This window comes from Lepidochelys kempii, chromosome 19, assembly GCF_965140265.1.
Source record: "Lepidochelys kempii isolate rLepKem1 chromosome 19, rLepKem1.hap2, whole genome shotgun sequence".
In the NCBI taxonomy this organism is placed as follows: domain Eukaryota; kingdom Metazoa; phylum Chordata; order Testudines; family Cheloniidae; genus Lepidochelys; species Lepidochelys kempii.
The window spans coordinates 11,501,752-11,573,310 of record NC_133274.1 but is presented as its reverse complement, the minus strand read 5'-3'; the positions used below and the strand labels follow the sequence as shown (position 1 = coordinate 11,573,310).

Here is a 71,559-nt window from a genome sequence, read left to right as displayed (position 1 = left end):
ATGAGAGCAGCCACACTGCACAGCCCTGCCTGAGTTACTGGGCCCGCACTGGTGCTGCGCCCCCGTTTGTGGGGCACCTCCCATAGTGCTCAGGGCTGCACTGAGCTGAGCCAATTTATGATTCTTCTCCAGTGAGTTGTAAGAGAACTTGTCTGTCCTTCTGGGCGCACGGGGGGAATTGTGGGAAGGCACTGGAGGACACTCAGCTCTCGAGTGATTTAGCCTGTGTCCTCACAGTGAAAGCAACACCCAGGCTCCAATAACCCACCCCAGCTGGGCCAGCTAGCCTGGGTTCAAAGCTCCCCCACACTCGGGTGAGAGGGCTTTGGGTGTGGACAGCAGGCAGGTTACACGCTTCTTGGGGCAACACCCATGTAAGACCTCAGGTTAACTCTGCAGTGAAGACATACCCTGACTTACACCAGGAGTCACACTGACCCCCCAGAGCAGCCCAGAATCAGGAGGCAGAAAGGTGGCAGTCTCTCTCCTTTGCTCCTGAAAGGCACCGTATGTACTCTGGCCGCTGGTTTTGGGGAGCAAGGGTGGATCTGGGTACATTCACAGGTAAGGAACCCACATTGCTCTGAACAGAGTGCATACTCTCTACAGTCCAAACTTACCCTCTTGGTCACTCTGATAACGGCGCAACAGAAACTTCAGCCTAAACTTCCTCCCAATTTAGCTCTTCCTAAAGTTTTCCCATTCATGGTCCAGATCATAATTCCCTCTGGTCTCGAGAAACACCCTGACCGCTTAATAGCCTGGCTGGAGTGAACAGAATCCACCAGCTGCTATGACTCAGTGCTGATACTTCAAGCATCTGATAACAGGATGACTCAGCAGCAAATCCATTTTTGTACAGAAGCACCTGGTGCGGATACTGCTGGAAATGGGGCCTCATATTTCAATATCCTTAAAAATGCGTGGGTGATCCTTGTCCTCAGTGAAGTGAGTGACTAAGAGAATTAACCATACTGTGAGTCCTTCCGCTTAGAGTGGTTTCTGTGACAAAGAAAAACCTATGATCTTATGTGTGAATATATGTCTTATGAATATATGTGTGAATGTATGTCTTATGAATATATGTCTTAGCTTTGCTATGGCTCCCATCACTACAGTCGCTGACAAGTGTTACATTAATGTATGACAACACCCCAGTGAGGCAGGGATGTCTTCTTAGCCCCAATTTGCAGGCAGGAGTCTAGGGCAGAGAGGAATACAATTTCCAAGTCACGCAGGCCTAGACCGTCAAGTGGCCAGCACCTTCCCCTGAAATCTGATTTTTCAGAAGATCTCAACTCCGGAGCTGGTTGGGAAATCAGATCTGTTCCCATGAAAATTTTCAGCAAGCCCAGGAAAGTTTTCCTCCAAAGTTTTGGGGTTTTAATAAAATTGTTTTTCAGTTGCCAAAAGCGTTGCTTTGGGGGTGGGTGGGTGGGTGGAGCCGATTACACACTCACTGCCACAGCGCCTCCTGCTGGTCATCTGGGAATTAGCTCCATTCCAGCACTTAGAGCACCCCCTGTTGGGCAGTGTCTCTTCTGCCTCAGGTCCCCCATGTCCCTCCCAAACCCCAGTGCCCTTCACCTTGGTGTTCTGCCCACAGCAGTACCCCCACTCTCTGAGTCTCCCCTACCAGGGGAACCTCCAACCCACTATGTCCCCCTTGCCCCAATGGCTACTGCCAGTCATCATCTAGCCCCCTTTCAGACTGTGGTCTGAAATTGCCACTCATCATTGGCAAGGGGGCTGGCCTGGCCCAACCCAACTCCCTGCAACCCCAGTACCTCCTTTGGCCTTCAGCAAAGCCTTAGCCTGGGGACACACCTGGTCAGAGCTCCCCAGCTCTGCCTCCCTTCCCCAGCACTGCTCTGCTTCAGGTACCCTGTACTCCCAGACAGCTTGGTCCTTCCCATGCCAAGTCAGGGGTGAGACTGCCTGTCTCCTAGCTCACAGCCCCTCTTAACAGGGCCAGCTGTGCCCTGACTGAGCCGGCCACACCTGTGACCAGCTACGCAGCCAGCCTCCCTCAGCTGCTCTTAATTGGGTCCCAGCCACAGCCCTCTCCAAGGGCTGCTTTTAACCCCTGCTCTCCGGGAGTGGGGCAGTCACCCCATTACAGTGGGGTTTTTTTTGTTTGTTTGTTTTGTTTTTTTCAACCAAAACTTGGTGGGGGGGGAAAGAAGAGGAAATGTCTGTTTTTGGGAAAAACATTTTGAATGAAAACAATTCCACCAGCTTTGTTCACCTTTTCTGTGCAGGCACCTAACTAAGGGCAGGCTTCTCTGAAGAGCTCAAGATCCCAGCGTTGCTCAGCTCTCATAAAAGTCTGGCTAAAGATTTGCCCAAGGTCACACAAGAAGTTTATGGCAGCTCTGCGAATTGAACCTAGAGCTCCTGTGTCCCACCCTTCACCACAGGGCTTGCACAAGGAAGCATACGATGGCTGAATTTCACCCACGAATCCCATAGCATCTTAAGGAGTCAGGAATTGACTTACAACCTGTTTTTAATGGTGTAAAGAGGGGGAACAAAGCTTTTCAACATTCCCCATCCCTTCCTCCTGCATCTTCCAATTCAACGGTGGAGGAAGAGCTCTTAGCCCTGGTCTACACTAGGAGTTGAGGTTGACTTTAATAGCGTTAAATTGATTTAACCCTGCACCCGTCCATATGACGAAGCCCTTTTTTTCAACTTAAAGGGCTCTTAAAATCGATTTCTTTACTCCACCCCCAACAAGGGGATTAACGCTGAAATCGGCCTTGCCGGGTCAAATTTGGGGACTGTGGACACAATTAGACAGTATTGGCCTCTGGGGGGAGCTATCCCGGAGCGCTCCATTGTGACTGCTCTGGACAGCACTCTCAACTCAGATGCACTGGCCAGGTAGACAGGAAAAGGCCCGCGAACTTTTGAATTTCATTTCCTGTTTGGCCAGCGTGGCAAGCTGCAGGTGAGTGCAGAGCTCATCAGCAGAGGTGACCATGATGGAGTCCCAGAATCGCAAAAGAGCTCCAGCACGGACCTAATGGGAGGTATGGGATCTGATCGCTGTATGGGGAGAGGAATCCGTGCTATCAGAACTCCGTTCCAATTTTCGAAATGCCAAAATATTTGTCAAAATCTCCCAGGGCATGAAGGACAGAGGCCATAAGAGGGACCCGAAGCAGTGCCGCATGAAACTTAAGGAGCTGAGGCAAGCCTACCAGAAAACCAGAGAGGCAAGTGGCCGCTTCGGGTCAGAGCCCCAAACATGCTGCTTCTATGATGAGCTGCATGCCATTTTAGGGGGTTCAGCCACCACTACCCCAACCGTGTGCTTTGACTCCTTCAATGGAGAGGGAGGCAACATGGAAGCAGGTTTGGGGAAAGAGGAAGATGATGATGATGAGGTTCTAGATAGCTCACAGCAAGCAAGCGGAGAAACCAGTTTTCCCGACAGCCAGGAACTGTTTCTCACCCAGGACCTGGAGCCAGTACCCCCTGAACCCACCCAAGGCTGCCTCCCAGACCTGCTAGGAGGAGAAGGGACCTCTGGTGAGTGTACCTTTTTAAATAGTATACATGGTTTAAAAGCAAGCATGTTTAATGATTAATTTGCCCTGGCATTCGCGGCCAGTACAGCTACTGGAAAAGTCTGTTAACGTGTCTGGGGATGGAACGGAAATCCTCCAGGGACATCTCCATAAAGCTCTCCTGGATGTACTCCCAAAGCCTTTGCAAAAGATTTCTGGGGAGGGCTGCTTTATTCCGTCCACCATGGTAGGACATTTTACCACGCCAGGCCAGTAGCACGTACTCGGGAATCATTGCAGAATAAAGCATTGCAGTGTATGTTTGCTGGTGTTCAAACAACATCTGTTCTTTATCTCTCTGTGTTATCCTCAGGAGAGTGATATCATTCATGGTCACCTGGTTGAAATACGATACTTTTCTTAAGGGGACATTCAGAGGTGTCCATTCCTGCTGGGCTGTTTGCCTGTGGCTGAACAGAAGTGTTCCCCACGGGGAGGAGGGAGGGGCTAGCCACGTGGTGGGGGGAGGCAAAATGCGACCTTGTAACGAAAGCACATGTGCTATATATGTAATGTTAACAGCAAGGTTTACCCTGAAAGAGTGTGCCCATTGTTCTATAAAATGTGTCTTTTTAAATACCACTGTCCCTTTTTTTCTCCACCAGCTGCAAGTGTTTCAAGGATCACAGGATCTTCTCCTTCCCAGAGGCTAGCGAAGATTAGTAGACGAAAAAAACGCACTCGCGATGAAATGTTCTCTGAGCTCATGCTGTCCTCCCACACTGACAGAGCACAGATGAATGCATGGAGGCAGACAATGTCAGAGTGCAGGAAAGCACAAAATGACCGGGAGGACAGGTGGCAGGCTGAAGAGAGGGCTGAAGATGATAGGTGGCAGCAGCATGATGAGAGGAGGCAGGATTCAATGATGAGGCTGCTGGAGGATCAAACTAATATGCTCCAGCGTATGGTTGAGCTGCAGGAAAAGCAAGAGCACAGACCACCGCTACAGCCCCTGTGTAACCAACCGCCCTCCTCCCCAAGTTCCATAGCCTCCTCACCCAGACACCCAAGAACGCAGTGGGGGCACCTCCGGCCACCCAGCCACTCCACCCCAGAGGATTGCCCAGGCAACAGAAGGCTGGCATTCAATAAGTTTTAAAGTTTTAAACTTTTAAAGTGCTGTGTGGGCCTTGTCCTTCCCTCCTCCACCATCCCTCCCAGGCTACCTTGGCAGTTATTTGTGTGATGAATTAACAAAGAATGCATGAATGTGAAGCAACAATGACCGTATTGCCTCTGCAAGTGGTGATCTAAGGGGGGAGGGGAGGGTGGTTAGCTTACAGAGAAGTAGAGTGAACCAAGGGGTGGGGGGTTTCCATCAAGGAGAAACAAAACAGAACTTTCACACCGTAGCCTGGCCAGTCATGAAACTGGTCTTCAAAGCTTCTCTGATGCACGCCACGCACTCCTGTGCTCTTCTAACCGCCCTGGTGTCTGGCTGCGCGTAACCAGCGGCCAGACAATTTGCCTCAACCTCCCACCCTGCCATAAACATCTCCCCCTTACTCTCACAGATATTGTGGAGCGCACAGCAAGCAGTAATAACAATGGGAATATGCTGAAGTCTAAGCAAGTCAGTAAACTGCGCCAGCGCGCTTTTAAATGTCCAAATGCACATTCTACCACCATTCTGCACTTGCTCAGCCTGTAGCTGAACAGCTCCTGACTACTGTCCAGGCTGCCTGTGTACGGCTTCATAAGCCATGGCATTAAGGGGTAGGCTGGATCCCCAAGGATAATTATAGACATTTCAACATCCCCAACGGTTATTTTCTGGTCTGGGAATAAAGTCCCTTTCTGCAGCTTTTGAAACAGACCAGAGTTCCTGAAGACGTGAGTGTCATGTACCTTTCCCAGCCATCCCAAGTTGATGTTGGTGAAACGTCCCTTGTGATCCACCAGTGCTTGAAGCACTATTGAAAAGTACCCCTTGCGGTTTATGTACTCGCCGGCTTCGTGCTCCGATGCCAAGATAGGGATATGGGTTCCGTCTGTGGCCCCACCACAGTTAGGGAATCCCATTGCAGCAAAGCCATCCACTATGACCTGCACATTTCCCAGGGTCACTACCCTTGATATCAGCAGATCTTTGATTGCGTGGGCTACTTGCATCACAGCAGCACCCACAGTAGATTTGCCCACTCCAAATTGATTCCTGACTGACCGGTAGCTGTCTGGTGTTGCAAGCTTCCAGAGGGCTATTGCCACTTGCTTCTCAACTGTGAAAGCTGCTCTCATCTTGGAATTCTTGCACCTCAGGGCAGGGGAAAGCAAGTCACAAAGTTCCATGAAAATGCCCTTATGCATGCGAAAGTTTCGGAGCCACTGGGAATCATCCCAGACCTGCAACACTATGCGGTCCCACCAGTCTGTGCTTGTTTCCCGGGCCCAGAATCGGCCTTCCACCTCATGAACCTGCCCCATTAGCACCATGATGCCCATATTGCCAGGGCCCATGCTTTGAGAAAAGTCTGTGTCCATGTCTTCATCACTCACGTCACCGCGCTGACGTTGCCTACTCGCCCAGTTTCGCTTTGCCAGGTTCCGGTGCTGCATATACTGCTGGATAATGCGCGTGGTGTTTAATGTGCTCCTAATTGTCAAAGTGATCTGAGCAGGCTCCATGCTTGCCGTGTTGTGGCGTCTGCACAGAAAAAAGGCGTGGAACGATTGTCTGCCATTGCTCTGACAGAGGGAGGGGCGACTGACAACATGGCTTACAGGGAATTAAAATCAACAAAGGGGGTGGCTTTACATCAAGGAGAAACAAAAACAATTGTCACACAGAATGGCCCCCTCAAGGATTGAACTCAAAACCCTAGGTTTAGCAGGCCAATGCTCAACCCACTGAGCTATCCCTCTCCCCCTAGTCCAGGCAGGACTGAATCGCCATTAAACTTTTCAAGGTGCCCTAACATACCTTACCAAAATGATTGTCAGCCATTGATTTCATGGAGGGAGGGATGGGGGAGCAAATGAATACAAAACAAATCTGGTGTATTTCTTGTTTTGATCCTCTCCATCTATCTTTTACATCTTTGGCTGGCAGCAGATGGTGCAGTAGGACTGCAAGCCATCCTCATCTCCTGGCTGCTCGGCAGAAGGTGGTGCAATAGGACTGCCGGCAGGACTAAAGAGAATGACCTGGTTGAGTCACTCCTATTTCAGTTCCTGCGCCCATGTCTGCCCAGGCGCTCCTGACTGACCTTACCAAGGCGGCCAGGAGCAACTCGGACACGATGACGATGGTTATCAGGCCTATTGCACCATTTGCTGCCACAAGGCAATGGGTTGCTGCTGCTGTGTAGCAATGCAGTACCGCATCTGCCAGCACCCAGGAGACGTACGGTGACAGTGAGCTGAGCGGGCTCCATGCTTGCCGTGGTATGGCGTCTGCACAGGTAACTCAGGAAAAAAGGCGTGAAACAATTGTCTGCCGTTGCTTTCATGGAGGGAAGGAGGGAGGGAGGGCCTGATGACATGTACCCAGAACCACCCACGACAATGTTTTAGCCCCATCAGGCATTGGGATCTCAACCCAGAATTCCAATGGGCAGCGGAGACTGCGGGAACTGTGGGATAGCTACCCACAGTGCAACGCTCTGGAAGTCGACTCTAGCCTCGGTACTGTGGAAGCGCTCCGCCGAGTTAATGCACTTAATGCACTTAGAGCATTTTGTGTGGGGACATACACACTCGAATATATAAAACCGATTTCTAAAAAAACTGACTTCTATAAATTTGGCCTAATTTTGTAGTGTAGACATACCCTTAGATTTGTGCCAGTACAAATAGTCCATATTAACAGGGTGTGTTGAAAATGATGGAATGACATCTTAAATCAGTCTCTCTCTCTTGTTAGAAGGAACAAGGGTTTGCTGCCAATGTAACCCCACACCCACTCCATGCGCTGCTGTGAGCCACATTTAGAGGCTGCTGAAGCAGCCACAGGCTTAGATCTTTCAGCTCAAGTAGCAAAGGCTCATGCAGAGGTCCCAGGTTTAATCCCAGTTAAGGATGACCCAGCAAGGGGCACAGTTATGCCGAGCTGCAGCTGGTGTTTCCTTTTATTTATCCCAGAGTCTCTTTCAGTTCCAGCATCACGGAATGGCCCACAGTACGCAAACCTTGCTGAATCTGGGGGATTCTCCCAGGACACAAATCCAGGCGAGTTTTGCCTAGTTTGGATATTTGTGACCAAGCTTTCCACAGGGAATAGACTCAAGAAGACGGAACAAGAGATCTGTTAATGGGCTGAGGCGTTTATTATTATTTGAATTATCCTAGTGCCCAGAGGCCCCGGCTGAGATCGCAGCCCCTCTGTGATAAGTGCTGACCAAACACATCATAAATGAAGAGTCCCTGTCCCGAAGCGTTTCCAGTCTAACCAAACAAGAGGAAGGCTCAGCTGCTCAAATGTAGGCGCCAAATTGCTGTTGAGAGCCTGGGTCAGAGAGGTTAAGCGAGGTGCTGACGATCGCACGGCAGGTCAGTGCCAGAGCAGGGAATAAAAGCCAGGTCCCCTCCTTGCCAATCCAATCTCGATCACCCTGGCTCTCTCCTGTCTGATGGCCAGGGTGTGGATCCGGACAACATATAGGCAGAGGAACGAAGACTGGTGAGCTCACAGGCCAGCGCTGCATGTTTCAGTTCACGTATACAGCTGAAACGCAAACTGCTCTTCCTGGCGGAGCTTAAGTTATGGTGGCATTTAAAAATAAAATGAATAACAAATGGCACTACGGGCATCTCCGAGCTGCTGTTTGGCTGGCGAAACACGGCGCTATGTAAGCAGGGCAATAAATCAGGCAGTCCAGCAACCTGAGGACTTGGCATTTTCTCAAAAAAGTGCCTGGTGCTGCCTGATAAACAGCATCAGCTTAATCAAAACCAGGACTGGCCTGAGGCATCGAGGAAAGCAAGCGGACTCAGGGGCTGCTCCCTTCTCCACCAGCCCAGTCTGCGTCCAACCAGGCTCCGCCAGTCTGCAGCTGGTCCTATGGCCTGCTCTGGGCTCCAGGGCTTCCACCCTTTCAGTCCAGGTGAAAAGGATCCAAAGTACAGTGAAATGAGCCTGGGCCTTGCTCAGTTAGACCCCGATGCAGCAAAGCCCATGATCCAAAGCCCCCTGAAGAAATTGTAGGGCCCAGTGCCAGCCGTGGGAAGCAAGAGCGAGATGCTCAGCATACTGAAGTAGCATTTCCAGCAGTACTTGTGGCACCTTAGAGACTAACCAATTTATTTTGGTTAGTCTCTAAGGTGCCACGAGTCCTCCTTTTCTTTTTGCGAATACGGACTAACACGGCTGTTACTCTGAAACCTGTCATTTCCAGCAGTGGAACTCAAAGCACTTTACAGACTCAGCGAGGCAAAGTGACTTGCTCAAGGTCAGATTGGGAGGCACTGGCAGAGCTGGTCCCCTGACGCCCATTCCTTCTTCCGGTCCATTGCACCGCACTGCTTCTACTGAAGCCAGTGCATTTACACCCGGGGTCAATTTGGCCCACTGACCACGCTGGGGTCACCCCCTTGTACCAGGGCAGAATCTATCCACCTTGCGTACAGGGTATGCCGCACTGATCCATTACCGACCGGCCCGGCTCTGTGCGGGAATAAATATATACAGTATTGTGTTGATTTCTTTTTTTCAGCTGTTTCATTGACGAGATGACTCATGGGCTGTTAATGCTCATGATGTGCTCTGACTTCCACCTCAGCTGCAGAGCAGGACTGTGGCTTCCGAAAGGGATGCAAAGAGGGTGTGGGGGTTGCGTGTGGTGGGGGCAAGGAGGGGTGATATGTGAGCCTTCCTTTGTCCAAATCCACCTTCCAGGTGCAGCCGATCACCCCTTTCTTCTCTGCCCCCAGGTCTGGAGGAGCTCTGCCAAGGTCCAATCAATGTCTCATTGTGAGGGAAAGAGAAGAAAGAGCAGAAATCAACCCAGGGTGTCTTAAATAAATAAATAAATAAATAAGCGAGCATAAAAAGATTCAGTTTCACATCTAATTCCCGGCACTCGGCCCATGTCGCAATGACATTTTTTCTCACTGTAGGTCAGGCATGGAGTGGGGGCGGGGTGTTGAATTATGCACCATCCTTTCTTCTCCTGCAGCTAAAGCTGCCCTCTGTCCTGATGCCTGATGGGCTTACGTCCGCTGTGCAGCCCACATCACAGGACCGGCACATAACGGGCAGCCCCTGCTTGAGAATGGCCAAGAGAGAGGATAGCAGGGAGGTGCTAAGATTGAGATACTTTGTGGGCGCCTCTCCCAGAACAGCAGTGGGTGCCGTGTGCTGGGACTGAGGGCCACCCGCCTGGGGTGTAGAATAGTACGTCAGGCTTCAGGGGCGTTAGCAGTGCTGGGGGAGGACCAGAGGAGCAAGGGGTTCGGGGGGGGGGGCTGCAGTTAAGGACGGAGCTGCACTGTCGGAGCGGCGTGGGAGGGGTGTTGTGGGTCAGGACCAAGGTGCAGAGCTGGAGCCGTGCTTGGGAGCCACCTGCCCACATTCAGCCTGGGGCTCGAGTTAACGCTGTCAGGCCCACGTTGTCATGAGCACCAGGCTCATCGACAATGGAAAAGGGGAAAAAGAAAGAAAGAAAAAAAACCCAAACCACCCACATCTTTTCCTTACAAAGGAATGTTCCTGCCTCTTGCATCTCCTTGGTCTCCAACTACACCAGTCGTTCTCAAACTTTTGTACTGGTGACCCCTTTCAAATAGCAAGCCTCGGAGTGTGACCCCCCTTAGCAATTAAAAACACTTTTTTATATATTTAACACCATTATAAATGCTGGATGCAAAGCGGGGTTTGGGGTGGAGGCTGACAGCTTGCGACCCCCCATGTAATAACCTCACGACTCCCTGAGGGGTTCTGACCCCCAGTTTGAGAACCCTGAACTACACTGTAAGAAACCTGATGGTCAAAACCACTCCCGGGGAATCAGCCTAGGACAGGGGTCCAAATTGTGTCGTGTGGAACACATCTTTATAGAGAGTTTCTTGTGGACACCTCCCCTGCCATTGGTGATCACCCAGCCCCCCCCTTCTCCCACTGGTGATCATCCAGCCCCCACCTCTTCTCCCACTGGTGATCACCCAGACTCCCCACGCCTTTGCCCATTGGTGATCACCGATCTCCTACCTCTTTTCCCACTGGTGATCACCCAGCCCCCCCCCCTTCTCCCACTGGTGATCATCCAGCCCCCACCTCTTCTCCCACTGGTGATCACCCAGACCCGCCCCCTTTCGCCCATTGGTGATCACCGATCTCCTACCTCTTCTCCCACTGATGATCACCCAGTTCCCAACTCTTCCCCCTGCCACTGGTGACCACATAGACCTCTCCCGCCCAATCAGAGATAAGGAGAACACCCCGCCCCTCCCACTGGTGTTTGTGTGGCTCCCCCCTTGGTGATAATGCAGCCCCACCTTGGTTCCCACTGGTGATCGAGTAACTTTCCTGTGGCAGGCCCAGAACTTCCTTATAGAGAACATTTATATTAGGAATGTATTTGTCAGCCTGCTCCTGTTCCCTTGGGAGCTGATGGCAGCTTCCTATTGATGTTCATGGGAGCAGAGTCAGAGCCTATGAAAGACTGAGGTACCAGTGGAGAGCTAATCTTCTAAACTGTCTTTCTGTTGGGCTTTTCAAGTGAAATGACAAGATTTTGGTGCCCAAACCCCATTGACATTCTGGGTACCTAACTCCCCTGGGCTCCTTTCACAATCCCAGCCAATGGTATCACATACTTCCTTCCACATCACCTTTGTCATAGGTGAGAGTCGGGCCAGATTTTTAAAGGTATTTAGGTACCTAACTCTCATGGATTTCAATGGGAGTTCGGCATGTAAAGTGCCTTTAAAAAACTACCCCTTAGATTGTATCTGTCATTCACTTATTGTGAGACCTTGGTCTAGTCACTTCCCCTCCCTGGGGCCTCAGTTTCCCCATCTGTACAATGAGGAATGTTACTGTATCCCCTTGTAAAGCACTGGAGCCCTACGGATGAAAAGGGCTAATTATTATTTACTTTCTGAGTTATATCGTAAGCCAGTCAGATCACATATCTCATCCACCACTATGCAAATGTCTAGTTAAACTCCACTCAGAGATAGCGTTCTAGCACATAACAAAGGGGAAATAAAGCTGAAAAATTCCCTCCATTCAGCCAAGTATAATGGTGACGGATAGTCGAATCTATTTTCAGGGTAACGCCGGTGTGGGAAACGTATTGTTCGTGCTGTGGCTGCAGCATGAGGGACGAGAACTCTAACATTCATCTGACGCATGAAAACAAAATAAAAAATAAGCCTATTTTCATCCTCAAGGCTGATTTACTGGCCAGGCATTGTTGGCAATAAGAGAAAGGAATCAAAGCAAGGAACCACTTAAAATTTGCTGAGGAGAATGGTGGAAATAGCGAGGAGGAAGGCATCGCACAAGTCAACCGCATTATTCATTTGAAAGCCACTGGGCCCGCGCCAAAGCTGGTACACGCTGGCGGAGCTGCACTGACTTCGAGGAAGCTGATTTACCCCGGCTGAGCATCGAGCCCTTTCCGTACTGATTTACCGCCCGGCCCCCAAGTGCCCTCTAGAGGTGCAAAACGTGGGGGACAAATTCCGCTCGGAGTTCTACCAGTGCAATTTCAGCCGGCCCCGATTCCGAACTGAGACTGGCATAAATCGGGAGTAACTCAAATCAAGGGACGTTGCACAGGTCTAACACCAGGCCAAGGGAAATCAGAATCGGGCCCATGGACTTCCATGGTGTTGCCCTCTAAGCACAATAGGGATCTTTTCACCCACTTCTGGGGTGGGCTGTGTCAGGCCACGCAACAGTGCACAGCAGACACTACACAACGATTGGGAAAGACGTGACGAATGCCCTTGCCAGGTACGGCAATGGGGAGATGGAACGTAATGAATCATATGGGAATGCAGCGAGGACACTGACATTCCTATTCTTGCAAATGGCCCAGGGGGATCTTTAATGACCACAGGTGAGTTTTGCAGCTGAAAAAGCGCCTCACTGGTCACTGGGGCCGTTCTGACTCACGAGAGAACGTGCTGCCTTCTGAACCACCAACCGCAGCCGGACTTCCCTGCGAAATCGCTTCCGAGATCTAACAGCGATGGCAGCCAAAGCCTTCGCTTTCCCGGTGAAACACAAAACGACGTGTAAGGAACTGGGCAGTAAGTGATGCAGTTCCCGTCCTGCCTGAACCCAGGTCTCACAACGAGAAGCAAGGCCGGAGAGAGTTAAAGCATCGTGAGAGGTACCAATGCACAGACGTTAATGGCCTCTTGCCTTTAAAACGGTTCTGAGCAGAAAGCCGACCGTATGAAAAATCAGCTGTGACTTCCTGCTCAAGTTTGTCCCAAGCTTTTTAGCTGCATGCTCAACATGATGACAAGCTCCATATGATTGATGGGTAGATGGATGTCCTTTCGGATTCATATACCATCACCATCAGTAAAGATTCTGGAGCCACAGCTGACAGCTCATGGTGCATGGGACAGACTAAAATTCTGCTCCCTCTTCTGCAGCTGCCATAAATCAGGTGTGAGGAGTTGGCCGGAAGGGGGAATAAAGCCCCAAACCCTTCTGGCCTGGTTGTGAAGGTGCCAAGCACACAGATGCCAGTAGGAAGTCTGGGCGCTTAGCAGCTCGACTAAGCAGGGCCTTTGGGGCTCTGGCAGTAAACTAGGCAGCTGTGACTCAGAAAACATATGGCATGAAATTTTCTGCTGGAGTCAGGGGTGAAGCTCCATTAACTTCTGAGGAGTTTTGCTGATTTGCACCGGTGGGGAGTTTTCCCCATGGGGAGTGAATATGTGCTACAGAAAGGAGCATTTTAACAGTCAGGACCACACTCCAGGGCTCGGCTATTCCCTATAAGAAGATGCAAGCTCGACAAGTTCCCAGGTGGGTCTGGGAAGCCAGAGAACTCCAAGGTGCCACAGAACTTTTTGGGACAATATTTCAAAGCAGAAAGCCCCAGATGCGGGGCCCAGACCCCGCCTTTCAATGGCTGAGTTAGTCACACAATGCTGTGTGAGAGGCAAATGTAATCTCTACTGCCTCGGTCCCCTCTCTCCTTCCCTGGTGTGGAATTTGAAACATGCAGAGGGCTAAACCATGACTTGGGCTATAGATGGGCCTATGTAGGGGAATAAAAACCCCTTCTACTTCCATTCAGCTTCCCTGCATCTTGGGTCCAGCCAGGTAGATATAAAAGGGACAACACCCATCTAAGGTACTTATCTGGCCCCCTTTATCATTGGATTTGAGGACCTCACAATCTGCCATGTATGTACCCTCACCGCCCCCCTGGGAGGGAGGGCTGGGCTATTATCCCCAGTGCACAAAAGAGGAACCGAGGCACAGAAAGTCTAAATGATATGCCCAAGATCATGCAAAGAGTCAGTAGCAGGGCAGGGAAATGAACCTAGATCTCAGCTACAGCCCTTACCATTGGACAAGCCTTCCCCTCTTATCTGCCTACACCCTCCCAGGAGGTGGGTGGGGAATAAGAGTCCTCCCTTCTGCTCGAGGAAAGGCCATGGTAGCATGGGGAATTGAGGGAGGGGTCCCCAACAGCCTAGCAGACAGTTCTTGCGTGGGTGACTCCTGCCACTAACACCCCCAGGCAAGGCACAGGGGCAGGGCTATGGGTCTGTGCCCAGGGTCTTGGTTTGCCTGAATCTGGCTTGGGTACAAAGAACCAGAGAAGTCTGGCCGGATGGTATTTCCTTCCCGTTGTGACTAGAAGAGTTTGCTATGGTCCCGGCAAGTATCTTAGCAGGTGCTGAATTTGCTGTCGAGCTGAGCACCAGCCCGGGCTGCTCGATAGCCTGCAGTCAACGTGCAGATTTATAGCACTGCCATGAGAAGGGCTGGATGCTAAACCGTGCTCCCAGGAGTTTCATTAATCATAGGGAATTAATATGGCATTAACAAGGGCTAGGGATTATATGGAAATTCAGCTGCAATTCAGCATTAGTTCTCATGTCATCATTTTAACCTGCTGTCACCCTCTGTTTAGTTAGAGGTGTCAGGCAGGCAATAGCGGTGGTCTCGGTCTAATGGCTAGGACATATGTCTGGTTCTTTTCCCGACCTAATGTGTGACTTGAGCAAGTTGCTTTGCTTCCCACTCTTTGTCTGGTTGAGCATTCTGGAGTAGGGACCATCTCTCACTATGCATCTATTCCTACAGCGCCTGGCGCAATGGGGCTCTGATCCCAGATGGGGCCTCTGGGTGCTCCCATAGGTGCCTGGTGCTTTCCATGTGAACCTGTTGGTAACAGAACGGTCATGGGCCAAACCCATCCCCGCTGTAACACTAGTGAAGTCAGTGATGTTACAGAGGCGCGTTTGGCCCTGTGTCTGCAGACGGAAGAGGATTTAGGAGCAGATCTCAAGGGCCCCAGCTTTCCCTTTGGCACCCGCAAATAATTCTGAGGGCCAATTTCAACCTGCAATGATTTGTGGGGGCATTCTGAAGCCATGCCGGTGTTTAAAAACACCTCCCTGCACCCAGGTCCTTAGATCTCTGTGTGGCCTAAATTAGCAGTGGTTTGTACCTGCAAACCTGTTGATGCAAAAAGGACTGAGCTGAAAATCAGAGCCTTAGTGAGGATGAGTTAACTCTTCATTTATTTTGACTTTTATTACAGTCGTGCCTAGAGGCCTCAGCTAAGATTGAGGCCCTGTTACGCTAGGAGCTCCAAGTACACCCAGTGGGAGACAGGCAACCCCTGCCCTAGAGAGTTAGCAATCTAACTAGACCATGCACTCCCCTAAAAGGATGGAAGGGGGAACAAAGGCAAAGTGACTTGCCCAAGGGCACAGAACAGGTCAGTGGCAGAGCTGAGACTAAGACACAGGTCTCTTAACACCCAGGTCAGGGCTGTACCCATTGGACCATGCTATCCCACGAACTGCTGTTGTCAGAGGGAAGATCAAATGTGTGTCATTTAGCACCTTAAGCTGAACTCAGAATTGAGTCTTGGACAGAATGGGCAAGTGTGTAATTCACTTAGCTACACCCTTCCCTTTGAAGTTACAACAGACATGCTGGTGATGGGTTATAATAGCAGCGAATTTCATTTCTATTGCACCTTATAATGTAGAGGCTTCCTAAAGCACTTTGTGAAACTATACATAGACAAAGATCACTTTCACACACTGCTGGAATGCAGTCACCTCTGGGGTGAAGCACTGCAGCCCTTGAACAGTATACAGCAACACTGCTCAACAGACAGTAAGCAGAAATACTCATGTCAATCAGGGATAACTTCAGTGACATCAGTGTATCACTCCCGTGCACAGCTGGCTTAAGAGCAGAATCAGTCTTGAGGTAACCAAAGAAAACTGCAGGGAGGAAGATGGGAATTACCCACACTGGGTAGGTTTCAGAGTAACAGCCGTGTTAGTCTGTATTCGCAAAAAGAAAAGGAGGACTTGTGGCACCTTAGAGACTAACCAATTTATTTGAGCATGAGCTTTCGTGAGCTACAGCTCACTTCATCGGATGCATACCGTGGAAACTGCAGCAGACATCATATACACACACAGATCATGAAACAATACCTCCTCCCACCCCACTGTCCTGCTGGTAATAGCTTATCTAAAGTGATCATCAAGTTGGGCCATTTCCAGCACAAATCCAGGTTTTCTCACCCTCCACCCCCCACACACAAACTCACTCTCCTGCTGGTGATAGCCCATCCAAAGTGACAACTCTTCACAATGTGCATGATAATCAAGGCGGGCCATTTCCTGCACAAATCCAGGTTCTCTCACCCCCTCACCCCCCTCCAAAAACCACACACACAAACTCACTCTCCTGCTGGTAATAGCTCATCCAAAGTGACCACTCTCCCTACAATGTGCATGGTAATCAAGGTGGGCCATGTCCAGCACAAATCCAGGTTTTCTCACCCCCCTCCCCTTTTTTTCCCCCCCGGGGACACACACACACACAAACTCACTCTCCTGCTGGCAATAGCTCATCCAAACTGACCACTTATCCACACTGGGTAATTATTAATTAGTACAGTAGTACCTAGAGATTCCAACTGAGCTCAGGGCCGCATTGCGCTAGGCTCTGTACAGACACATAGGAAGAGACTGTCACTGTCCTGTAGCTCTCACAATAAGAGAAAAGGGTGAGGGGGAAAACAGAGACACAAGCAGATGAAGGGACTTGCCCATGGTCTCCCAGCAGAGCAGAGAGAACCCAGCTCTCCTGACTCATCCGCTAGGCCCCAGGAACACCCCTTGTTTTACAAGAACTGCCCCCGGATCTTTAGCAAGTCAGGACTTCAGCTTGAGCCCCTAGCAGGAAGGAAGCATGTCCCACAGCGAGGAGCCCCCAGGCACCGACCTGCATGGAGCGTGCAACGTACTGAGTCACCACCCCACTTCCTGTAGCACCTGGGCTCTTTTGTGCCCCATCCGAGCACTGACAAGGTCACAGCCTGCAGTGCCATGGCCACCAGCTACTGTGAGCTCTAGCTAGCGGGTACAAGCATAACAGCCTCTGTGGGAACAGGCCAGGTGTTCATTCTGATCATGTCCAGCTTGCAGACGCTGGCATGATAGTAATGGCTTGCCTGCACTTCTGCCCGGAGGAGGATTTTGCACGGGAGTCATTGTCCTCCCCGAGAGAGATGCGATAGCAAGCACGGGATGTAAGCACGTCAGGAGGTTTTTATTTGAGGTGGGCAGGCTGGGAAACAAACCGCACCCGCTACAATTTCACCCCCTGGGGAAGACTGGAAACATAGAAACAACGTTCCCAGCTGGCTCAGCTCCTCCCCTGGTGTAAATCAGCCCTGGATCAGGCAAAGCGCCTGGTGCAATCCCGCTGCTAGAACAAGGACTGCAGGACTGAGCCCACGGACTTTAAGGCACGTTGCACAGGGTGCTGCATCAGCACACGCAGAGTCTATCCTTTGCTTTCTGATGCACCCTGTGCAACGGGGCCTCTTGGGTGAGACATGAAGAAGGTCCCAGGTCCAAGGGAAGAGGTGATGTTTATGGCAATGCAATTAAGGAAAAGAAAGGGAGAAAGGGCGGGAAGAGACATTCCCTGGAGGGGAGGAGGGATAGGTTAGCCCACCACCTTGCATCTTCCACTGTGGCATGTGATGCCGGCCCCTCTTGGAGACAGGATCCTGGACTAGATGGGCCATTGGTCTGATCCAGTCTGGAAATCTCCACATTCTCCTATGGCCGATCCTGGGAGTGATGCTTTGAAACATCCCAGAACATCACTGGAGTTTTTCTAGCCTGTTCCTTTGTGCATAGGTTGCTTTCTGCCTTAATTACCCAGTCTGTCTTCTCATTTGACCAAACTCTCCTCCTGTCTCTTCCACTGTCATGTTTGCTTATTATGCTTACTTCTATTTATGGCCTTTCCTTACAGAACCTAATGATAGGTTGAAGGACCCATCAGGAGAGATGGATTCCTATGACCTGAAGGGGAAAGAACTGGCGGGTTTGACATACAGCTTTCTTGTGGGTGCCACATTTGACTCCTTCCTCACAAGAGAAGATGTGTTTGCTGGAGGAAGGAAATGCACTCAAATAAAGCTCCTTTCTCTGCAGGGGGAGGATTAAAGATTCAGCAAGCTTCCCAAGTGGCTTGTTATTTTTTACATTCACTTACTGCCACAATGAGGTTATCCCCCCACGCCGCCTTCCCCATTCTCCCAATGCAACCAGGCGGCTGCACTCCGCTATGTCCAACAAGGGCATCGTTACAAAACACAACACGGTCCATTCGCAGGCAAATGGGATTGCCTGTGAAGAGCCTGAGACAAAGGCTGTAGCAAGATGTGTTTCACATCCTTGCTGATGTCCTAATGAATACACATTACCGAAAGGCACATGATTTGATTAAGAGGTTACACAAGACAAAGAGATCGGGCCCACATTTGCTGCTTGGGCCTCCAGAGATCTGTCTAAAGATGGCAGGACTGGGACCATGGGAGGGATGTCACCCGTCCTCAAGGAGATGGGGCTGGCAGGTGGCTTGGAAAAGCCTGAAGAAGCATCGAATCAGGTTCACATTCAGGGTATGAGAGTCTGATTTGGGCACATGGCCAAGCTCTTCCTCATATGAGTTGTCCCATCGAAGGGACCGGGTCATCAGCTGGTGAAAAGGCCATCGAAGCCAATGGAGCTACACAAGTTTACACCAGCTGAGGATCCAGCCCTGTGAGACTACTTGTGGGAGTAAAGGGCTCACTGGTGTGACTGAGAGCTTGCACGTCCTGCCCCACCGTCTGGCAAACCGGGACCTGTTCCGCAACCCGGTGCGCTCGTGGGAAGGTCATGCAATGTCACCATGATACAACCCAATGTCATGTCAGAGGCCCCAAAGAGGGCATGTCCCTGGGGTCGGTTGATAAGTTGTATCATCAGTTGCTTGACCACGCTTTGGTTCATTATGAAATATAGTCAAGAGACCAAAGAACCAGCATCAGTCAAACTTATTGCTAAGAGCCAATATGAATATAGTACAAGGAAAAGTTTCAATATGATACCAGTCTCTGGGAAGCTGCCTCATGCCGTGTGGTCGCATGCACCTGACAAAGAAGGTGTGCTCCCAAAGCTCCACTCCTCAAGCTATCTTTTTATACCCGACCTATTTACAATTAAGAGGCACAGTGTACGTCATCTGAAACTTGATTTAACCAATCAGCTTTCCACCTTTTTTTCCTGTTATCAAGGACTACCCCTTATCTTTCTGGTCTGGACACATGCATTCCAGGTACCCAGGGGTGTGAAAGCTGTACTAGGGTAGAACAATCATATGTCTTGTCATCTTCCTTTGGGGCATTCCAGTGCTGGCCTGTGAGAATAACTCCCTCTCTGTTGCTATGGAAAAGCACGCATCTGTCCTGATCTTGACAGTTCCCTATTTGTTCAAGCCAAAACATGCTTCTGTGAATGCAAGAGGTTATGGGATATTTAGCATAAGTGAGCAGGATTATATGGAAAGCACAGGCCAATTTAGGCTATATAACGGCTATTATATGCTTAATACATACTGATATATGTGTGGTGCAGATAATACTTACTGGGAATGTGCCATACAGATATGCTGGTCCAGCATATATTAGTCAACAGGCTCGTCAAGGGGGAAAAGCTGACATTATGGTCAGGTGAGCAGGGCTCATGGTTTTACAGCCCAAAGCATTGTACAAATATTACTGACTGTACAGACCATAAGTCAGATTCCAATCTTCATTACATGGGTATAAATCCAAATTAACTCCACTGACTTCACTGTGTAACTGACCCCCTGGGTAGAGGAATCACACTGTCCACCACCAAAATGCAGTCACCTCTGAGCCACAATGCAGCAGCTGTTTATCAGAGCATGGAAATGCTACACAGTAGTCAGAGTCATAGAGTTTAAGGCCAGAAGGGACCATGAAACCTAGTCTGACCTCCTGTGTATTGCAGGCCACTAAACACCACCCAGCCACCCCTACACCAAGCCAACCACCAGAATTAGACCAAGGTATTACAGCCCTCAGGAGACTAGACTGTTACATGTTACAGCAGAGAACAGAAGGGATGGAGGTGCACCAATGCCTGAGGCCCTGCAGTGGCAGGGCATTGATTTGGTGGGATATACCTAGATGAGCCTGGCAAGTGACCTGCACCCCATGAGGAAGGCAAAAAAACCCCAAGGTCCCTGCCAATCTGAACTGGGGGAAATTCCTTCTCAGCCCCAAACATGGCGATCACTAAGACCCTGAGCAAGACTTACCAGTCAAGCACCTTAGAAAGAGAATGATCAGCACCACCCTAGAGCACCGGCCCACCCTGACCAGTGTCCCATCTCCAGCCACGGCCATCTCTGATGCTTCAGAGGAAGGAGCAAAAAAAGCCCAATACACAGAGGAAAGAAATTCCCTTCCTGACTTTTACAGGTGACTGACTGAAGCTTAGTACTAGCTTAGCACAGGGAGCAAAACAGAAAACTGTGCGATGCAGGGCAGGATCTACATAGGCAGAAGGTCGAACAAGATGCATTCTGACCAGGGCTAACATCCCTACTCTTGCAAAGAGTTCTCTGGGACCTGGAATAATGGTGTAGCCCTCCCCTGATGCATGGCTCAAACTTCCTCCCCAATGCCTGATAATCAAAGTGGCTTCTCTGTGCTCCTTACATGGGCTGGGGCCTTTCTTTTGGTGCCTGGTGCCTCCACGCAAGGTGACTCCTCCTCTCTGTGCTGGGAGCACAAGAGGTGCTGTCCCTTGGGAAAATGACTAATGCAGCTACTCTGGTCACCAGGAATATAACCCACTACCCCAACACCACAATACATTAATACAAACCCCAACCAATGAAATGCCATCCTCAGAAAGAGCAGTATAACACCAGGGACATTACTGGGGACAGGAAACAAAGGCTCTATTGGAAGGAAAGGGTTAAGATCAACGGAAACACTAAAACACAATTCTATAACAAATCCCCCCCGACCTTCCTGCGTTCACCACTACACACAAGCCCCAGCTCACTCCCTAACACCATTCCAGGTGGAAGTGATGCTGAGGATAAGTCCTGTGATGAGAGCTGCAGTGCTGTGAATGCTGGCTGGCTTACACACAGAAAAAGGGGGATCCCATACAGTGTCTTCACCCCTGAGTGGGGCAGGGTCCCCTGCTGGCTCCCTGCTGTATAGTCCTGAGGAGGTCTTGGCTGACTCTAGGTAACCAGCACTGGGTGGGTTCTCTGCCTTGCTGATCGCAGGTCTCCGCAGGGCTGGCCCCGATCCCACACTCAACTGTCCACCCCCATCATTCGAAGTCCCCCTTGGAGTGGGAGAGTTGATTACAGACTCCCCAACCTGTGCTGCTGCTCTCACCACTCCGAACTGGCTCCTCGTTGGCCTAGCAACCTGTCTATGTAAGTCGCTCCATCCAGCTCCCCACTGGCTTGTGGAAGCATTGCCAGACTAGTCTGTCCCTGCCCCAAACCCTAAACAGGCTGGGAAATGGTGTCCAGAGGCTCTGGAGCCATAGTCCAAAGAGTAGGACCCCGAGAAGCTCCGTTCAGCGTTCCAGGAGCTAGCAAACTCCATAGCGGTAAGAGACCAGGAGCTCGCTTTTATGGAAAGAAGTGGAGCCTGAATCTCACACCTGTGCAAAGCGGGTGTCAAGTGCTGCCACATCAAATGGGCGTGTTTTACACCCACCTTGTACAGGTATAAATCACTCCACAAGGTGCAGGGCAAAAGGAGAATCAGGCCCAGTTCCTCCAGCATCGGCGCACCCCCTGACGCCCTGCAGGGGCCCTGGTTCTGTGCGGACCAGCACCACTTTCTGCAGCAGCCTCCAGTCTGGGGTCTCCCGTCCACCTGCTCTTCCCTAGAGGTTTCCATCTATCAAGCTGGCCCATCTCTTGCTTTGCTTGTTTTGCTTTGTGCTCAGTGCGACCCTGTGTTTTTCAGCAGCGCATGGATTCTGTCTTTCAAGTCTCTCTGGCTTTGATCTCTTATGCTGCGCTTCATGTCTGAGTGGCATTTGCTTTAGAAACCAACCACCAGGCAGACAAAATGTGTTTGCCTACCGTAAAGGGAGCATGTGATGATAGCACTTGTCTCTCTCTTTACCCAGACAACTTCCAGTTATTTTAAAGGCCACTCTATCCAACTGGCTTTGGGTCGCTCTTAAAAAAGCTACGTCCAGTCAGGGAGGTATTTCTCAGTAAAAATCCAAAGCGCATCACAGACCAGTGGAAGAAATGGCAGCTCCCCCTGTATATATTACTGTAGCATATTGTTACAGCTGGGTCAAAAGCAGGCTGCCTCCCTGGCAAGTAACGTCGCCAGCCCTACTTCCCATCACTTCCTTGATTAAGAGTCCCAGTAGGTGTTGATTCACTGATGCAATGTGAAGCAATGGTCTGGTCAGTGCCAGGTTGATACACCGGACAATCTACAGCTTGAGGTATTTACAGCACATTCTGCACCTAGCAGCACAGAAAAGATGCAGCCGATGCAGCCCTTGGGCAGGTTTCAGACATTGCAGAACCGAGATTAAAGAATAAACCATCTGACGGAAACAGCAGCTCCCTAGCCCGCAACATACTTCCAGCCCCTCCTGACAAATGCCCAGGGTAGCACTCGGGCTCTGCATTGAAGCTCAGTAAACTGGAGTATGGTAGGACCGTGTGTGTGTGTGTGTGTGAATTGCTTAGTCCAGGCCAGTGGTTCTCAACCCATTTACCATCGTGGGCCGCATATGCAGCTCTCTATGTGTTACGTGGGCTGCAGCCACACAGCATATAGGCTACCTGTACGGCCCTGAGGATGTCACATGGGCCGCAGCTGTGTGCTGATTGGGCCGCAAGCTGCCCGGGGGTTGAGAACCACTGGTCCAGGGCAACCCCTTTGAGACTGCCTGGTACCCGCCTCCCTCAGGTCCTGTCAAGGAGACTCCTAGTTCCGGGTGCCGATTTCTAGCCATCAGCCAGAAAGAGGAGCAGTCCTAGAGAGCCCAAAGAGCCCATCTCGCAGCAGTGTTCCCAACGCATCCCCAGGGAGCTGTGTAGGGGCTGAGCAATGGGCACCTGTGGGTCAGGATTGGGTTTGGTTTAGCCACGGCCCGGGGCCTGCTCCTGCACTACAGACATCAGTGAGGGCTTTGCCGTTGGCCCTGATTTGCGAGTGGGGCTGAACTGTCCTCAGAGCAGGATCGGAAGGCGTGAGGAATAAAGGTGACTGCACCCAGCTCTGGTTTTTGGGCTAGCCAGGGATTGGTTTGGTCCCCTGCCACCCAATGTAAATTACAGCAACCCTGAGCTCCACCCCACTGACTAGGGTCCCCAGGGGATGGCTGGGAAGCCAGCAAAAGCAGGAGCTCAAAGATGTGCTGGCCATGTCCCTTTCCCACTGACTATTCCCTCTATGCCAGCTCTACATCACCCCAGGGATTCCCCTTACGATGAAAGAAATTCCCAGGTAGCCAGTTATGCTGGCATATGGCCATTTTGCTCCATACTGACGCAGTGACAAGGGAACGCAGCAGATCTGAGAACTGGCCCATTGATTTCAATGGGTGTAAGATCAGGACCTTAGTTACTGACTTATTGGGTGACCTTGGGAGAGTCATTTAAATCCTTGGTGCCTCAGTTTCCCCATATAGTAAATGAGCTTACATAGCTATTTCCTAGCGCTGATGTGAGGCTTCATTCATCAGTAATATACTTAGATAATAGGTGCTTTATAAGTGCAGAGTATTATTACTGTTATTAAGATAAATTATTAAGGGCAAAGGAAATCTTTGGAGAGAAATCAACTCTCATTATGTTTCCCTTCTTATGAACATTTAGAGGTTGCTCCTGGAACTTGACTGAAATCCCTGAGTGGTGTATTAATTATTGCTATATCTTAGTTTCTGAGTATTTTCATTAAAGCCAATAAATTCCGGAGGGGGGGGGCGAAGAGGATGAAATATTCTGTCTTTGTCAAACATGCAACCTCTGACTAAATCAAAGTGCCACTTTTAACAACCGTGGCCATAAATTGTTTCTGGCGTAACAGCCTGGGCTGACCCATCACTGCTCTCCCAAGCACTGATCAATATGATTTTTTTCCCAGCGGCTCCAAGATGGGCTCAGAAAACATCGTTTAAGTCCATGTGGATGTCACCCAACTCAGTGGCTTCCCTACACCTTCCTCACACCCTGCGTTGGTTTCACGTGTGATGACATGAGTGGAAGATCTAACAGAAGCCCCTAACTGAGATCAGGGCCCCATTGTGCTCAGTGCCAGACACACTTAGACAATCCATGTCCTGAAGATCTTACAATCCAATAGACAAGGGGTGCTTTATTACCCCCATATTACAGAAGGGGGATCTGAGGCAGAAGGCGATAAAGTGACTTACTCCAGGCTGCACAAGGAGTCTGTGGCAGAACAAGGAACTGAACCTAGATCACAGGAGGGAGTGTGGCCACACTTGGCATCCTGCCATGCTCTATAGGGCACCAGATGCCTGGGCTATGGGGTTGCCCTTGCCCCCACATCTCTTAAATCGGGGAGAGGCATACAGCTCCCTTTCCATCCCCACTGGTGGATCTGCTCCTTTTAGGGTGTCCGTCCACATAATGGAGAGGGAAGCATTCACACCAAGGAAAGGGAACACTGGATTGTCAGAATGAGTAATAATCTCAGTGCCCCAGCCCTGCAGACCCACCACCCATGTTGCTGAAGAGAAGGTGATGGGGTGCTGGCTGAGGGGCAGGGAGCTCAGGAGTTTGCCTGCTAGAAGAAAAAGGCGGCATGGGGCATGGGTGAGAACCGCTGGCTGGTTGGAGGCCCACAGAGGGCTCCCTGTTAGTGGCGAAGAGGCCAGGGGTGGCAGAACGGCTCGGATGGTGAATTTCAGAACCGCTGCAGCTCGACAGCTTCACCTCCAATGCTGAGCTCTCCCAGGCTGGGGTGGGGGCACTCTGACCCCCATCACGACTAGATGATCACAATGGTCCCGTCCGGCTTTGGAATGTGTGACTGAAGGGTCATGGGAAGAGCTGGGAATTAGCCCCAAGGGGTGGGGTCGGAGGAAAAGGCAGCGACGTTTGTTCTGGGATCTAGAAAACTGCAGCTGCGTCTCTCAGGTTCCTGCCAGGGTGCATACAATTTTATCCCATTGTCGTGTAATTTACTGCACAGACAACAGCAAGTTAAACAAACCAATGTAAATAATTTCCATTAAAAAAAAAAATCTTCAAGGGGGAAAAATGGGCTAGGAATCAGCAGGCTCCACTTCTGGTGGGTCAGAAGTTCAACCCCTCGGGGCTAGCTGGCACCCGGGAAGTTCCAGTCATTTCAATCCTGCCCTTGATATTGCAGATCCAAAACGTAACACCTCCTACTTCTCCATCCCCGTTGCTCTGAGAGGGCTTCTCCAAGGTGGGGAGGCAGCTCACAAGAAAGGTAAGGGAGATGCAGAGAGGTTAAGGCCCAGGTGATCATATGGGGCCACTGGTTTAGGGTGCCTACCTGCCTCAGAAGACTTTGGCCTGATTTTCACACGGTCTGAGCACCTGCGACTCCAGAGAAAGTCAATGGGAGCTGGGGAATGCTCACAGGCTATGGTTAAGGAGGGCCTATAAATAACATGATGGATTTATCAATGGATAGACAGGTAATGGGTGTGTAAGAGGGTAGATAGATAGATAGATAGATAGATAGATAGATAGATAGATAGATAGATAGATAGATAGATAGATAGATAGATAGATAGATAGATAGATAGATAGATAGATAAGGCCCTGGGTGTTTCCAGCTGGACACCCAAAAACTAAGGCTCTCAGATGCTTGTGAAAAAATAGACTCCAGGTCACACAGCAAGCCAATGGCCAAGCCTGGCAGCCTCCTGACTCCCAGTTCTATGCTCAGTCCATTCGACCACAGCAGGCGTTAAGCCATAAATCATGTTGTCATGGTCGCTGGGCTTGTGCAAGCTTTCGATGGCTTCTCTGTTCTGTTTTCTCTTCCTGGCTCCTACTGTGGGCTTCCCTCTCTCTGAACAGGCCCTGGCTCCGTAAATTGCTGTTCCTTCACAGACAGTCTGACCCCCGAGCTCAGCCACAACACACTGGAAACGGGCCAGAATCAAAAGTCCAGATCCAACCCCCCACCATGCTTTGGAATTGTTTGGGTCCAGAGGCAAGCCTCCCAGCTGGCCCCCATGTCTCAAATGGGCCAATGAAATGCCCACAGTCTCAATTTAGAGCCAAACTTTGTGACGCAGGCCCATAAACCCAGCAGTGCATGACACCCAGGCACTGAACTATTAGACAACAAACCTGATTCACCCTTGATTTATGCCAGCTCCCATTTAGACAACAGCATGGGGCCCCCGGTGGCAGATCATCTGAAGCTAGTCACAACCTCTGCCACAGAAGGCAGACAGCCCAACAAATGGATGGGTCTGGCTGTAAAGTGGGCACAGCCATGCCAGCCTGGGGTGCACTGGTTCCTACGGGAAGGCTGTTGCGTGAACACCTCCTACCTTCTCCTGGGATTGCTGCCGAGCCAGTGTGGGGAGATTCACCCTGGCCCTAGGAAGAGAAATATCAACAGCTCACATCCATCTCTCACGGGTGCTGCTCTTGAGACAGTTTTTTCAGCCTACCCAGCGCCTTAGTAGCCGCACGACTCATTTACTCCGGGTCTGAAGTGTCAAAATCGGCAGGGTGCACAAGTCTTATGCCCATTGACTGCCCTTTTCATTTCCCGAGGGGCCCCAGCACGCCCACCCCTATGCCGCTTCCTTGGCTCGAATGCAACTCCCTTTCAAAGGAATCCAGCACAGACAGCAGGAGCAGCCTTCAGAAATGAAAGGGCTTATCTGAGTGGGGAAAGAGAAGCTGCCTCGTACTGCTCTCTGGAGCAGAAATGAGAAAATAAAAGCTTGTGAGAAGCAGAGCTGAGCTGCTGGAAAGGATTTCCCCCCAGACTTTGCATTTCATTATAAATAAAATACGGGGAGGGTTTGACAATAATGGAGGCAAACGCAATGACTTATCATTGCTGGCTGACGATGGGTTTTCATATTGCTGTCCTTTAAATGAGTGGCTCTCCCTCAAAGGAGCGGACTGCACAGATGCATCCCGGTGGCATCCCCTCCTGTGTGAAAAGCTCTCAATCTAAGCCTTTTGCAGCAGCTGAGCCGGTGTTGTACACAACGAGGCAGTAACTTTACCGCCTGCTCCGTTATCCTCCCTGGCATGACTCCACTGTGTGAATGGAAATTGCTCACCCGGGCTGAATGAAAGAGCAGGGGTTTGATGCCTCGCCTTCCTTTTTTGCAAAGAAGGCTCCATTAAAATGCCAAGGCCAGACCCTTGGCAGGTATAAATCAGTACAGATCCAGTGAAGCCAACAATCATCTCTGCCAGCGGAGGATCTGGCCCTGCTGCTTTAAAGGCCTGACCCTGAGGCCATGAGCACCCTGGATTCTCACTGAAGTCATTGGAGAGGTGCCCAGCATCTTGCAGGATCAGACCCAAATGGAGTCAGTGATTCAAAGGCAAGGAGAAGCAGGGTGGTGCAGTGGCTGGGAAACAGGCCCACGAGGTACAAGACCTGGGGTCCATCCCTGGCTCTGCTTCCGAGCTGCTGTGTGAATTTGGGCACTTGGCCATCTCTATGCTGCTGCAAAGTGGAGATAAATGGCACGTGTGCTCCTGCAGACAGTGCTTTGAAATCTCCAGATGGGAAAGGGCTGAGTATTACACTCTGCAAATCATCGGTCTGCTATACAGATAAATTGCCATCAGCAGAAGCAGACGAAACAACAACCTGGTATTTAAGGCACAGGACCGGCAGATCGGAGGCTTTTGTGTTCTTAGCCAAGCCCCTTCATCTCTCTATGCTCCCATTTCCTCCCTAATGAAAAGGGGATGGTGATACTTACCCACCTGCTGATGGGGTGTTGCGAGGCCAAATTCACGCTTGCGTTCCATGTGCTCTGAGGTCCTTGAAGGGGCTATCCCCAGGGGGCAGTGTTGTCTAGTGGATAAGGCAGTGGGCCAGGAGTCAGGAGAGCTTGCTTCTATTTCTGGCTTTGCCTGCTGGGGGACCATGGGCAAGTCCCCTCCCCTCTTGGCTGGTTAGATCACAAGGTCTCTGTCTCCAGCTATGCACATGCACAGTTCCTAGAATAATGGAGCCTCAGGCTTGGTTGGGACCTCTAAGGGTACGTCTACACTGCAAAAAAAAAACAAAAAAAACAAACCTGAGCAGCGGGTCTCAGAGCCCGGGGCTCCAGATTCAGATCTGTGGGGCTCACATTACAGCGCTAAAAATAGCCATGTCGGCGTTCCCATTCGGGGAGAGCTCAGGTTCTGGAGCCCTGGACTTCAGAGCCCGAGCAGGAACATCTACACGGCTATTTTAAGCACTGTCGTGCGAGCCCCAGACTGTAGACCTGAGCTCTGAGATTCGCTGTTGCAGGTTGGTTGGTTGGTTTTTGCAGCATAGATGTACCATAACACTACTGCAAAACAAATAATAATAATAATTAATAATAGAAGTGCTTAATCGTGTTACTATGCCATGAAAACGTGTCCTTTGGGTTTATTTTTTAATGATCAAGCTCTAGTAAAAGGTCAAGGAGAGCTGAGAATAAGTCCCTGCAGGAAACAGCAGGCATTATGATTACTCTTATAACTAATCATCTTTTATTCAGGAGTGCCCAGAGGCGCCAGTCAAGAATGGGTTGTGGTCAGAGCTGTGTGAACAAATAGGAAGAGATGGTCCCTTTCTCAAAGAGCTTGAGATGCAGTTTAAGCATAAGAACATCAGAACGGCCATACTGGGTCAGACCAAAGGTCCATCTAGCCCAGTATCCTGGCTTCTGACAGTGGCCAATGCAGGTGCCCCAGAGGGAATGAACAGAATAGATAATCATTAAGTGATCCATCCCCTGTCACCCATTCCCAACTTCTGGCCAAACGAACAGAAACCTACATTGTTTATCTTCCACAGAGGGTCAGATCCTTACCTGGGGAGAATCTGAGATGTGCCAATTGACACCAGCTGCAGATTTTTCCCAGTGTCCATTTTCACCCTATTAAGGAGAGATGACTTTCCACATTGCTTGTCTGGGCTAGCTGTCCCTCTGACCCCGCTCCGATCTCTGAGTGCACCCCCTTGGGTGTTAGGCTCATGCCTTTCCTGGGCTGGAATCCCCTGATCCTTCCATGCTTAGATCAGGCCCTGGGCTAAAATATCTTGTGTCTCCGCTGTGCTTACCCCGCAGGTCTGATTGGGTTTGGCACTTCCGGTTCTTCCCTTTGGGAGGTTGTGAGCAGTGACCACAATTGCCTTATTAAACTGAAGCATTGTTAACTCTTCACAGTAGGAACGAAGTGTAACAGAAGAGAAAAGGGATTTTCAAACAACAACAGGCCTCCCTGCGTGTCTATCTCACCTGGGCTCTAACCATCCTCCTTGGGGACCCCAGTAAGGGCTACTTCCCAGACACCCCCAACCTCTGGAATCTGGGTTCTCCATCTCAACAACCCCCCCCTCTCTCTTCTCTGTAAAACCTCCTGGATCCTTGTTTCTCCCCACTGGGACTGAGTCACTTGGGGCAAATGGGTCAGGCAGGCCCAGCAGGAGACTGAGCCAGGGCAACCTGAAGAGCTCTTGCATTGACTCTCAAGTGTTTGCTTGAGAAGTGTCTATCGGAATCCACCTCCCCCTTCCTGGGTACATTTCCCAACACCCCTGCGACTGAATTCACTCAGTGTATGCACAAAGTAGACATCACAATAACCAGGTCAGCATACGGGATTCATAAACTATTCCAGGCAGTTTCAAGTGCATAACAGTGGGATTCAGAATGCCTGCATGATGAATGCATGCTGGGATTTCAGAGGAGCCTAAGATTTGGGCACCTAACTCCCTCAGACGCCTTGGAAAATCGCATCCTAAAATATTCATCTGCTAGAAGAACATGGCATTCTCCAGACCATTGACTGCTGTGCTCTCTGTGGTGCTGAAGTAAAAGGCTTAATAGCGGCGAAGCTCGGACTCAGCTCTTCATTAGAACATTATGTTCTGGAGTGGGAAGGCAGCTTTTTTCTCATCAGCTGGTTTTGTTTACTTGAGGCATGGAGGTTCCCAACCTGAGCTGCTTGACTGGGTGTTTTGCCTTGGGCAAAGCGCTTCACCTCTCTGTGTTGCAATTTCCTCGGCTGTAAAATTGCAGGCAATCTCGTTTATTTGCCCATTTCTGTAAAGCACTTGGAGATCTGCAGATGGAAAGTGCAATGTGTATGCAAAGGGTATAAATTATAATTGTAGTGCACACCACCCCCAAAAAAGCTACGTTATCATGTTGCAAATTCAAGCACTCGAAAGTTGGGAAACAGCAGAAGGCAACATGTACAACCTTAATTCAGCCCCCTTGCGTGTATGCATGGTGATACGGTCTTTAATCACCTAGTATTATTTCAACAGGACTACCGCCTTATTCAGTGAATGGGTAGTTGTTCAATATTTCTTATCCCTCCTTTTCAATGTGTGGTCGCAGGCCTTATTTACCACACACCATCCAAACCCTGCACTGAATACAAAATGGTTAATTTCCTTCTGGGTATTTCTAGGATAGTCTCACCATAGTATCTGAGTGCTTCGCCACCATTATTGAATTTAGACACACAACACCCCTGATTAAGAAGCATTCTTATCCCCGTTTTACTGAGGGGAACTGAGGCACAGAGCGATTCAACCCAAAATTGCTGAAAGTGTCCATTGATTTTGGGTGCCCAACTTGAGACATGTAGGGCCTAATTTTTCCGAGGGATGGAGCCTCTTGAATGCATTTCATATGTTCAAAGCTCAGATACAAATGACTTCAGTTGCACTTCTGAATGCTTAGCACTACTGCAAACCTGGCTCCATATGTCTCAAGTTGGGTGCCCAGAAAATGAGGAACACACAATCAATGACCATCTGTAAACCTTTTGGTTCAAGTGACTTGCCCAGCATCAAATAGAAATGCTGTGGCAGAGGCAGGGGTAGAATCCATTTATCCAGGGAAGCATTCAGCTGCCTAAGCCACAAGCTCATCCTTTCTCTTCCTGAAATCCTTTGCTTTATGTACCACACAACTTCCAACTTCTGCAACAAATGAAGCCATGGTCCTTAAGACAACAGGCTTATTTGCTACACAACCCTGATGCATCCTCAGAGCAAGTGCATCTTGTGGCAGGGGTCCACAAAAAACAGTATGTGATCATGTAAGTCAAGACTGTATCATAAGGCAAATGCATTGGGGCCAAACTAATATTGCACGGGCAAGATTTTCAGACGTGACTAGAAGATGCTTCCACTTTTGGCTGCCCAGTGTGACATGACATGGAGTTGGACATGCAAACACTGAGGTGCACAAAATCACTAGTCCCTTTTGAAAATCTTGGCCCACGTGACTGCACTCTTGTCTTTGTTGCAAAAGGCTTCTGTGTTTATACCCTGCCAAGGTTCCTTCCCCACTCTGAACTCTAGGGTACAGATGTGGGGACCTGCATGAAAGACCCCCTAAGCTTATTCGTACCAGCTTAGGTTAAAAACTTCCCCAAGGTACAAACTTTGCCTTGTCCTTGAACCATATGCTGCTACCACCAAGCGTTTTAAACAAAGAACAGGGAAAGAGCCCACTTGGAGACGTCTTCTTGCAAAATATCCCCCCAAGCCCTACACCCCTTCTCCTGGGGAAGGCTTGATAAGAATCCTCAACAATTTGTACAGGTGAACACAGACCCAAACCCTTGTATCTTAAGAACAATGACAAATCAATCAGGTTCTTAAAAGAAGAATTTTAATTAAAGAAAAGGTAAAAGAATCACCTCTGTAAAATCAGGATGGTAAATACCTTACAGGGTAATCAGATTCAAAACATAGAGAATCCCTCTTGGCAAAACCTTAAGTTCCAAAAAGACACAAAAACAGGAATATACATTCCATCCAGCACAGCTTATTTTACCAGCCATTAAACAAAAGGAAATCTAACACATTTCTAGCTAGATTACTTACTAACTTAACAGGAGTTGTAAGGCTGCATTCCTGATCTGTTCCCGGCAAAAGCCTCACACAAACAGACAAACCCTTTGTTCCCCCCCACACACACACACTCCAGATTTGAAAGTATCTTGTCCCGTCATTGGTCATTTTGGGTCAGGTGCCAGCGAGGTTATCCTACTTCTTAACCCTTTACAGGTGAAAGGGTTTTGCCTCTGGCCAGGAGGGATTTTATAGCACTGTATACAGAAAGGTGGTTACCCTTCCCTTTATATTTATGACATACCCTTTATTGGCTTCTGGTTTATAGACAGTCTCTGCTGTCATTAGACCACACTTGACAAAGAAAACCATGCATGGCAAGCTTGCAATGCAATCCTCCATGAAAAGAAACCACAGATCTAAAAATACCATACTCGACAGGGACCACATCCCAAAAGAAATCTTTCCTGAACCCCCTTTTTTGGCCTTCAAACCACACCCCAACCTTGCCAAGCTCATCATCAGAAGCAAGCTCCCCACAGACCAGGACACACCAACGCAAAGCAGCACCAGACACTGCCACAAACTCTCCTCTGCTACAATGGTAAACACCCCCCACAACACACCTTGCAAGATCCATGGCTCCCATACACGCCTATCACAACATGTGGGGTACCTCATCCAGTGCACTAAATGCCCCAATAACAACTACATGGGTGAAACCGGACAAACACTGCACTCTCGAATGAACACACAGAGACAAATTATAAAAGCCAAAGCACCATCTCACCTATGACAGAAGAGGTGTTAACTACCCACTTCACCCTGAATGGTCTCTTTCAATGTGTGCCAACTCCTTATGTTTAACCATCTGTTCCTCCTTGTATTTAGCCCTGCTTACCTTTCCCAGACCTGAAGAAGAGCTCTGTGCAAACTCAAAAGTTTGTCTCTTCCACCAACAGAAGTTCGTCCACTAAAATATATCACCTCACCCACCTTGTCTCTCTCAAAAATGTCAACGTATCCGATAAGTTAGAAAGAACAGGAGGACTTGTGGCACCTTACAGACTAACAAATTTATTAGAGTATAAGCTTTCGTGGGCTACAGCCCACTTCATCGGATGCATAGAATGGAACATATAGTAAGAAGATATAGATACACAGAAGGTGGAAGTTGCCACACAAACTGTAAGAGGCTAATTAGTTAAGATGAGTTAGGACTTCTCTGCCAACAATGTAAAAACAATTCTCTCCTAGCCTGTCTACTAATGAAAGTTCTGCCAAGCAGAGTGTGGGGAATCATCCCTTTATTATATTTCCCAGTTCCCTAGGGACTTTAAAGAGATCTAATTGAGAACATGCTGTTTCATCTTGACTTCCCTGATCTATAGGCCTCGAACATTCTGGAGCCCCTTGTGGCTAGGTAGAGAGTAATCACATCTCTTTTCATGAGGCTTAACCAAACAAAGGTTACCCCTAGCTTAGCTAGATGGAAAGATAGGGAGGGTTTTGTGTGTGTTGGAAAGCAAAAGAAAGAGAAAGGTGCCAGGTCTATAGGAAAACTGATGTCTGTCAAGGGATCTAGGCAGAGTAAAAGCTTTACAATCCTACCAAGGTACAGTTGAGAAAGCCCTGTTTTGCCTGACTGTGAGGTATATGCAACCACACAGTGAGGTGGGCAGAAATGAGCATCCATCTTTCTGTCTCTAAGAACATTTCTGTGGGTGTGTAAGTAAATATCCCACTGAGCAGCCACATCTGCTTCCCTTGGAGTGGGGTGGGTGGGGCGGGGAGAATGCTGCAAAAGGAAAAAATAAAAATCCAACCCTTTATTCCCCCTCCCCTTAAGACAAGAAGGCCTAACATCTGTTTTGTCCTGTGTCCTACTGCAGGGGTCTCTTGTTTAATGAGCACACGTCTTTGCACATTCTCAGCTTATGAATATTTATGGCCATTACATAACCAGCTGGGGATGGGAAAATATCCTGCCCTCTTCTAGGAGCTGAGCTCTGCCTTTGGTGAAAACTGTCTTTGTTACCACTGGCCTCTCTGCTTGGAGCAATGAGGTGGATAACTGGGGGGGGGGGGGGCAGGATCCCAATGTCTATGAAGGGAGGTGGCTGAGGAGTAGAAAAAAAAGGAGAAAAATTAAATAAAAGGCGCAAATGTAAATGGAGCTGAACTGGGGGGAAAATTTTGATTGGTGAAATGAGGATAGCCTAGAAAGGGATGCAATATAGAATCAGACAAGTCTCAGCAGGACTGTGGTGGCTGACTGGTCACTGGGATGTGGGTGGAGGTGGTGTGTTTAACTTCCCCTTTACAGAGGTAATTTATTTCCCCAATGATGTTAAACTCACACACATCCCTTTACACCCCCACCCCCACAGATGGCATTCGGAGGGCACTTGCTGGGGCCCCGCAAGGCAAGGCTTCCTTGCATGGCTCCAGCCCCACCGGTTCTCAAGCGACGGCCTCAGCCGCTGGCACAGAAGCCTCCCTAGACCGGCCAGGACTAACGGCGTCCAGCCCACCTTTCCCCTCCATCGGCGGCTAATGTGGCACTGAATTCCCCCTCTCCCCATCGATTGCCCAGCTGGGCTGCAACCCTGGCTCCTATCCTGCCTGGAGCTCCTTGGCTAAGCTCCAGGGACCCCCTCCAAGGGGCATTGTTGGCAAAGGGGAACATTTCACCGCCCATGCTCCCCCCCCCCAGCCCATGGGTTTTGATTGACAGGCACGCCTTTTTGATTCCCTGCCACCACGTGGCTGCCGACGTCCAGGGGAGTTGTCAGCTTTGACACGAAATCGCTCTGGCCCCGGCGGCGGCAGGTTCCCCGCTCTGCGCCCGCGATCCGCGCCGGAGGAGGAGCAGGCGAGCGGGGATCGGCGTCGGAAGCGGCTCCCCCTCGGCCGGAGCCCGAGCCAGGCTCCCGGTCGGTTGCAGCCACCCCTGCGGGTCTAGGGAGGGGCCCGGGAGTCGGCTGCACTTTAGGGGGCGGCGGCGGGGCCAGCCGGCAACCACGAACCCCCGCCCCGCGCCCCTTTCCAGGGCTGCTCCCCGCCCCTTTCCAGGGCTGCCCCCCCGCGCCCCTTTCCAGGGCTGCCCCCCTCCCCGCCCCTTTCCAGGGCTGCCCCCCCGCGCCCCTTTCCAGGACTGCCCCCCACGCCCCTTTCCAGGGCTGCCCCCCGCCCCTTTTCAGGGCTCCCCCCGCGCCCCTTTTCAGGGCTCCCCCCCGCGCCCCTTTCCAGGGCTGCCCCCCTCCCCGCCCCTTTCCAGGGCTGCAAGGGGGTGGCGGCTGCTTGGAAAGTCTCGCCCCGCTTCGCCCCGCCATGGAGCTGTCCACACTGCCCGGGGCTGAAGCCGACGCCGAATTCTTCTCCAACGGCAGCCGCCTGCGCGCCTCGCCCTGGGGTCCCTGCCCCAACCAGAGCTTCAACCACACGGGGCTGCCCGCGGCCAAGGACCCCACCTCCATCGCCATCGCCATCGCCATCACCGCCCTCTACTCCGTGGTGTGCGTGGTGGGGCTGCTGGGGAACATCCTGGTCATGTACGGCATCGTCAGGTACGGGCAGGGCTCCCACCTGGGCCAGGTGTGTGGGGGGGGGTCACCTGCACGGCTCCGGGGGGGGGCACTAGGTGACAAGCCGGGGCAGGCTGTCCAGAAGCCAGCGTAGGTGTAATGGGACGGGATATTGTGTGTGTGGGGGGGGTGCTTGTGTGCAGAATGGGGGGTGTGAGCATGTGTGTGAGCAGAATGTTGTGTTTGTGTGAGCAGAATGTTGGGTTTGTGTGTGCAGAATGTTGTGTTTGTGTGAGCAGAATGTTGTGTTTGTGTGTGCAGAATGTTGGGTTTGTGTGAGCAGAATGTTGTGTTTGTGTGAGCAGAATGTTGGGTTTGTGTGTGCAGAATGTTGTGTTTGTGTGTGCAGAATGTTGTGTTTGTGTGTACAGAATGTTGGGTTTGTGTGAGCAGAATGTTGTGTTTGTGTGTACAGAATGTTGTGTTTGTGTGAGCAGAATGTTGGGTTTGTGTGTGCAGAATGTTGTGTTTGTGTGAGCAGAATGTTGGGAGCGTGTGTACAGAATGTTGTGTTTGTGTGTGCAGAATGTTGTGTTTGTGTGTACAGAATGTTGTGTTTGTGTGAGCAGAATGTTGGGTTTGTGTGTGCAGAATGTTGTGTTTGTGTGAGCAGAATGTTGGGTTTGTGTGAGCAGAATGTTGTGTTTGTGTGTGCAGAATGTTGTGTTTGTGTGTACAGAATGTTGGGTTTGTGTGAGCAGAATGTTGTGTTTGTGTGTACAGAATGTTGGGAGCGTGTGTGTACAGAATGTTCTGTGTGTTCAGAATGTTGTGTGAGCATTTGTGTGGGTACAAAATGTTGTGCGTGCATTTGTGTGGGAACAGAACGGGGGGGGCGGGGTGTGTGTGTACAGAATGTTGTGTAAGCATTTGTGGGTGGATGTATAAAACCTACATATTGGAGTATGGTGGGATGTATGTGAAAACTAGTATTGCATATGAGAGCGAAGCCACAATTTGTGTATGTGTGTGTGTAACAGAGCACTGTGTTCAGAGTAGCAGCCCTGTTAGTCTGTGTCCGCAAAAAGAAAAGGAGGACTTGTGGCCCCTGAGAGACTAAGCTGTAGCTCACGAAAGCTTATGCTCAGATAAATTGGTTCGTCTCTCAGGGGCCACAAGTCCTCCTGTTCTTTTTTTGGAGCACTGTGTGTATGTCTGTAAAGCAACAGAGTATTGTGTGCGAATGAAAAAACACTTGTGCGTGTGACAGTGTGTGTGTCCGTGGAGGGGAAGGAAGGTAAGGGGAGAAGACAGAACCACTAATGTAACTGGTTCCAAACGCTGCAAGTCCCTTTAGTTCCTAGCTGTGATTCATACAGTGTTGGTGCTGAAAGCTGTTCACAACCCAAGGTCTAAAGCTGACCATGCTGCATTTCGGAAAAGGTGATGGCTGGAGGTTAGCCGACTGTCAGTGCAATCCTAATGTCCTGCTGTAAAAACCAACCCTCCCGAATCAGTGCCATCAGATGTCAATGGGATCAAATCAGTTGTTCTCACATCTTAAAGTTGCAGAAGGAGCTCTGCATAAGAACCATGTCCGGTGTATCTGCGTGTTGAAAGCTTCGCTGGTGATTAAGAAGAGAGGGCGGAGGGCTCAAATCCTCAGCTGGTGTAAACTAGCGTCGCTCCATTGAAGTCAATGGAACTACGCTGAGGGTCTGGACCAGTGGGCATATTTATTTCCCACCCATGAAAAGCTGACACAGCCCGAGCTCATAAACGCATTGTTAGCCTAGAGGCTATGAGTCACCGTTCACGTGTGTCTATGCACAACCTGGAAATAAGCAAGGTGCCCATGTGTTTTTCCTTGTTATTTTTGACACACATGAAACATACAATGCCTAGCTTTGTTAGCAGGGAATTCATGCAGTGAATTTCAGAATCCTCCTCAAGTGACTGAGTCTCACAGCTAGGCTGAGTGCCCTGGCTGTAGTTTGCAGTTAGCGACTAAAACACCCTACAGATAACTGAATGGAGATTTTCCTTATCAGTGGACAGTCCCTCTGATCACCGCAGATCTCAGCCTAATGATTCTGGCCTCGGGTACAGTCTAATATTACCTGAATAGAGACGTGCTGTTGCTTGCTATAACAGGTGAATAGCTGTGCTTTTCCCATGTAGGAGCCTGATCCAAAGCCCATCAATGGCAATGGGAGTCTTTTCATTGCTTTCAGTGAGCTCTGGATCAGGCCCTTAGCCTGGCTCACTAGAATTCAGAGCAAATTGGGCCCTGGAAATGTAGGGCCAGATCCTCAGCTGCTGTTGGTGTATCTGCAGTGGCTTTCAGTGGAATCACACCTGTTTACACCACCTGAGGATCTGGCCCTTAGCCTGTAGAATCTCTTTTGAGATCACGTTCTTCACAGTTCTCATTCATCTTCCCATCAGTCTCATAGCACACCCTCACTCCTGATCTGTCACAAGGATCAGGAGTTCTGGGGACTCCTGGATGTCCACACCGTAATGCTGACTCCCTGTCTATTCTCTTACAACAGTCTGTGTTGGCTCAAGAGCACAAGGGGCTGTAGCCACAAAAATGAATGCCTTCACTCTAGGTTTCTAACTCCTGTTGGAAGGGCAAGGACAATAATCCCGCTGCCTTGGCATAGGGAGCTTAGAAGTTCCTTTACTCAAGACAGCAATTCTGTCATCAACTGTTTGTTCTGTAGGATGGTAGACAGTGTGCTTAAAACAAAAGCCATGTTCTTTCTGTACCTCCCACTGCTCACCATAACCCTCACTGCACCGGATCACTGGGGCTGTCACTCCTCTGGTACCAAATTTACTTCTCTCCCACACAAACCTACCAGCACTTCCTGGGTGATGCCTCTAAATTATTGATACTGGGCATGCAGAATCATCAAACTTGGGGCCAGATGCTGATGCCCTTACTCCATTGGTCTCACTGAAAATATCTCACTCTTCAGGGCTCAGGTAGCAGCATCTGGCCCTGAGGTTATAGAAAACTCAGTATATTTTAGTAGATAAATCCAGCACCGTCTCCAGTCAGTTTCACACATTTAGAACCTGGCGGGTCGTGAGTTGTGTACTTTGCTCTTATATAGGGTTTTTCATCTGTGGATCTCAAAGCACTTTACCAAAGTAAGTATTATCCCCATTTTACAGGTAGGGAAACTGAAGTATGGAGAGGTGAAATTATTTGCCCGTGGTCACACAGTGATTCAGTGGCAGAACTGGGACTAGAACCCACATCTTCAGACCCTGAGGCAACATTGCCTCAGATTTAAGAGGCAGCCATCCGCTTGAAACTTTCACTGTGCATTTTTCAGTTGCAATGTGAAAGACCTACAAGCCTGTCATCATTGCTCAGTCGCCAACTCCAGTATAACCAGGCCTTTGATTGGGACTGGGACTCAGTCTTGGATAACCTCGACGGGTAACTTAGAGCATAATTTTCAAAAGTGCCTAAGGGACTTCGAAGCCTATATTGGGACTTAGGTCCCTACGACACTGAGGGCCAAATTTTCAAAGGTACTTAGGTGCACAAAGATACAGAGAGGTGCCCGGGAGGAGTTAAATATCTGAAAAGCTGGTCCTTGAAAGGGTTGCCCTTCAACTCTAAGGGCCTGGTTTTCTGGTGCTGAGCCCCCCCTGCAGCTGAATATTCTCAGGCACCTCTGAAAATCAGGTCCAGGATGCCCCACTTTTTTATCCATTTGCAAAATGGGGCAATGGTGCCGACATCACAGAACACTGTGCGGCTCCAGTCAATGTCTGTGACATGCTTTGAGAGTCTCAAGGAAAAAAATGGTCTAAGTGTTGTTATCAACATCATAACACGCACATAAGAGGCTAATGATGGGTAGCAATCAGAGGTAGGAACTAAATAAACTGTTTATTATGTGTGCTGTTGTAAAATGGCAGCTTTATTCTACATTGCTTTGATTTACAATTTCCACCGCAGCTGCAGAAATTAGCAAAGATTTGTCTGGAGCGTGGGTTGGAAAAAGAAACCCTCTTGCTCCCCTTTCATCCCACCACTCCGTTTGTCTGAAGGGCTCATCCTGCTGATGAATGGCAATGAATGAAAGTTGCCAAGTTCCAGGAGGTTAATGATTCCCTTTGTTGTGGCCTAAGTGGCTATTGTGAAATCTCTGGTTTTCAGCCCCAGACACGAAATATACCAATTCCCCAATCTGGCCATTGGCAGGGCAGCAGAACCACACTCTCGCGTGCGGCGCCAAAAGGCAAGTTCACAGGAATTTAGCGCAACAGGGCAAGATTGAATAAACCTCATCAAAATCCCAACTTTTCGCTATTTTCAATTTTCCTCTGCCAGCACATTCGGTACATAGCAACCAGCACACCAGGTTGTTCCAGCCTGGCTTTGGTTGTGCAGGAAATAAATGGTGTGACTCACATGAAGTAAGTTACCCCACAAAACACAGACTGCATCAGGGCTGGAAGAAACTGAATGATCTGTGCATGATCCATCCTGCCCAATTCTGCTCCCATTGAACTCAATGGGAATCGCAATCCAAACAGGCCCCTTTATAGGGAGGTTTTCATTCTGTAGTGAAATCAAATAGGTCAGTGCAGGATTCCCCCCTCCCTACCCTGTCTCAGATATAGACCTGAAAAGGATTTTTTAGGACCTGATTCTGCATCATTGACACAGCTCACATTGACTTCAATGGGAGCAGGCTGGGTCTGATCCAAAGCTCATTGCAATCAATTGAAACACTCCCCTTTGGCTTTGACAGTAGCCTTTACAAGATTGGACCTTTACTGATTAGTTTGAGGGGGCTGGAGTAGGAGAATGTACAGCACTATGAAGCCTCGACTCTTGAGGTAAAGTACAGTATGGTTAAACTGCTCAAACATTAGCTATCATGGTATGTTCTCTGCAGCATCCTAGCAAGTAAAATAACACAAAGGTGTGCATCAGTGCCTGTATAATCTTTAGGCTGCTTCCGTCATGTGTTTTTAACCTTTGCAACCCCCACGAGCTGGCTGGGTGCGTGGAGGGCAGACTGTGTGACTAGCAGATCAAACCGGGCCTGATCCAAAGTCTGGGGGGGATTTTCCACTGACTCCAGCAGGCTTTGCATCAGGCCCATACCGACAAGCAAATTAAAACATCAAAACCATGCAGTGTCATTGTGAAGGATGCATGTTACTGGCTCTTTAGATACCTGAAGCTGGATCAGGAAAGAATTGTCCAGAAGGGCTCTTTAAAAATCCATTCGGATTTAACCCATTAAGTAACCTAATTGTTACCCGCGACCTCTAAAGCTTAAAGATCTGTCTAGGGTCATATCTGGAGCCTATTGCTGTGGGCTAATGACCAGTGGTCCGAGACCCTAATCGATTTAATCCATATGAAATAACCAATTGCCCATTCTACAGCACCTTCAGTCCGAGGCTCTGAAAGTGCTTTGCACAGAGGAGCGACACAATGCACTTATCGAATTTCACACACGTTTTTTCTGAGGAGCAGCTTCCTTTTCTCCCCCAGTCCCAGCCCATGTGCTGAAACCAGCTGCAAATGCAAAGACCCCCGTGGGCTGGGAATCTGTCCCAAAAGTAAAAAGCATGGACCCAACCCTGTACCACCCTGGGCCATATTCTGCTTTCAGTTGCACAAGTGAAGTGGCTCCATGTACAGGAGCAGACTTGCCCCTGCAGCACCTCCTGCTGGTCATTGGGGCATTAGCTCTTTCCAGTGCAGAGCGCCCTCTGCAAGCCAGTTATCCGCACAGCTCTGGCCCCTGTGTCCCTCACAGACCCCAGTGCCCCTTTCTCTGGGTTCTGCCCCCTGGCAGCACCCCCACACTCTGCCTCTGGGTCTCCCCTTCCTGGGGGACCCCTAGCCCCCTATCCTCACCTTGCCTCAGTCTGGGCTACTGCCAGTCATCACCAAGCCCCCGCTCTCTGGGGCAGACTGCAGTGTAAAGGCCACTCATCATAGGCAAGGGGGTTCAGACCTGTTGCCTTCCTCTGCCTCCCAGTACCTCTGTGGGCCTTGGACCAGGCCTTACAGCCTGGGGAGTTGCCAGCCTGGAGCACCCCACTCAGCCTGCTCCTTCCCCAGCACTGCACCACCCTCAGTACCCTGTCATCCAGGCCCTGCTCTCACACGGCCTGGAGAGAGACTCCTGGGCCCCTGGCTCACAGCCTTTTTATACAGGCCAGCTGGGGGCCTGATTGGGGCATGGCCCAGCTGCGGCTGCTTCCCCAATGAGCCATCCCCAGCCACAGCCCTCTCCAGGGCTGCTTTTAACCTCTTCTATTTTAGGAGCAGGGTAGCCACCCCGCTACATTCCACTTAAATCAATGGCATCACCAGGGCCGGATTAAGACCTTTAGAGGCCCTAAGCATTGAAAAGATTATGGTCCCCCCCCATATGTAATTCAAAATAAAAACAATACTATACCGTAAAATAAAATTTTATTTTTCGAAATGACACAAAACTTACATGTATGCTGAAATTAAAATAGCTTCTTTCTAGATTTTCTGATTGCAAAATTCTGGATACGTTCATTGAAGCTGACTCGACGAAGCATGTCTGCTTCTATACACACTAGGGAAAGTGAATCAAGCCTGTCCTGGCACATTGTTGTTTTCTGAGGGTTTTTTATTCTTTTCAGCTGAGAAAAAGAGCGTTCTGCAGAGCAGTTAGTCATCATCAATGTTAGACAAATCCGTCGTGCTGTCTCCACATTTGGAAATACACGTTGTATTCCCTCTTTCAATATTGTGTCATGAAGATCAATGTGACTGGATTTTATTTTTCCTGATTCATTAAACTTTGCGCAAACTGCCGTACTTCATGTTCAAGTCAACAGGGTATGAGTCATCTAGCTTTTGGGAACCCTGTGAATGTTGTTCGTCAGATAAGTCCATATCATTTAGAAAAGAAAATCTACTTGATACTTCTTTGTACACTTCACCTCTTCTCTTCATATGAGCTTCAAGTGTACCAATTATAGCACAGTAAGTAGATACGAGAAAATTTGTCTCTAGGATTCAATGCTGTTTCTGTTGCACTGCTGTCATTTGCTTGTTTTTTCCTGATTCGCTTGCGGGACTGGGCTTCTTTGTAGTTAGTATCAGGCAAGATATCTTTTGATAGGTCTTCAAAGTGGTCTGCTAATGATTGACAGGGGTCTGCACATGTTATCGAATCCAATTCTTTTTCTTGGAGAGCTTGACTTGTGTGGTAAAAGTGTTGTAAAATTTCATTCTACATGGTCAACATGAATACAAACTCTAGTTCTTCCATCTTGCTGGCAATGTTTTCTGCCTCTCGTATAGTTTCTCCCTTTTGTGATTGGTCTTCAGCTGGACTTTCTAATGCAGCCACAATCTTCGAGTAGGACTCCAGAATTGCACTTGTTGCCACTGCACGTGCCTCCCAGCGAGTATTAGAAAGAGAGTTCAACACATGATCATTGCCCAAATATGTTTCAAGAACTGCCCATCAGTGTGTTGAGGCAGAGAAAAATGTATAAAGTAACTGGACTGTTGAGACACAAAGAACTCACTGCCACCGGACAACAATCAGCAGCACTGCGGCCAACAAGACTGAGGGAGTGTGCAGCACATGGAGTGAATATGGCATATTTCTTCGGTTCTAAAAGCTTCTTCTGCATTCCTTGCTAACGCCCTGACATGTTGGCAGCATTGTCATAAGATTGACCTCTGCACTTTGAGAAATCTATTTTGCAAACTTGGCACAGATAATGCAGTATTTGATTTGCCATTTCTTCACCAGTGTGGCTTTTCAAGTTGAGGAATATTATAAATGACAGGATCTGATTTCCTCGCATTATTTCGATCTGCGTTAGTAGGATGCCCCCCCGGTTTAGGTGGGGATAAGTAATAAAAAGAGAACAGAAAAACGGGGGAAGAGTGTGGAGTGGAGTGTAAGGAAGTCTAACAAAGTTCTGATTTTTCCCATGATGACTACTTCAATGCTTTTTTTGAAATATCAAAGTTTTTCCAAAAAAAAAAATCTCATTTTTTTGGTGCCCCCTGCTTTGCTGGTGCCCTAAGAACGTGCTTAGTCTGCCTACTGGGTAATCCAGCCTTGGGCATCACTCCAGATTTACAGTGTGGGAGCTGAGGGCAGGATAGAGCCAATGCTGTACCTGGGACTCGCCTGTTGATTTCAAAGGGAATGCCACGCATCCATGCAGGATAGGGTGCTAAAACTGCGCCCAGCATGCCATTCACATTCAAAGCTCACTTCAAAGCTGACTAAGGGGGGCTGGGGGACGATCCTGCAGGCCTGTGCAGACGAGTGGGGGGGGCAGGGGGCAGGAAGAAGGGCAGCAGGAAGGTGAAAAGAGCCCCTCCCGCCTTTTTCACAGATGCACGAAGCTCAGGAAGCAGGGAGGCCAGGACCTAGGCCCAGGCTGGCCAGCAGAGATAAGCCAATGACAGGAAGGAGGCCAGGGCACATGCTGGACCATGTGAGAGAATGTAGCAAGAGTCACTAAGGCTTGTGCCTTGGTTGCTCTCCCAGAACCACTGTCCCTGTCTCAGCCCAGGTGAGGCCGCTGCGGGAGGGGCCTGGCACCCACCTCCTCCTCACCCCCACCCTCTTCCTCCCAGTCCTTAAATCCAGGGGGCAGGACTGTGCTGGGATCCTAGGCCTGGCTGCCCCAGCAGGGGGGACAGAGTACAAGGGCTCTCCTCGTTTACGTACCCTCGCAGGGGATGGAGCACCTTAGTCCTGGCATCTCCGCAGCACAACGACAACTCCTGTCTAGTGCCACTGGTGGCGGTAGAGTCCCAGGCTGGGGATTTGTAGGGTGGTCAGCAGGTCCCTGGCAGATCCCTCCCACCCTGGGCTAGTGAGCAGAGCTGCAAGGGTGGGGAGGCAGCCATGCAGCCTGAGGGGTCCAAAAGGCACTGGGTCAACCTGGGGTACAAAGCTCCCACTGAGCTGTTGCCCTCTGCCACTAGAACTGACCCAGGGATCTTGCCCAAAGTGGATCGCACAGAGGAAAGGAACATCTCTGCCAAGTGCAGAATCCAGGGGCCCTCATTCGAAAGTGGAGCCCAAAAGGTCCTTTGATAAGTGATTCTTGCCCAAGATCAGAGAAATGCACAGGGGGAAGCTGGAGCTGTGTGACACGTGCCCATGGGCTTCTAGCCAAATCAGTCAATTCTAACGGGAGCACCCTTGGCCTTTTTCGTTCTGCGTTTTTGCCATGACCGTTGTCCTGACGTCAGATCTTTAAAATACCCCTTGAAAGAACCCGGCAGCAGCATAACTGCCCCTGCGAATGCCCAGCACGTAATGGCACTGTCTGATATAATGGCAGAAAATTAATCTTGGCGACTTCCACTCCTGCAGGAGCCATGTGTTTCCTCTACGAGTGCCTGATGCCCAATTTGCTAAGAGAACGTGTGTGTTGTAGAGGTGGAATTCTCAGATCCGCAGTGAAGTTCCTGGCAGTGTTTCTCTTTTAACCCCATCCGGGCGTTCGAGGGTTTGTAACGCCTCCAACTAACTGTTTAGAAAAGGTTTCAGGAGCGGAGCTTGGGCAGAACAAGGTAGAGCGGGGGGTAGAACTGGGGCTAGAGGCAGAGCTGGGCTGGGGTCAGAGCGGAGATGCAGCTAGGGGCGGATCTGGCCTGGAGGCGGAGCAGGCTTGGGGGCTGAATGGGGTTGGGAGTGGAGCTGGGCTGGAAGCATGGCGCTCACTCCACGCCCCCTGTGGGGGCTGGCCCAGGCCCCACCACATGCCCCCCTGAACCTTCCTTTGGGGCGCGCCCCACAGTTTGGGGGCCACTGCAGTAGTGAGTGTCTACCCTGAAGCCCTACCGCTGCTCTAGTGGTTTAAGTGTAGACGTAGCCTCAGAGATGTGTTGGTGGAGGGCAGCCTCACCTCCAGAACTTCTGTTCAGAGAAACCTCCCTTCAGCAGGGAGTCCAGGGACAACCTCTGGCAGGAGAATGAACTAAACTGGAGATTAGAGAGACAAGGTGCAGGAGGGACTATCTTTTGTTGGACCAACTTCTGTTGGTGAAAGAGACGAGCTTCTGAGCTCCACAGAGCTTGTGTCTCTCTAATATCTTGGGATCAACACGGCTACAGCAACACTGAACTGGAGATGACCGTAGAACAGACGCAGAGTAGGAGAAGGACGCAGTTAGTCCCACCCCATCCACAGCCAAGCGAAAAACCTACCCTCTTAACCCAGATGAGTGCCCTCAGTCCATAACCAAACAAACCCTGAGCCTGCTTCTTGGTGTCAAGGAAGGGGGAGAAAGAGAACATAGCCATTGGAGGGGCTCAGATACCATAGAGATGAGCGTCGTGTAGACAGGACTCAGCTCCCTATTGGTACAACAGGGATAAGGGGCCCGACTGGTACCAGAGATCAATAAATCCAGGTTCAGTTCCTGACTGTGCCGCAAACTCCATCCCTGGACAGGTTACTTCACGTGTGGTGATATGTCATCCTTGAACTAGCACCTGATTAAGCCACCCCGTGGTGCTGAATCAGTCCTGTGCTATGCTCCAGCCAATCCACAAGCCAGGAGCTGGTCTGGTGACTCTCAGGGCAGGTATATAAGCCTCACAGGAGAAAAGAGCAGCTCAGTCTGCCACATGTCACTTCATGACTTGGAACTCTCCTCTCCCTGGTAGTGGGGACAGAATCCACAGGTCTCAGCCTGCTCTTGACTCCTGTTTCCAGCTCTGAGTCTTAGCTCTGACCCCTAGGACCGACTGCCATTGTTCCAATCACTAGGCCTGACCTGCCGCACCTCATTTTCTGATACATCATCTCCTTGTGCCTCAGTTTCCCATCTGTAAAATGGGTATAAGAATACTTCCCCTCTCCTATCCTTTGTCTGCCAGGTCTATTTGGACTGCAAGCTCTTTGAGGCCAGGACGCTGTCTCTTACGACACGTACAGACTGTGCCCAGCACAAATGAGCAGAGATTTTCATCAGGGCCTGTAGAAGCTACCGTAATTCTCCTAGTAATAATTTCACAGGATGTTGCAGGGCTGTGTCAGGTATAAGATCAAATCTGAAACTCATGCTCTGGTGGGACCTTAGCTGGAGAACTAGAGATACCAGCTGTGCTGGGGTTCCCTTCCAACCTGGCTCTTCCAACGCATGGAACCCCCTCTCCTCATTAGGCAATTGTGTGGGAAGGAGAGTGTCTCCTCCTTGCCCTTCAGCGTCCAGCTCTCCATCCCGGCGCGGGTGCGCATGGGAAATAATCGCGTCAGTATCGCTTCATTACGATAAACGGTTCAAGAGCAGTGCCAAAGTCCATTAAACCTCTTAGCAGCTGAAATCATTAAGCAAGGGGAAGGGATTCTCAGTGGCTGGAAACCAGGATCAGTCCAATCTTATTTTCTCTTATGAACTAGAGAATTGACATTTATAAGCTAATTAGGGAAAGGGACAAGATCATAAAGCTGGATTTTATGGGGCTGCAGAAAAACAAAAGAGTAATGGGCTAGAAGCCCAGCGTGATCCTGGCTAAGACAGATCCCCAGCCAGTGTAAATCAGGGCTGATCTATTGACTTCAACAGACATATGCTGATTTACAGCAGCTGAGAATCTGGCCCCTTGATTATTAAGTCCATTGTATCCCACGGCTAAGGAAGCAGCTCTGAGTCTAGAACCATGTGGTGAAGACACACTGTCCCTGGTAGAACTCTTGTGAGCCACTGCGGCTAGCACTGGGGAGCAAATTCTGCACCCCAACACTACAGAGGGAGGCTGGTGCAAGGCAACTCACCCGTCCATCAGCATTCCCCCTGTGCAATAGGGACATGGACGCAGCAGGGACATCTGACTCCACTGCTCCTCCGCAGCCTTTGGGGGAGAATTCATTCTGCCCCCCTCACTCCCACCCCCCGCCCCAAAGACATCCCTAGGGCTCCATCCAGCTCCCAGCAGAAGCAAAGTTCTGGTTGCCTCTAATTGGAGCGGGAGCAGGCTCAGAAGGGAACAGACCAGTTGCTCGGCCCAGAGTTTGCCTTTACCTGAACACTTGCCTGTGAATTCAAAGACCGTCTGTGTCTGCGGAGCCCGGGCTTACAAGAAGCCCCGAGCGTGTTTATTTGTAATGTGTAAAGCCTTCAAACCACTTCTGCCTTTCACTCCTAGTTTGGCAGTGACCTCTGTGCTAGGACTAACAGGGCCACGGCTGGGCTGTGCATCCTGGAAGTGCTGACCAACCCAGACCTGCTGAAAACCCTGGAACACCACGTCCGCACTGCAGCCAAACTATGTGCAAACCCACGTTCAAATCCTGCCTCCCCTTAAGCAGGGCGCTCTGACAAGAGGCTTTAAATACTGGTGAGGACACTAATGGCCCAGTTTGCAAAGATACTCGGCAAGCCATGGAAGTCAATGGGAGCTGCAGGTGCTCGGCTCCTTTGAAAGTCAGGCCATGTCTGTATTAGCTACCCACGCTCCTTCCCCTACCACGATTCCCAGGTCGCAGTGTGCACAGAGTCTCGGGTTTAGCATATTCTGGGGATGAGAATCAGCATCCTTGTGAATCTGACTGTGATTTTCAGAGAACGCAGTGGGTCAGCCTGAAATTATTTCCCTAAAACCTCCTTGTTCACCCCATTCTTGTTTCACCCCAGCAATAATCAAGGCTTCACATCCTCCTCCACGTCATGAAAACTTCTCCTTGTGGGTGGTCCCACGGCCTTCACTGCAGACCGTCTTCTGTCATTGGGTGGGGGCTTTGAGTCTGACAAGTGACTAAGCCAGTTCACCAGCTAAGCCAGTTCACCAGCTTTAAATCCCTGGTGGCAAAGAGAACGTTGAGAGAACATGCTTGTCGTCTTGCGACAGGGGCTGCTGTTCTGAGGGAGTCAGCTAAGCCGTTTAAGTCTCCCACCCAGTGATTGTGCTGCAGGACTGGCCAAAGGGCTCCTTGAACACAGCCTCAGTGGGCTCATGGTCCCCAAAGTCACGGGGGAGTCAGACAGGCCAGTTAGTGCAGGTACGGGAGATGCCACTGGGCATGCCTGGTAGAAAAGCATTGACCCCAAAGGAAGCAGCAATCATGAAGGAGGCGAATCCACTCCCCTGCACCTGGCCCATATGGACGGCCTGGACCCTGGGGAGACGCACAGAATCCTGCGCTTTCCAGAGACCACAGAGCTGTACAGCCATGAAGTCGCTGCTATGACCCAAACCCAGCTCTTCTGCAGGGGGAGGGTGGGAGAATCTATAGAACAGCCGCTCCTCCAGCCTGGCCCAGGCCTCACCTCCACTTGATCCCTCCCCATGTGATGGTGTGAAACTCGGCACCACACAGGGGGTGTGAACCCCCCAAAATCTTGGCTCCCCCTGACTTGAATGGAACTACTGTGTGGCTGTCTGGATAGAGCCGGGCAGGCCATGGCAGGATTTGCTCCCAGATAATGTATGAAAATCCATGTACCTAGCTGTGCATATTCATAAGACCAGTTTTGCCACCGTCCTGGCATTTAAGTTCAACAACCCATGAAAGTTTTGGAGCGGGGTGCTGCAGTCAAACATGCCCACAGCTCCCACCTGCACATGCAGAAGGCATAAGTGCCTATCTATGCTCCCTTCCCGCGGGGACAGTTTTGCTGCTGGTATAATTGGGCGGGGCTCTGTTGGACCTGCTTACACCAGAGCTGAGTTTGGCCTCGAGTGTTTTGCAAGGTTGATTCTCAAAGAATCAATCTTGAAGCACTTGCATGAGAGGAAAGTGATCAGGAACAGCCAGCATGGAACACAAGGGAAGGCCATGCCTGACTAATCTAATCGCCTTCTATGATGAGATTACTGGTTCTGTGGATGAAGGGAAAGCAGTGGATGTATTGTTTCTTGACTTTAGCAAAGCTTTTGACACGGTCTCCCACAGTATTCTTGTCAGCAAGTTAAGGAAGTATGGGCTGGATGGATGCACTACAAGGTGGGTAGAAAGCTGGCTAGATTGTCGGGCTCAACGGGTAGTGATCAATGGCTCCATGTCTAGTTGGCAGCCGGTATCAAGTGGAGTACCCCAAGGGTCGGTCCTGGGGCCGGTTTTGTTCAATATCTTCATAAATGATCTGGAGGATGGTGTGGATTGCACTCTCAGCAAATTTGCGGATGATACTAAACTGGGAGGAGTGGTAGATACGCTGGAGGGGAGGGATAGGATACAGAAGGACCTAGACAAATTGGAGGATTGGGCCAAAAGAAATCTGATGAGGTTCAATAAGGATAAGTGCAGGGTCCTGCACTTAGGACGGAAGAACCCAATGCACAGCTACAGACTAGGGACCGAATGGCTAGGCAGCAGTTCTGCGGAAAAGGACCTAGGGGTGACAGTGGACGAGAAGCTGGATATGAGTCAGCAGTGTGCCCTTGTTGCCAAGAAGGCCAGTGGCATTTTGGGATGTATAAGTAGGGGCATAGCGAGCAGATCGAGGGACGTGATCGTTCCCCTCTATTCGACATTGGTGAGGCCTCATCTGGAGTACTGTGTCCAGTTTTGGGCCCCACACTTCAAGAAGGATGTGGATAAATTGGAGAGAGTCCAGCGAAGGGCAACAAAAATGATTAGGGGACTGGAACACATGAGTTATGAGGAGAGGCTGAGGGAGCTGGGATTGTTTAGCCTGCAGAAGAGAAGAATGAGGGGGGATTTGATAGCTGCTTTCAACTACCTGAAAGGGGGTTCCAAAGAGGATGGCTCTAGACTGTTCTCAATGGTAGCAGATGACAGAACGAGGAGTAATGGTCTCAAGTTGCAGTGGGGGAGGTTTAGATTGGATATTAGGAAAAACTTTTTCACTAAGAGGGTGGTGAAACACTGGAATGCGTTACCTAGGGAGGTGGTAGAATCTCCTTCCTTAGAGGTTTTTAAGGTCAGGCTTGACAAAGCCCTGGCTGGGATGATTTAACTGGGAATTGGTCCTGCTTTGAGCAGGGGGTTGGACTAGATGACCTTCAGGGGTCCCTTCCAACCCTGATATTCTATGATTCTATGATTCTATGAAGGTGCTTGCAATTTGCAGAGTTACATTGATCGCCAGGTAATGAGCTAAATAACGCTGAACAAGAAACAATAATTAACACATAGATAGAGGAAACTAAGACAGGTGTTTATAGGCATCTCCAAACACCTTGGGAATGTGTAAACAGCAGCTTTCAACTTGTCTGGATTCATGTGGTACCTAGATACAGATAGAAGTTTGCCCTGGTGTCCTAGATCAAAAATGTTCCTGACCGCCCACTGTTGGCATGGCTAGAGAGACAGGATAGTCTTTGTTGATTCTAGCTTCAGTTTCCATCTCTCCCTCAGATTGTCTGTGTGACCCTGGGGGAGGTCACATGGGGCCAGATTCTCAAGGGCTGGGCACTCACAGCTGGAGCCCGATTTTCAAAATAACCAGCCTACCTGGCTCTTATCTAGCGCTTTTCCCACTAACACAGCCACGCCTCCTGAGTCCCACCCCAGCGCTCTATCCACCAGCCCTCCCTGCCTCCAGAATAAACAGCGCCCCAACGGTGTTGCCTAGGAGTTGACCCGCATCAGCTACTGGGAAAGAAGCGCTGTACCCTCCACACGGTGCAAAGAGAGGAAACAAAGCAAAGCCAAACCTCTGCCCTCATGTGCACTAGCTTTGTAAAGAGCTTGCTTAGATCAACAAAGACAAATACTTTACTCGCCAGACAACAAGGTGGGAACTTGCTGCTTTAGTCCACTGCAGCACAGCATATCCTGCGGGAAAAGGGAGTACTCCCACTCACACACCAGCAAGCAAGGGAAGGGTGGACCATGGTGCCATCCCATAATGCTCTTGGTAACCCTAGCCTGACCAGTGCAGAGCCAGTGGCTTCCTTGGACTTACCCCTGATTGACATTGGCGTGCGAGAGAGCAGAGCTGAGCGAAGTGGGACAGATCCTCAGCTGGATCTCTTTCTTTCGCACTCAGGGTGCTAGCATTTTACCCCAACGTTGCACAGGGGTAAACGGCCACTCAGGGCAGAGGTGGCCAGAACCAGGCCCTGCTAGTTTTTAAGTCACTGCATTTTAAACCAAAGGTAACTTTTAGAACTGCCATTCCGGGGTGGGCTCACCTGAAGCCCTTTCGTTATTTACCTGTAAGAACAGGCACAAGCCATGCAAGAATCCTTCCTCCCACTTTGCCGCTAACCTTTCACTCTAACCAGGAGGGACCACTTCTGGGGGGGACGCTTAGCTTTTTCCCTGTCTCTGGGCAAGCCTGAGGCTTTAATGGTGACAAAACATCCACTGGTTTGCTTTCCTCCTTCCTGTGGGATTCTGCAGCCTTTCTGTTCCCTTTTTCCCAGGCCTAAAGTCTGTTTCATTCTCACACTTCAATCCACTGCCGATTCACTGCCTCGTTAGCCCGGCTGGTTTAGCAGCTGGAGCAGTGTATGTGTGCCCCTCTCATAAATGCAGACTGGTTGTGCTTTCCATCTGGGGGATCAGAGGAGAACCCCTGACTGGATTATCCAGCCCTCTGGGGTAGGAATATGGCCCATGCCCCTGCTTTGAGTCTTTTCTGTGCTTTGACTATCCTATTGATCATGGCGGTTTCTCCTTTTGGTCTGATTTGCGGCTCACCCCTACACTTTAATTGGGTGGATGTGCGGCCGTGTCCTTGTTTTAAATGCTTTGCATATTTTTTTAACCAAAGGGTTAGTTGTCTCCACACCTAGTACATGAGGGTTAATGAGAACACTTGGGACCAAATTCATTGCTGGGGTAACTCTGGGTGAAATTGGGGAAGGTACATGTGGGATTGAATGTCACAGAACCAGGCATCTCTCAGTCTGGGGGCAAGGATGGGTTTGTACATGAGACGACAGAAGCGATATTAATGTTCTAGCTTTGTAGCTTGCACTTGTGTTTAATTAGCGAGGCCAGCTTTATGTCAGCCCAGCACAACGAGGAAGCCTGCTGAAGAGTTGTGCTTTGCACTGGCTTGAAAGCGACTCCTGGCTGGAAGATGGTTTAGGCTCCTGTTTTATCTCTCCCTTAACTGTTTGTCATCTTGGGTTTGAATAGACATGAAGGCTACTTTGTGATTCTTCCCTATACAGCAACTCCACGGTAGGCTTAGGAAGAGCCATGTTTCTTCTATCCCACCTAACAAAGTCACATTCATTTTCCCCCTCTTGAAAACAATGGGGCACCCAACCTTTAGTCCTTGTACTTTACCAATGTCAGAGGAAAGGAGTACTTGTGGCACCTTAGAGACTAACAAATTTTGTCAGAGGGAGTCTGCTGCTTCCAGGTACCCCGCCAGGCCATTATCTTTTAAAGATATGAAATGACTTGCATGGCCTGGGGTCATGCACAGATCAAGAGGAGGTGGGACACATGGTAGCTCAGGGCATATACCGGACACAGAGAGGGTTAAAGGTGAAGTGAATGGAATAATCTACCTGCCACTCCACTGGGGAATCTAATCTCCTTTCCCTATGCACAGGTACTTCGCCATCCATACTAAGGGAGTGGTGGGCCTGGTGGTAAGGTGACCAGGGTGTTTTGTGTTCTTGCACCCTCCACCCCCACTCTGTTTCAAGGGTTGGCTAGCGTGGCAGTGTGGTCTAGTTGTCCAATTAGCAGGCTGTGCTCTTGGTCTGCCTGAGATCTGATCCTGGCTCTTCTGCTGCCCTGCCTCTGTGGACGGTGAGCAAGTCATATGGCTCCTATGTGTAACTTCAGCAGTTCGGCCCACCTGCAAGGGGGAGCACTGGCTGCTCGAGAAGAGGAAAGAGCACCTCCAGGTTGTGTCATGGGATCTGCTCCTGGCTCTGCCAGACTTCCCATGTGACCTTGGGCAAGTTGCCTAATCTTCCCAGGCCTGAGTTCTCCAGCTGGGAAGCAGAGGTGATGCGAACACCAATGACACTTCCTCTGGGATGTGCCTCTTTAGATCAGAAGCCCTTTGGACTCTCTCATTAAGTGTACACACAAGGGCGAGCACAATAGGGCCCTCATCTTGGCTATGGCTTCTAGGCACGACAGTAATATTCAGGGCCGTCCCTAGGCATATGCAGAATACGCACCTGTGGCCCAAATTGCCCCAAATTTCATGGTGCCCTAGGCAGCTGCATGCTGCATACATGGCAGCACGAGCTCCGGTGGCCAGCCCTATCCCCCGGCTACCCCCCACGGGCTGCACGCACTGCAAGGGGCTGGGCCATTCCTAGGGACAACTCCCTCTGCCCCACCTCTTAGTCTTCGCCCCTGGCCCGCCCCCATTCCACCTCTTTCCCCCAAGCCTCTCCCCCAGTGATGGATGCAGCCCGGAGGATTACCAGGGGGCCTGCGCCAGCAGCAGGGGTCGGGCCCGACCCCACACTCACAGGCAGCAGTGGGAAGCGAAGCAACCCGGCCCCAATCCGCTCCACTCTGCCAGCTCCCAACCGTGTCCCTCCGCTTCCCACTGCAAATGAGTGCGGAGGGGCAGTCTTTTCCCCAACACCCCCAACCCGAGCAACACGGCTGGGATGGGGGGAAGCGGAGCAGGCTGGGGTTGGGTCGTTCTGCTGCCGGCGCCGGGCCCCCGCTAATCCCCTGAGCTGCTCTGGGCCTGTGGTGCCCCCCAAAGTGGCCCCCCCACAGATCCTGCCTCCCTGGCCCTAAAGGCCTTGAGTGCAGCCCAGACCCTCCGTGGGGGGTGCAGATGGTGCTCGGGCTGTGTAGCGCACCATAATTGGTAGGGACAGCCCTGGTAATATTAGTTATTAATCACCATCATCATCCCTGCCCAGCAGGGGCGTTGTGGAGATTAACCAGTTAACATGGGTTCTGCGCTTTGAACGTGGGTGAGGAGCGCTCAGAATTAAGGAACGACTTTCCGAGGGGAGAACACAGTAGGGGCTCCCCCTCCACCACAGCACGCAAGCGGATCTTTTTCTGTTTGGAGAAAGGAGGCTCAATAATGTACCTACAGCCCTCCGCAGAAAGAGACTGACGAAAGGGGAGCGAGGTGAGAGACTACACAGCCCATTTCCCCACCCCCACCCCCCCGTTACAATTTAGTGTGAGAACAGTGTGTTTCCATTACAAAGGAACCATCATCTTGGAATAATAATTTCTCCATGACCAGAGGCCCGTGGCTGGCATTTAGCCAAGGAAAGGTTTCTTTTGCTCTGCCCGCATGCTCAGCCAACCATAGATCAAAACCTAAATGACACTTAATCTCCTCAGGAAGAGCGTCTGCAGGGATCTCTGGTGTTTAGCAGTCGCAGGCAGCGCCATAAACTCCTGCTAAGCGCCGAAGCTGCGCCCGGGGACTGTGAGAGGATTTCCAAGCCATGAATATTGGAGGGAACACAGCCTCTTCTCTTTCAGCATGCGGCTAACGCAATGCTGCAGTCAGCAACGTGCTCGCTGAGCAATAGATTTTACACTAACTAAATCCACAGAGCTCCCGATAAAGTGCCCAGTTAGGGACAGATCGTGGCTGCCAGCAACTGGCCACGTCAGACTGGAAAAGCAGAGGGTGCTGCAGGGCAGGGCTGAGCTCTATGTGCAGGAAGCCCAGATCTGGGATAGCTGGGTGGGGGTTGTAGGTCAAGACTGGAGGGCATGGTTGGAATTGCATGGGGAGCGGGGGAGCTCCAGGGGTTCTGCAGATGAGGGTTGGGCTGCGTGTTGGTGGGACGGGGCTGGCACAGTGTGGTGGGCGTTCCCAGCTGACTCACCCAGAATTCCCCTGGAGGCTGTAGGGGAGCAAAGGCTAGAGCATGAGCTCTGCCACTCATTTAAGGGGTTGCTGATGCCCTCCATGTGTAACACACTGGCACAGTGGGTGCCATGTCCATCTCTAGGGTTGGTCCATATAACAACCTACTACTGCAACCAGCTTACTGAGTTACTTCTGTAGCTCACAAAGCAGAGGGGCCATGCTTTTATTGTGAATGGTACTGGGTTCAAATCCTGCTCCCACCCAGAGGGTGATCACACTTGCATTCAGGGAGAGTAAGGGCTAAGATTGTGGCTGACTCCATTGAAAAGGGGTCAGGATCACAGGCCAACTCTTGCACTCCAGGCTTGGGCCAGCCACAAGGTCAAGTTCACTAGGGAAGAGTGTGTAGGGAGTTACTTCCTTCTGGTGTGTCTTTGCAGCAGGAGGGTACCCAGATACCAGACCTGCACCACATGACGGGGCCTGGCCGCCAGTCAGTCCCTAGGCTGTGGTGCACATCACTAATCAGAAAAGGCAGGAGACCCATTGTTACTTTGAAGCAGGAAGGGCAAGATGCTACCACGTACTGTGCCTTTCATTCCACTCCTACTACCCTGGACCACCTGGTTCTCAGGTGCCAGGACAAATCATGCAGCATAACATACACAGCAGACCCTGCCTAAGCCTCTGGTGCCTACCTGTCCATAAAACTCAATTTTCATGGTCCGGCTCATGACTGACCACAACACCTCCCAAGGCTGTGACGACCCCCTTCCTGGGCAGTCATCAGAACCGAACACCGATCACACCTCTTCTCCACTTCAAGCAGGTCTGGTTTGCAGCATGCCCCTGTGGTGGACAGACTCCGCAGCACTCCAACCAACTGGGGAAGCGAATTCCAAAGTCAAGAACACTTGGCCAAGACCAGACTGGGGCTATGCCCGTAGATCTTTATGAATGCTGGGAGCTTCATAGATTCCACAGTTCAGAACCCTGAAGACCTTGGAACCCTTTAGAATATTCAGGGTTCTAGATTTTGACTCATGCAGGAATGCGGCCTTTTAGACCTTCTGAGGGTGGGATCCCATCATTTAAAGGGCAAAAGGAAAAAAATTAATTTAATTCATGTTCTGAACATTCTCAATGTTTCATGAGGGACCCAGGACCTCATTCCTAGTGCCTTTATGAAAATAGCTAATTGCATTTGTTTCTACATGTTTAATATGCATTGAAACATTCTGCAAACAGGAAGGAGCGTCTTAATGGTTAGTGCAGAATACAGTGAGAAGGCAAAACTCTTGAGCTCTTTTCCAGGACCTGCTAGCCATTGGCTGTATTGATTTTGTATAAACTGCTTAATCTCTTGGGCCAGATTTTCAGAAGAGCTCAGCTCCCATTTAGGCATCTAAATAAATACCCAGATTTTAGACATCCTGAACAGTGGTTTGAAATAAGCAGCTAAATTATTCTGGCATCTCAATAAGCAGACAGATAGTCAAAAGACATCAGCATGTCAGGTGCACATTGAGTGCTGAGCACTTCTGAAAAGCTAGCTGTAAGTGTCACAGTAGGAGCTGCTATACACAGGGAAAACCTGGCCCAGAGCTCTTCTGGAAATGTGTCCCTGAATGCCTCCATTTACCTGCTCTAAAATGGTTCTAATAATCATGTTGTTCTGGGCTCCATTATATAAAGTTTGTAAAGTCTTTGGGGAAGCTGAGGGGAAAAAAGCTACAATTCAAAGAAATATTATTAATCATGATATTTCAGCACGCTAGTTCCCTTAGGTAGCTGAATGGATTTCTGCAAGCAACCTGGTAGAAAACAAAACTGAGTGGAAAGAAAGAAAGAAAGAAAGAAAGAAAGAAAGAAAGAAAGAAAGAAAGAAAGAAAGAAAGAAAGAAAGAAAGGAAGAAAAGCAGCCAGCCATATGAAGAAGGTTGCCTAACTGCTTCTCTAGCTGCAGAGATAGATTAAATTGGTTTAATTTGAAACGAGGCCTTGTCTGAAAGACTTTTCATGCCTTATTACCTCATCTTCCTTTGAATTCTCAAAGCAATAGGTTTTCTCTCCAATCTAGCTACAGAAATGATTACTACCTCCTTGTTCAGCTAATGGGATTAGAACCTCGGCAGGGTCTGAACTTTATTCTACTCTTTTCCTAATTAGAGCCCCAATTCAGCCAAGTACCTAAGCATGGGTGTAATTTTAAGGAAACCACTTAAGCACGTGTTTAAGGCTATGGGCTAGTCTACGCTGGCTGCCGTAGCAGTGCTTTAATGTGGCTTGTGTAGTCGCGGTGCAGTGCTGGGAGACAGCTCGTCCAGCGCTCTAAAAACACCACCTCCAGGAGCAGCTCCCAGCGCTGGTGCACTGTCTAAACGGGCGCTTTACAGCGCTGAAACCTGCTGCACCCAGGGGGGTGTTTTTTCACAGTCTACATTCCAAAGACAAATCGACCTATGTTACCTCTTGTCTACACTGGCCATTCACAGCGCTGCGACTTTCTCGCATTAATTACTGAGGTGGCTCATGTCCACGCTACCGTCCGTCTGTCAGTGGTACGCATCCTCACCAGGAGTGGTTCCACCGCCTGAAGTGTGGAGGACTGAGAGCCAGGGATCTCAGCTCCACGCAGATCCCCAGGCCTGCTGGGGTTTCTTGCCTCCGGCTGGGAGAGCCACACCCGGAGTTCAGTCGGCTGCCCTGCTCCTGGCAGGGGGCAGTAGGGTTTGCAGCAGCCTGGGTGGCAGCCTGGCTTGGAGTGGAGGCCGGGCAGCAGCCTGGCTTGTGAGCCAGCTTTCTTGTCAATTTCACAGCTCCAGCCCTGGTGGGTGGGAGGCATGGTGGGGGAGAAAGGGGAGCAGGAGCGGTAAGAGGCGGAGCGAGGGTGGGGCATGCTCAGGGGAGGGGGCGGAGTGGGGGCAGGAAGAGGCGGAGCAAGGGTGGGGCCTTGAGGCAAGGGGCGGAGTGGAGGCAGGACCTTGGGGCAGAGTTGGGGGTGGAGCAGCCGTCTGGAAAGAAGAAAGTTGGTACCTGCGCTCAACGGTATTTAGGGGTCTTAATCCCATTGGTTTCAATACCTAAATACCTTTGAGGGTCTGGGCCTTAGTTAGTCTCCACCCAGCACCCATCTCCCCTTGACACTGAATAAAACTCTGATGCACTTTAACATCTGTCCTTCACTTTGTGCCCTCAGATACACCAAGATGAAAACGGCCACCAACATTTACATCTTCAACCTGGCCCTTGCAGACGCCCTGGCGACGAGCACGCTGCCCTTCCAGAGTGCCAAATACCTGATGGAGACCTGGCCCTTCGGGGAGCTGCTCTGCAAGGTGGTCCTCTCCATCGACTACTACAACATGTTCACCAGCATCTTCACGCTGACCATGATGAGCGTGGATCGCTACATTGCCGTGTGCCACCCAGTCAAGGCTCTGGACTTCCGCACCCCAGCCAAAGCCAAGATCATCAACGTCTGCATCTGGGTCCTCTCCTCTGTGATTGGCGTGCCCATCATGATCTTGGCTGTGACCAAGTCAAAAGGCAAGTGAACATGGCCCTTTCTGGCCCTGCGATCCATTGACTGGAGCGTATGCCAGCGCCAATCAACCCTCCTGTAACAGGAGGACTGACACCGAGGTCAAAGTAAGCCAGTACGGCATACCGGCAAGAGCCAGTATGCCTTGCTGGACCGGACCGGGTTCCCCAGGCTGGCGCTTTAAAGGGCCCCAGGGCTCCCCGCAGTGGCCGGAGCCCCAGGCTTTTTAAAACGCCGCTGGAGCCCTGCCACTGCTACCCCAGGGGCTCCGGCAGCGGGGCTTGGAGGGCGCTTTAAAGGGCCCGGGGCTCCCAGCCGCCTCTGCAGCTGGTAGCTCTGGGGGTGATTTAAAGGCCCCGGGGCTCCCAGCCGCAGCCAGAGCCCTGGGACCTTTAAATTTTGATTTAAAGGGCCTGGCCACACCTCTTCTGGTTGAGGCCATGCTCCGCTGCTCAGGACTCCTGAGTACCAGTAAGCCCTTTAAGTTACTTTCACCCCTGACTGAGTCTCAGGCCTCATCTACACTTGTGGCGGCTCTGCACCACAGTGAGAAAGAGGCTGCGGGGTGTAGCTATAACGCAGCAGTAGAAGGCTCTGGCCGGGGAGAGGCAGTGGCGAAAGAATCCAGCAACCCGGAGCTCCCAGAGCCTTTTCCCTGTGGTAGGGAAAGACGCCGGCTGCAGGGAGGCAATCGGATACTATACTCCATAAGTAAAACTGTTTCCCCTTGTTTATTTCCCCTCCTACTGTTCTTGTCAACTGCTGGAAATGGCCCACCTTGATTATCACTACAAAAGGACCCCCCCATCCCCTCCCCCTCTGCCTCCCCCCCCGCCCCGCTCTTCTCCTGGTAATAGCTCACCTTTCCTGATCACTCTGGTTACAGTGTGTATGGTAACACCCATTGTTTCATGTTCTCTGCGTATATAAAATCTCCCCACTGAATGCATTTTCCACTGAAAGCATCCGATGAAGTGAGCTGTAGCTCACGAAAGCTCATGCTCTAATAAATTGGTTAGTCTCCAAGGTGCCACAAGTCCTCCCGTCCTTTTTAGTGCTGAAAAGAGCAGTGTAGCTGGAGGAGGTGCTGCGTGGGCGTGTAGCAAGCCATTCGGGGTACGCACCCTAGGGCTCTGGCATGTCTGTACTCTACTCACCTAACCAGGGTCTCCCTGTTCACGCTGCTGTCTATACCGTGTTAGCTGGGGATACGTGTAAGACATGCAGGTAGATGCAGCTTCAGAGAGCTGCAGGCTAGAGGGGAGGGATGGTGCAGTTAAGGCTTTGGGCTAGGACAAAAAAGTGCTGGCTTCCATTCTTGGCTTTGCCCCAGACTCCCCCCCCATGCAGATCACTGAATGCCTCAGTTCCCCCCAAAACCATCCCACCTCCCTTACATGGCTGTTTTAATGCCCTCGATCTCCCAGTGGTTCCTCTCCTGCCCTGTCTCTTAGCGAAGGTGATTAGTTCTGATCTAGAGCAGGCTGGTTGGTAGTGGGATGTCGCCATCAGTGTCCATTTGGCAGCTTCCCTGCAATGAGTCCTTGGCCCCATTTTCAGAACACAGGCATCTGCATCACAGGGATCGGTGTTACAACTGGCAGTCTCAGTAACCTCCGCAACTGAATGGGGCCTGGAGGCCTTTCAGAGTAGCTGACTCTAAGAACGGATTTGTGATCAGAGGAAGGGCTTTATCATTACACATCCATAGAGGCTTCTGTTTAAGAATCTCAAGCCATTTATAATTTGAACAGCAGCAAGGCCCAGAAGCCCTAACTCAGTATAAAGGTCCCACTGTGCAAGGTGCTGTACATACATCAAACGAAAAGGTGACCCCTGCCCCCAAGAGCCCGCAATCTATGTATGCTTTACAAACATTAATTATCCCTTACAGTGTAGCATGAGACAGGTAAATAGTGTTAGACTGATTTTACGGATGAGGAAACTGAGGCACCGATAGGTGAAATGTAGCACTCCAAAACTCAGACCAGACCCACCCTGAAGTTTGGAGCAGGGGTTTGGATCTGGGTCTTTGGTTCTGTACCCAGATCTCATTAAAAAACTTTTTCCCGGCCATTAAATGTGTCAGTGGCAAGAGTTTTGGAAAGCCCCAGTTGTAATTGCAAACAACGATCCTTTGTTAGTTTTCAGGAAGGTTACAGATCAAGTAAAAGAAAAGGAGTACTTGTGGCACCTTAGAGACTAACAAATTTAGTACAGATCAAGTACTTTCTCATCTTAACACTAACACACTTTTGAGCTAGGTAATTTCAGGGATATACATGAAGTAATCCACAGGTTATAGATAAGTGAAGACAATACTATTAACAGTTCCTTTGAACTAAACTAACACACAAGTGAACTGGCCTGATTACATTACAATACCTTTTGACGCTCCTTGGATTTCTATTAGCATATGAGTGAATTAGCCTGCAGCCCTGTCCTGAGCTGACACCTGGGTAGACAGCATCACACCAAGTCACCAGCACTAACCACTAGGCAACTCTCCATCTCATCCAGTCGGAGAACACTTCACTCTCTTTGATCACTTGATCACAGACCTAAAAGTGGCAATTCTTCAACAAAAAAACTTCAAAAACAGACTCCAACAAGAGACTGCTGAATGCATCTGATGAAGTGAGCTGTAGCTCACAAAAGCTTATGCTCAAATAAATTTGTTAGTCTCTAAGGTGCCACAAGTCCTCCTTTTCTTTTTGCAAATACAGACTAACATGGCTGCTACTCTGAAACCTGCTGAACTGGAATTAATTTGCAAACTGGATACAATTAACTTAGGCTTGAATAAAGACTGGGAGTGGATGTGTCATTACACAAAGTAAAACTATTTCCCCATGTTTATTTCTTCCCCCCCCCCCCCCCACACACACACTGTTCCTCACACGTTCTTGTCAACTGCTGGAAATGGCCCACCTTGATTATCACTACAAAAGGTTATTCCCCCCCCGACCCCCCGTTCTCCTGCTGATAATAGCTCACCTTACCTGATCACTCTCATTACAGTGTATATGATAACACCCATTGTTTCATGTTCTCTGCATATATAAATCTCCCCACTGTATTTTCCACTGCATGCATCCGATGAAGTGAGCTGTAGCTCACGAAAGCTTATGCTCAAATAAATTTGTTAGTCTCTAAGGTGCCACAAGTCCTCCTTTTCTCCATCTCTGAAGCACTCTGTTTAGCCAGCATTAAATCAAACCAAGAGCAAATGTTAGGAATTTAGCTGGATCTGTTTGGAAACTGACAGATGCCAAGGTTGGAAGCTGCACGCACACAGACAGAGCTGTCTGCTGAAAAAGGGTGCCCGGTGGGCTGCATGGAGGATTGTGGGGGTGGCAACTCTGAGACAGTCTAATCATTTGAATACAATGGGAGACAGCATGCAAATAAGGCCTATTGTATGCAAAAGTAGGCTCCTACTCTGGTGCAAATTAGGCCTGTTGAATTCAACTGCAGTTCCAATTATCCTGCAGATGTGATCCCCCTTGGTGCTAAACTGTTAGGAGTATTTAATTATGTTGATGTAGAAATACGGGAATACATTAGGAGTTCCTTGCCTATGCCGTTTTAATAAGCAGAGGGGGCTGTAAATGCACACCTGGGGCAGCTGATTACGGGGGTATTCCTCTGGCTCTGGCTCTCTCTCCCACCTATCCACCACTCTCCCTTACCCTCTCTCCCCTGCAGATGGGAACGTGCTCTGCATGCTCCAATTCCCTGATCCCGCCATGTACTGGGACACGGTGACCAAGATCTGCGTGTTCATCTTCGCCTTCATGGTGCCCATCCTGGTCATCACCATCTGCTATGGGCTCATGATCCTACGCCTCAAGAGCGTCCGCCTTCTCTCGGGCTCCAAGGAGAAGGACCGCAATCTGCGTCGCATCACCCGCATGGTGCTGGTCGTGGTAGCGGCCTTCATCATCTGCTGGACGCCCATCCACATCTTCGTCATCGTCTGGACGCTGGTGGACATAGATAAGAAGAACCCCTACGTGGTGGCCAGCTTGCACTTCTGCATTGCCCTGGGTTACACCAACAGCAGCCTCAACCCTGTCCTCTATGCCTTCCTGGACGAGAACTTCAAGAGGTGCTTCCGGGAGTTCTGCCTGCCCTTCCGGTCCCGGATCGAGCAAAACAGCTTCTCCCGAGCGAGAAACACCACCCGGGAGCGCGTCTCCACCTGCACCCCTTCCGAAGCCCTCAATAAGCCAGCATGACTAGACATGGACAGCCACCAGCGGGGCTCCCGTGGCCGCAGAAGGGAGGAACTGTTCTCGGAGGTGACTCAGGTCACCACCACAGAATTCTAGTGGAGGTGGCTGGAGGCGAGTGGGCGGGAGTGGATTGGCTCATCAAGGACTCTTTAAAAAAAAAAATGTGCAAATGCTTGATTTTCCATGAAGACACCAGGGTGATGGGGAATTGGGCAGGGAGCGGGAGGATCACAAAGCAACAGATTCCTGGCTGAACATTTCTAAGAACTGTAGAAAAACAGACCGTGGCATCGGATGGGCAATGAGGAGGATCCACAGGCTGCAAACACGTCGTCAGACGAGCACCAAACCTGCACCACAAGGCAGCCTGGAGATGGACAGGCCCCGCCATCAGGATGGGGGAACCTGCCGCTGCTTTCATGGGGGTGGGGCCGCTTCTTTAACTCTCAGCGGATGTAAAAGCCCAGGCGCCCTTCAAACGCCGGTTGGCGCGATGCAAATTGCAAAGATGCAACCCTGTGAAGTCGTGTGCCATTCAAACGTCGGGTTTTGTTCCCCCGATGCCAGCAGGTGGCGCCGGTGGCGAGAAACCGCAGCTCGTGGTGGGCAAGCTGCTGTGCCAAAGCACACCGTGCTCTGGGACCCGCGCAAGGTAGAACTGGGGTTCGCCAACAGCCCACGGACTCTGGGGAGGAGCCCTGCGCTTTCGTTGTGCCCATTCTGACCTTGCACATGGCAGGCCCCGGCGCATCCCGTTGACCCTTTGCTGCTGCACTCTGGGACGGCTGCTCAGGACCCCCCCACCCCCGGTAGGAGAGCAGAGCACTCACTGACTGCCATGTCCTGTACATATGTACATTCCAACAGCCCACCTGTCCAGGGCGGCCTGGGACGTTCCTGACGGAGGCGTGTGGCTACTTGTCTCGTGTGCCCGCTTCCTTCCTTTCGACGCATCGTTATTGCTCTGTACAGCCTTATGCGGTGCAAAGCGGGATCTGTAGGAGTCAGCCAACTCCCCTGCTTACCCCGGGCCACGGAGCTCGGAGCGTCACGGACACTCGTGGCAGGAGTGCCAGGATCTGCCCGGCGAGAATGCACTCCCGCCGCCCCCCGCAGAGAGGCACCGCGTCATGTGTTCAGTGTCACAGTAGGAACTGGGATTGTTGCTGTACACCAGCAGCAGGAGGGTGACTGCGCTGGGAGAGGGGACTCCCTCTGCCTGTCTCTGGGGGAGGCTAAACACTGAGGTTAAAGATCCTTTCAAGGCGTTTCTAAAAAGAGATCTGGGATCCCTGCCATACCTCCCTCTCTCTCACTTAGGGCCTCTGCCAAACCCCAGTCAGGTCAATGCGAGTCTTTCCCAGGACTTCAGTGGGGTTTGGATCAGCCCTTAAAGTGGGCTGGAGGGGCCCACACTGTGGGAGAGTCATTGCTAGGCACACAGTGGCTCTCGCATTTGCCCGCCGCAGCCAGTCTCAGGGCCCAACTCTCCAACCCGGGCCCGGAAGCTAGGGCTCCCACTTGCACAGTGCTCAAGTGGGCATTCACGGGCCCTGGTACCATCCCAGGCGACGACATGCTGATCGGCGCATCCACATGCAGAACTAGGGGTCTCATAGTAGTTTGCAAATCGGGTTTCTGATATCTTTGCAAAGCACATTGAGATACTCTGAGCATGACAGGCACCAGCTTAAACCCAGCTCCTTTCTATGCTCTCTGTGTGCATATGCACGTTGGAATACCAGACACGGGCTCTGTTGTTATTTTTTTTATTTCAGTGACATCTAAATGCCTTATCTAGGTCATGGCCCCCATGTGTTTGGTGCTGTACATTGTGCTCAAGCCACGGAATTAGAACCCAGGACCAAATCTCAAACATGCTAGCAATCGGACACGGGATTTTCGTTCTCCCTGTTCTAAGATTATCTGCATGATTCCAGGTGGGAGCCGTGTTTGGAGTTCATACAGCTGGACAGCGTGTTGGGATGTGAACTTCTGGGCCAGGCTCAGGTCTGGTTAACACATAAACCTGCAGAACTGGTCAGCCTGGTGGGGAATGGGCTGTGATGATTTGATGGGGAGGAAAAGTGCAGGCACGTAGCAATGAGCAGAGCTGATCCAGGCCAGAGGCAGGCCACGGGCTGCACCAACACCGCGGGCTGGATTCGGCTTGCGGCTACACTGGTATAAATCCAACAAAGTCAACAGAGTTGTACCAGACTCAGACTGGAGTGAGACAGTCTTGGGGATCTGTATCCTCTGTCCACAAAACAGGTCACACTGCAAGCTCCCTGCCTGCCAATGTGCCTTGACTCTCATCGGGGGGGCACTCTCCTTTCAGGGGTGAAAGGAGCTCTGCCTCCTTAGCCCATTCAATGCCAAGGCATTGCTGCTGGGAGGGCTCCCAAGGAGACCCGTCAGTGCCAGTAGAAGCGGTGGGTTTTGTGATGTGTCCACCTGCCTGCTGGGAGCTGGGCGGACCTGATCCCACGCATTTCACACCAGCCTGGGGACACTTATTAGAGAGAAGCTACTTGTGGTCATTAGCTGTTTGGGCTGGATTGCAACCTACAGGTGAAAGGCTCTTCATCATAAAAACAGACACACATACGTGTGCGTGTGTCTGTGTGTGTGTGTGAGAGAGAGAGACTTACGTATACATGTGTGTTGCTTAGTAGACGTTGGCCTTTTACTACAAATCAAGAATAGTTCTAGCAACCTAGGGCTGACGCACAACACGGAGGGCTGTCCACGGCAGCTGGTCCTATTACTGTTATGACCACAGCACCTACCTGCCCCGGCTGAGCTCAGGGCTCCATTGTGCGAGGTGCTGCACGCACCCCCAGGAAGAGATCGGCCAACTCCAAAGACCTCACAGTCTAAACAAACAAGACTGACGAACAAGGCGCTATTTTCCCGGTTTCACTAACGACATGCAGGGAGTCGGCAGTAAGAAATGAGCCCCGATCAGCTGAGCCTTACTGTCCATCCTCCGTAGCGCTGGTCCCACTTTCTCTCTCACTGTCCATTCGAGAAGGCTGCACGACGCCTGCAATGAACCATTCCGTCCAGTGGGAAGATGCCAGTTCAGCAGTGCATCTGGAGCTGAGCTTTGCGGTTCAGGCCCGTCTCCACTATGGCTGTAAAATCTGAGTGGCATGTCCAATACATTACGCACCATAGGCTTATTCTCCCCCAAGGGACAAGAGCTACACATTCTTTCTATAGATCAGCATGTAAAGGTTAATGAAGCAGCCCAAGACAACTTTCCTAAGCTGCATAATTCTTAATTTAGTTTCATAATAAGAGAGACTTGACAGTAATAATACTCTGTGCTTCTAGATAAGAACCTTGGCAGTATTTGCAAACAGGAATGAATTACCCCTGCTGGGAGAGAGGCACATGATCCCTTTTCAACTGTTTGGGGAAACTGAGGCACAAAGAGGCAGAATGATTTGCTTATGGTCACGCAGGAAGTCTGTGACACAACTGGGAGGCCAACCCAGGCCTCATGATGCCTTGGCATGTGCTTTAACCACCGAACCCTCCTATCTCTCTTCCCAGACTTATAAAATAGAAATGAAATGTATTCCTGCACACACACAAGTATACATGTATATGAACAACTCAGATTCCCTACCACTAGGAAACATTTAGCTTACAGACCAAGGCAACTATGCAAAGATTAAATCCTTCCATCTTTGCTCTTTATCTTTGCACAGATCGACCCCATGCACGGGCTCAGACCCAATAACTAGACAAGCACTCGGGATCCCACCTGAGCGCCCTATTATTATGTGTAATGACCAGATGACAAGCCGCAAGCCCTGACTGAGTAACGTGATCCATCTCCTTCCACAATCCAGTCCGATCCAGCCACCCGGCTGGAGCCTTGAAACTCAATTGGTTAAAGATCAGACACGGGATGCCAAGAGTGAAAAGTACCAGCTCAGCCAAGAGCAGATGGAGCCAAGACAGAAGAGATGCAGCAGTGGAAGTATCCTCCTGAGGCCTGAGTCTCCACTGCCATGCATCCCAGGCCAGTATTTATGCTCCGGCAAATGGAGAGTAAAATGCTACCAGCAGCCTCTTACACCCATGTGGCCAGGTGCAGGTCAATGGAGAATCAGTCCTCTAGTGGCCGTTAACTGCAGCACGATCTCATTGCAGAAACAATTAATGGGGCCTTCATGTTTCCCTGTTAGAGTTAAACCAGTTGGTATGGATTAGCACTGCCACAAGCCCTGGAGACAAGAAGAAGACTGGCCGCTGGCCAGTTTGTTTCCATTGCTCCCCGCTGCCCCAGCGACTCAAAGAATCTGTGTAGTGCATAGGAATTGGGTTGTATCCCTTTAAATACTTTGTGAGCCTTCTAGTGGTGCTCACTAAGTTTCAGAAGGCATCTGAGCCCTGCCAGAGCAGAAGTGCGTATATGTAGCTGGGCCTTGCTGCATGTTGTATATCGTTAGTGAACGTGGGTATTCAGACCCCACTGGGCCTGTGTGGTTCCTTCACATTACACGTTGGAAACAGCCACGTCAGGGAGCTCCTAGACTGAGCCATTTTGGAAAGAGGACCCAAAAATATTCAGGAATTTTAGGAAAATGTGAAGGGCAGGTGACGGTTCAAAAACCACCATGTATTCAAAATACCATTTTTTGAACTGTACCAAACTTCCCAGAAAAACTCTACCCCATGATGAGATGGGACATGCAACATTTCAGGATAATTGGTTTTCTTGTTGGCCACTGGGATAACAACCTGCTATTGCTGCCAGCTTATGTAGCTGCTCCTTTAGCTCAAGTGCTAGGGGTCTGTGTTTTGGTGCTGAAAGACAAGTCTTGATGGCTATTGTTACTCCACACGTAGTGGAGGCCAGAGAATATCTGACAGCAGGCAGGCAAAACCAGCCCAGTAAGGCCCTAGGTCGGTAAAGCACTTAAGTTTGAGCTTAACTTTGAACTCTACTGAAGCCAAAGTTAACGGCATTGCTGACTCAGGGCCTAAATCAGGCTGAGCATCTGTGTACAACAGCAACCACTAGGTAACAACCCTACTGGATGTCTTTCTAAAACACGGGATAGAGCTCAAACAGAAGTAATGGGCCTGATGTAGGAATTAGTGATTTGAGGGTCTGTGGCCTGTGTTATACAGGAAGTCAAACTTAATGATTGTGGGTGGTCTCTTCTGATCTCAAAAGCTAGGAATACTGTATTGACTCAAACCATGCGAGGTAAACCCTGTATCCTAAGCAGCCTCCACTGCAGAAGGCCTTTATGGTCGTACTGGTAAAGACAGGCTCTTTTGTTGGAATGATCATCTGACAAGACTGTAAAAACATTATTTTCCTCCCAAGGACAAAGTGAGAAAAATTGACGTTTGGATCTCAGACACACAGTGTGAACAACCTGTCTTCTCTCCCCAGTACTTGTCTCACTGGAACAAAACCTGCTCTTGCCTATGTCAGTTTCCTTCCTTAGAAGTTTTTAAGGTCAGGCTTGACAGAGCCCTGGCTGGGATGATTTAGTTGGGGATTGGTCCTGCTTTGAGCAGGGGGTTGGACTAGATGACCTCCTGAGGTCCCTTCCAACCCTGATATTCTATGATTCTATGATTAGGTGATTATTAGAGAAGATGGAATGGCTCATTTCTTCCTCATTGTGATGGCTTGCATATACAGAGAACTTACTGAGATTTGTATCTCACTGTGACACCCAGATCTCTTCCCACATAACAGAAATCCTAGCTGGAGAGTATCTATTTCACCAGACTGATTGATGGTGGGGGGGGCAGTAAAGCAGACCCCTCAAAACCCAGGAAAGGCCAAGCGAGAGACTGGAAAGGGAACAGGGATTAGTATGGGTAACACACCGGCCTTCCACCTCTGCAGACCTGGGTTCAAATTTTTCTTGGCAAACGGAAGTAAAACCACGAGCCTGGTATTCATCTCTTCCTCTCTCTGCGGCTTATTCTCCAACAGGGAAACCACAGCGCAGTTTGCCACAAGTGTCACTCTCTCTTCCCAGGAGATGCCCAGCATTGAGATGCCACGGGGTGCCGTAGGTCAGGGCTAAGATTCACAGTGCAAGAGCTATGGATGGGGAGAACCTTTCATACATCTGCCCAGGTTATGTCTCACTCTGGGCACTGCTATCAGTCCCTTGCTGTTGATGAACACCAAAAAGGCAACCTTCTTTATTGTTTGGTTTAATTGTTTGTTTTTTTTCCAATCAGTCTTTATCACTAAGGGAGGCTGTATTGGCTTTGGCATGAATCCGATCACTGGCAAATATAAGACTCTTGTAATGAACCAATTTCATTTGATGCTGGTGAAACGCCATCTTGCCCAGGGTAAAGAAACATAAACATCTGTCAGCCATTCACTTTGAACATGGACATGAATAATGTGTTTTCTGAACATTCAGGGGCCTGATCCAAAGCCAATGGAAAACAGGGGGAAGTCTTTCAATTGACTTCAAAAGGCGTGTGATCAGGCCCCATCGGCATTGGCCTGTGGAAGTTTTAATTATTACTTTTTACCCCTAATCATTGAAGCAAATGGTCACATGCATAACATCCCTGTTTTAATTGAAAGGGGCATTGCCAATTTTCACAACACACCTAGAAACGTTTTCACTGTTTCTTGAAAATGGATTAAGCGGCTGGTTTTTTTAGTCACATATTCCCGTATAGTGCTGAAAGCCCAAAACACAACAGTGGGTTAGTGCAAGAGAAAGAGAAACTGACTATAAACAGAAAGCAAAACTGACCTACCTGAATTCAGAGTGATCAAATAAATAACATTAGGATTTGGGGGGTTGTTTATATATATTTCAGTTTTAATTATGTAATGCAGAGTTGCCAACTCTTGCAATTTTACTGCGAGTCTCACAATATGTGGTTTTTTTCTTAAAGCCCCAGCTTCTGGAATCCTGTGATTACATGAGAATCTCAGCTTTTGTTAACAAAACAAACAAACAAACAAAAAACCCCTAAGTTTCCACCCTTCTTAGTTGTGGTGAAAAGCTTGAGAACATGACCCTAACAACTCAAAAACAGAGGGCAAGTTAAAATAACCCCTCCCCCCAAATGAATTTTTAATCCCAGGATTTTTAAGCAAAGCTCATGATTTTGGGGGACCCAAATCATGATTTTTGACCATTGCGGGGGGCAGCTCTCTATGCTGATTGACACCAAGTAAAGACCTTGGTAGTAAGCAAGCCAATGGAGTTGTACTAATTAGCATCACTACCAATAGGACCTGTGATTTTTATTTTGACAGGGTCTCTTGTAAGAAGTAAGCCCTAAGGTCTGATTCTGATTTCATTTACCCTGGGAAAAATCAGCAGGAAGGGCTAAAGACAATGGGGCTGAACCAGTGTGAGAGCAGATGTCGGTCCCACATCTGTCTGGCCAGCTGCGAACACACATGTAACTATATCAAAGCCAGACTGAAGGTGGTGGAGAGGGAACAATAGGGTTTTATATCAGCAGAGGCTGTTTGCTATCAGCACCACTTGCTTCATGTGGATTTGCACAGCAGAAATAAACAGTATTTATGGCTGTACAAAAATGTACATATCTCTGTCTCTCTTTATGGACGTCAGCTGAAATTAACCCAGCCCTGTCCCAGCTCTGCTGCCAGCCTGTTCTTGTGTGCAGGAGTCAGGGATCCCAAGTGAATTTTCAAGCCTGGGACAGGTGTGGAATCAGTAAGGGTGTAATGAGCGACCTTCGTCCTCTTTCAAGCGCTTGAGCCAGTAGCTGTAGCCCTGGCTTCTGGAAGGGCGGCGTTTTGGTGACGTTTCTGTAAGGGACACACATTTTCCTTTCTATCTTTTTTTGTTTGTTTGAATAAAGTGAGTGCAATTCCAAATCCTCCCTTGACTCCTGGGCTGATTGTCCTCTTTCAGTGCTCATTTAAAAAAAGAAGAAGGGATATAGGCTGCCATGCAAGAGGAAGGAGAGGAGAACGAGCAGATGGTGGGCTCAATACTCAGCACATTTGAAGGGGACGCAGCAATGCTAATCCACTTTTAGACCCAGCCCGTGCGTTGGCCGCCGTGCTCCCAGGCTGCCCTCACTTACGGCAGCTCATTTGGTCCCCATTCCACCAGCTGAGCATGAGCTGAGTGCGTCTTCCTCTTGCGCCCTCCCCCTCCTGTCTCTACACTAGGACATACCTCCCCAGCCCCAGCCGGCTCCGACCCTCTCGCAGCGCCAAAGGGGGTAGGGAGGCTGATATAAATCTTTACGCCAGACCAGGATTCCCCTGCACACTACAGGAATCCTCAGCCCCCCCTTTCAGGCAGGTCGGTGGTCATGTAGTGAAACCCAGCAGGGTCCAGAATCCGACCCAAAGGTTCAACTGGCTTTGAGTAGCCAGCGCCCGAGCCCCCTTG

At 50.1% G+C, this 71,559-nt stretch overlaps 1 protein-coding gene across 1 annotated transcript; it reads left to right on the top strand.

Moving 5' to 3' along the window:
• Positions 1-35,467: 35,467 nt before the first annotated feature.
• OPRD1 (opioid receptor delta 1) lies at positions 35,468-63,206 on the top strand. Its single transcript, XM_073317549.1, has 3 exons — positions 35,468-35,703; positions 58,575-58,924; positions 62,628-63,206. The coding sequence occupies exons 1-3, from the start codon at positions 35,468-35,470 to the stop codon at positions 63,158-63,160; spliced, it is 1,119 nt and encodes a 372-aa protein (XP_073173650.1). The 3' UTR covers positions 63,161-63,206.
• Positions 63,207-71,559: the final 8,353 nt, after the last annotated feature.

Bases quoted from the DNA above. Each gene is read 5' to 3' on its own strand.
- OPRD1 (XM_073317549.1), top strand. From the start codon at position 35,468: ATGGAGCTGTCCACACTGCCCGGGGCTGAAGCCGACGCCGAATTCTTC. The intron at 35,704-58,574 runs GTACGGGCAGGG...TTGTGCCCTCAG, and splicing joins GTCATGTACGGCATCGTCAG to ATACACCAAGATGAAAACGG. The intron at 58,925-62,627 runs GCAAGTGAACAT...TCTCCCCTGCAG, and splicing joins GGCTGTGACCAAGTCAAAAG to ATGGGAACGTGCTCTGCATG.